Source organism: Eubalaena glacialis, chromosome 7 (assembly GCF_028564815.1).
Source record: "Eubalaena glacialis isolate mEubGla1 chromosome 7, mEubGla1.1.hap2.+ XY, whole genome shotgun sequence".
NCBI classification, from domain to species: Eukaryota; Metazoa; Chordata; class Mammalia; order Artiodactyla; family Balaenidae; genus Eubalaena; species Eubalaena glacialis.
Genome location: NC_083722.1, coordinates 41,797,269 through 41,858,955, shown reverse-complemented (window position 1 = coordinate 41,858,955; position 61,687 = coordinate 41,797,269). Strand labels below are relative to the sequence as shown.

Genomic DNA, 61,687 nt, shown 5'->3' with positions numbered 1-61,687 from the left:
TACAGCCACTATGGAGAACAGTATGGAGATTCCTTAAAAAACTAAAAATAGAACTACCATATGACCCAGCAATCCCACTACTGGGCATATACCCTGAGAAAACCATAATTCAAAAAGAGACACGTACCACAATGTTCACTGCAGCACTCTTTACAATAGCCAGGACATGCAAGCAACCTAAATGTCCGTCCACAGATGAATGGATAAAGAAGATGTGGCACATATATACAATGGAATATTACTCAGCCATAAAATGGAACAAAATTGAGTTATTTGTGGTGAGGTGGATGGACCTAGAATCTGTCATACAGAGTGAAGTAAGTCAGAAAGAGAAAAACAAATACTGTATGCTAACACATATATATGGAATCTAAAAAGAAAAATAAAATGGTTCTGAAGAACCTAGGGGCAGGACAGGAATAAAGATGCAGATGTAGAGAATGGACTTGAGGACATGGGGCGGTGGGGGGGGAAGGGTAAGCTGGGACAAAGTGAGAGAGTGGCATGGACATATATACACTACCAAATGTAAAATAGATAGCTGGGGGAAGCAGCCACATAGCACAGGGAGATCAGCTCGGTGCTTTGTGAACACCTAGAGGGGTGGGATCGGGAGGGTGGGAGGAAGACACAAGAGGGAGGAGATATGGGGATATATGTATATGTATAGCTGATTCACTTTGTTATAAAGCAGAAACTAACATACCCTTGTAAAGCAAGTATACTCCAATAAAGATGTAAAAAAAAAAGACCTTGTAAGGCAAACTTTCAACCAATAAAAAATAAATAAATAAATAAAAATTTTAAAAGATTTTAATAAAGGAATGAAAATTGATACAAGTAAAATAATATAATAGTAATAGTTGTCCCTGTTTGTTGGGGTAATTTTTTTCTACGTTTCTAATTGTCTTGATTTCATACTTGTTAGTTTTATAGCTGAAAAGAGGAACTAAATAAATGAGTTTTGTAAAAAGAAGGCTTAATAACTCCAAAGACAATCAATTAAATTATTAGTGTTTATGAGCCTAGTAAGATTTATATTTAGGAGATAAATATATTTAAATCAGTAGCTGTCATATACTGTTAATAATCAATTAGAATGATGACATATCTCTCTATCTGTATCAGGAAGAAACTTAACAATAAATGTGCAAGATCTATGTTTGTGAAGAAAGTATTAAAATATATATGAATAACATACATGAATAAATGGAGAGACAGGCCTTGTTTCTGCATGGAGCACTAAATACTATAAAAATATCAATTCCACTCACATTAATGGATTAAAATGCAATTTCAGTAAAAATTCCAATAAGACTGCTTTAGAACCTGCCATGGGAATTCTAAATCCATCTGGAAAAAAGTAGAGAAGAAATTTGTTTAAAAAAAAGAAGAAGAAAAATGAAAAATAAACTGTCTAGAAGTTCTATGAAACTGCAGAAATTATGGCAGCTTGGACAGTCACACAAATGAAGAAAGAAATGAAAAGAGGAACCAGATTATATCTGTGGGGTTGATTTTATGATAAAGGAGGTATTTCAAATTCAGGAGGCCTGTTCGATGCTGAGGATGGAATTTGAAAATAAAAGAAACAAAGTATTGTGGGTAATCCTGAACAAACTTTTTGGTCAACCCAATAAGAGCTCAACTTTAAGTCATAAGTAAAATATGTATTTTGCGCATGGACTAACGATCAGATGGGTTAATAAATGACAAATCTATGCAAGTAGTAGATGGAAAAACTAGGGATATATTTTATAATCTTGGGATGAGGAAGTCTTTCTTAAACAAGAAGTAAAACTCAGAAGTCGTGAAAGATAATTGACAGACCTCACTATATAGAAAGGGAACACGTCTGTGAACCATTGTCAAACAGACTGAAAAATGAACTATAGTCTAGAAGGAAAATACTTGTAACATACAGTAGACAAAAGATTACTGTAAAAAGATAAGCAACCAAACAGCTAAAGGGATAAAGGCCATAGACAGGCAATCCCAAGAAGAGATCCTTAAGTCTAACAGACATTCATCTTCATGCCTTCATCATGATGTGCAAATTAAGACATCCATGGGAGCCACTTTTCACATATCAGACTGGTTAATCTTGAAAATATTGATAATACCCATTAATTGCAAGGTGGTAGGGAGAAGGGGCACTTTTATATGAGATGATGCGTATGTAATTTGGTGAGCCTTTTAGAGATGTAATTTGGAGGGCAATTTGAGAAGAGCTATCCAAATAACCCAGCAATTCCACGTCTACAAGTCTGTCCTGCAGAACATCATGTACACGTGCCCATGGATGTGTGCACACAGTATTACCTGTAAAACAGAAAAATTAGAGTCAACTGAATGTCCCCCTATGAGGGGTTGGTGAGATGAATTATGGCTCAACCGTGCTGTAGAATACAACACCATGTCGATAAGGACTAAGTAGGTCTACAGGTACTGACGATGGAAGAGGCTCAGGACACGCTGAGTTAGAAAATTGTGGCATACGTGTGTGCAGGGATAGCTTGATTTAAAAAAAAAAAATTCTTTATACTATGTGAAGAATGGAGGATTCTTTTATTTTATAAACTTTCATAGTTTCAAGTTAGATTACTCTTATCTTTTTAGAACACTTGCTTAACTGAAATATTCAAAACTAAGCATCTCTAGAGCAGTCCACTTCTCAATGTTCCTGCCCTCCCTAGGGGCTACTCATCACTTCTACTCTGTTCACAAAAGAGCCCTGGAAAGCTTTTAGAACATAGCGACTGCCTGGGCTCCATCTCGAGCAAGTAAGTCAGAATCTCAGGGGTAGAACTGAGGCATCTCAGAGCATGGTCTGCAGACCAGCAGCATCACCAGCCTCTGAGAGCTTGTTAGTCATGCAGAATCTCAGGCCCCACTGCAGGCCTTTGCCAGCAAAATACACATTTCAAGAGAACTATATTCAATATCCTATGATAAACCATAATGGAAAAGAATATTAAAAAAAGAATATATATATTATTGAATCACTTTGCTGTACAACAGAAATTAACACAACATTGTAAATCAACTACACTTCAATTAAAAATATATACATTAAAACAAAATACGCATTTCACGTCATACACCCTGGGTGATCCCTGGGCACATTAGAGTTTGAGAGGCACTGACTATTCCACTTATTGGCCTAGAGTAAATGACTTAATCTCTGCAAACTCCACCTCCCTCGATTGTAAAATGGGGGAAAATCATATCTGTGAAACCTGAAGAGTTGTCACGTGCCCGGGGTCCTGCCAGGCACATGGTAGAGACTCAGGAAATGTGGATTTCTTAGGCTGGCTACTTCCAACTTTGCACCTGAAAGTGGGGGCTTGCCCAGGTGACCTCCATCTGCCAACTCAGCAGAGCATCCACGCTTTCCGGTCCCTGAGATGTGCAGGCCACGCTTGGGATGCACAGAGGGTCTCGGCAGTGGCTGTCCTCCAGCACACCCTGGCTTCTGCTCCCACAGGTGCAACCATGTGTTTACCGAGAGGCAGCTGGGTGTGTCCCCCAGCCTGTTCATGCCAGAACTACCTGTTATGGAATTTAATAATTTAATTAAATAATTTAATTAAATATTATGTGAACCAATTGAAATATTAGTACAAAAAGAAGGTTGTTGTTTCTATGAAACACTAAATTGAATGCTTTCTAAAAAACAGTAAAATGCAAGCTTCTAAAAATGGGTGTGGATGAGACAACTGTATAAGACAAGAGAAAAGAAATCATATACATTTATAACTATATTTAGGTCTCCTTGCAAGTTTCTCAAAATTTTCAATCCAGTAAAAGGAAACCAAAATTGGAACTCACAGTCAGTGTTTTGTGGGTGAGTTAAAGAAAGATTTGTTCACCTGTGCTCACACGAAAGGCCTTGGCTCTACATTGAAAAATTGGGGGTGAGTGTACATTTTTAAGTTTCAAGTGTAAATAAGATGCTTCAGGAATTGATAGGCATCTCTTGAAGGGTTTCGCATGTGGTCTGGTTAGGAAGGCTTGGTGCTCAATAGGGTACAAAGAGAAACTTTGGGGTCTGCTCCCCAGCCTCTGCTGCTTTGCACTGGCTGCATGGGCTGGTTCTTTCCCTGTCCTTGTGTGAAGTCTCAAACAGTCACCCTTGGGTGGGTGGTAATGTCCTGAGGTCACCTTTGGTCTTTAGGAAAGTCTTGTTTTAGTAATTAAAATGTTCGGTTTAGTATAATAATCAAATTCCAAAATTTTTCCCTTCCCTGAGCTGAGGCCTGATTTAGGCCAAGAAGCCTGGAGTGGGAGTCCCGGGGGTCAGGGGCACAGGAGCCATCAGGGCAGGCGGGCATCGTTCCTCTTCCACTGCCTTCCCTCACTAGCTGCCTTTCCCACCCCTCCAAGTTGGGCCCAGGGCAAGAGGGTTAGGACGAAGGGCACAGTCTTCTATGGATGGTGCCTCTGGTCTGGAGCTGCTGCTCATTGGACTTGGCATTCAGGGCTGACTCTGTTACAAGGTGCTTCCCTCATAAGAATCCCCACTGGGAACTCCATGATGACAACATAACTCCTCGGCCTGCCCACTTTCACCAGCGCTCAACCCTCAGGCTTCTATTTTGAAGAACCCTCTAGAAAGCCTTTACTTTGGGCAGTCCTTCTTAAGAAAAGAAGGCTCCAGGCCAGGTCCCTCCCAAGAACTCACACAATCAATCAGAAAAGCATTTACCTCCTTGTCCCATTGTTGGAAAAAGTACAGCTTGCTCCCAGTCCTATTACTTAACTGCAGCTCCAGCCACAATAGCCGGCCTCATGGAGAGTCAGACACCCAGGGAGTTCAAGCACAGTTTTACAGGTTATAAACATTGTCATCTCTGTGAATGGGACCTGTAGACTTGTACAGCGTGCAACCTAAACAGCCATCGTCAGAGTTCAGACACTAGTCCACTGAATTCCAGAGGACACAGATCAAGCACCTGAAGTGACTCCCTCAAAGCCTTTCTCACTTGGATTGAGAAGGGAGGACGCACACTTCTCCCCCTCCCCCCAAAAGGGAAAATGCCACAGCTCCCCCAAGAACTTCCTTCGGAGGAATCCTCTCTCTTTGCTCTCTTTTCTCTTCTTCTCAACTTCCTAGCTCCATCTTAAATTACTTCCAAGGGTCACAGAAACAGTTTTTGTTTTTGTTTTTTTGACAATGTAGCTAATGAGAAAAATGAGAAACTAATCTTTGGGGTCTTGTTTAATCTTGTTTTATTCTAGAGCTAGCGGGTTATTAATACAAGCAAATGGGTCATCCCTAGAATGACAAACTTTCTTGAGCATTGATCAGGTATCAGGCACCATGCTGGGTACAGAGATTCAAAAAAAAAAGGACACTACAAGGACCTTGTCCTGCAGGGTCACATAGGCTAGGGAGGGGAAAACCACGTTAGTATAATGTGGCAGGTGTCACGAGACGCAGCTATACCCGTGGCATTGCAGGAACATGGAAGAAGGCACATAGAACAGTCTGGGAGGTGGGTGGGAAAGAGGCAGGCAGACACGTCAGGGAAGGGGTCGATGAAAAGAAGGTCACTGATGGAGAAGATACACTATCAAAACTTGTTGGTAAAGAAACTTATATTATTTTAACCTTGTGTGGCCACAGGACTCAGTATCTCACTTTTATTAAGCCAAACGCTGCCAGGAAAGCAAGTTCTCTGATTAGCAGGCATCTACATTTTAGAAGGTGGACTCTTCATTGGTGCCGCCGCAAATGAGAGCTGGTCCTCAAGGCTTTCATGTGTATACTGTTTTCATTATTTGACACCAAGAGGCAGCCCTCAGTGACTATACGCTTACAGTCGGAGAACTCATGCTCTGTGTTTTGCAAACTGCCTCATATTTTCAGAAGTGCTTGCAATGAACATGTTTTCTCCTTTCCAAGCGTGTCTTATCCAAAACAGTGCTGCCACCTTTAAAATGTCACAACAGAGCATATGGCTCGCAAGTGTCCACTTACGTCAAGAAGCTCTTAACTATATTGAGCACAGCCCCAGCACAGCTGGCATTTCTAGAAGTTATTGGGACGAGCAGTGGGAATTCACTGGGTTAGCTGCAGTCTCCACGAAAGTTTTTACTTCACTGATGGACCTCATGTTTATTTTCCAGAAGTCAGAGTTTGATGGGAACTCTGAACACATCTGTGCGCTGGCCTGAACTTATCTTAGCCAGGGCTTCCTGTTTCAAACCTACACGTGTCTGAATAATAAAACATCTCCCTTTGGTTCCCCTTGAAAAGGCAATGCTTCGAGTCTATTATCTGGAAATTCTTGGCATGTGGCCTTGCGCATTCTGTGCGTCCCCTTTGTTTGCAGAGTCACTAACATCTCCTCTTGCAGGCAGGTTCCACCTCCCACAATAAAGATGGAGACAATGTGGGGGGGTGGGGGTGGGATGAACTGGGAGATTGGGATTGACATATATACACTACTATGTATAAAATAGATAACTAATGAGGACCTGCTGTATAAATAAATAAATAAATAAAAATTTTTTTAAAAAGTGATGGAGACAGCATTGCTGTTCCCTGTGACCCGTCCACGAGCACGTCCTTCTCAGTGAGGACAAGTGGATTAACTCTGGTGTGGCCCAGACATCATCTGAGGTCTCCAAGCCTTTTTGATATTTATTTATTTATTTATTTTTTTGGCTGCGTTGGGTCTTCGTTGCTGCACAAGGGCTTTCTCTAGTTGCTGCGAGCAGGGGCTACTCTTCATTGTGGTGTGTGGGCTTCTCGTTGCGGTGGCTTCTCTTGTTGCAGAGCACGGGCTCTAGGCACACGGGCTTCAGTAGTTGCAGCACGTGGGCTCAGTAGTTGTGGCACTCGGACCCTAGAGCACGCAGACTTAAGTAGTTGCAGCGTGTGGGCTCAATAGTTGTAGCTCGCAGGCTGTAGAGCGCAGGCTCAGTAGTTGTGGTGCACGGGCTTAGCTGCTCCGCGGCATGTGGGATCTTCCCAGACCAGGGATCAAACCCGTGTCCCCCGCACCGGCAGGCAAATTCCCAACCACTGTGCCACCAGGGAAGTCCCCTGATATTTAAATAAAATTGGCTTGACCTCTCAAAGTCACTGCCATTGGGAAGTTCCATGCCCTCACCTGCATTTCAGGGACTGGCCCAGGGCCTTAGGCTTGTGTCTGTCACCTCTGACCCCAAGTGACCCCTCTGTTGGACATTCCATCACAGCCTATCTCCATAGCTCTCCTGTCATCTCTGCCCACCTGGGTGACCCTTCATTGATTTCCGCTCAAAACACCCACCCAGCGTTTATGGAGAGCAGGCTTTACCGAAACTTCTGTGCCATGGAGAGTCCTCACCCCGCAGAATGCAAACCACTGAAACAGATCATGAGGCACTTTTGCTGTTTCAGGTACTCCAGCCACAGGCCATTGGAAAGTCCTCCAGGGCTCCTTTTCCCCCACACACTCCAGGTCATGTTGTGCAGCTCAGCTCTCGTCTCCCTGACTCCCCATCTTCCAGACGGCCTGCTCCCAGCTTCTCGCTTCTCCTCATTTCATGAGCTCCTGAGCTAGTAAACCACATAACTAAAGAGGAAGGGAGTCTATTGAAGGGGGGGGTGGGGAGGGGAGGGATAAATTAGGAGTTTGGAATTAACAGAGACATACTCCTATATATAAAATAGATAATCAACAAGGACCTACTGTATAGCACAGGGAACTATACTCAATATCGTGTAATAATCTATAATGGAAAAGAATCTGAAAAAGAATATATATATGTATGTATGTATGTGTGTGTGTCTGCTGTACACCTGAAACTGACACAACATTGTAAATCAACTATACTTCAATTAAAAAAAAAAAAAGAAAGAAAATTTAAAAAAAGAAAACATTATAAAAAAAAAAAATAGATGCAGCTCAGGGAATCGCTGTTGGAAGACCAGAGAAACAGGCCAGGGAAAGGAAAGGAGCAAACGGGGGCTTTGCAGCCAGAGCCACAGCCAAGAAGAGATTCAGTCACCACAGCTGCCCCCACGGAACCGTGGAAGCCACAGCTGGATGTCCCAAAGCCTCCAGCTCTTGATCCCGAGGCCGTTCCTGCAAACCAGTGCCACCCCCATTGCCAGAATGGCTCCCAATTTCCAGTTGGGGGCACAGGCATCTGATCAGACAAGCCCTTATCTTGTGCCCATCTGTGCCATTGCTGCAAAGAAGGCTGGCAAATCAAGCATCTGGCTTTTTGGCTTCTAAGGTGGGAGACAGACTCTGCTTCGTACCTAACCTCACACAGTGGAAAAGCACACAACCATTGGAAAGGGGTTCAGAGGTCCCGCAGCCAGAAGTAAAATGCTCTGCTTCACCTTTCCACTGCCTATTGGTCTCCTGGCCTTTCTGGCTCCTTGATGACTTTGCACAACCAAAGACTTGCTATAGCCTTTGCTCAACAAAGGCTATCTTCTCCAGTCTCGCCTTCTAAGAGCACAAAAACTGGCAGCTTTGTTCTCTTAAACTTTCCTGTCTCCAGCCTGAAATGAAACTGCATATTTCAGGGAACCCAAATGTCAGAAACACAAAGGCACAAGCTCAAAACCCTTTCCCAGGCTACTGTTCAAGATGACGAGTCAGGATTTATTTTCCAGTTTCCATTTAAAGAGCAACTTTAAGACAACTTCTGTCCCTAAAGTTCAGTTTTTATTTTGAACAGTTTCCAGTGTATCCGGAGATCATAACAGAAGTAGTGATGAGAATAACAGACACTCTGCAGACTCTCACTGGTTGAAGCTTCTTTTCAAATTTTCTTTACACCTGCGCTGTCCGCACACCTGCACAGTCCATACACCTGCAGTGTCTATTAGTAGCTACTGGGCACTTGAAGTGGGGCAAATCCAAATTTCAGCCCTTGAAATGTGCTGAAAGTGTAAAAGACAGACCAGATTTTGAAACCTTAGCACTTACTTAGAATGTAAGTTTAACTTTATATTGATTACCAATATTATACATATACTGAGTTCAATAAAATGTATTGTTAAAATTAATTTCACCTGTTCCTTTTTACTTTTTTTAGTGCAACTCCCAGAAAATTTAAAGTTACATATATGACTCACACAATAGCACAGGGAACTATACTCAATATCGTGTAATAATCTGTAATGGAAAAGAATCTATAAGAATTTAGATCTAAAAGAATTTATATTTTGCTGCTCTATACACTGAAATGCATCTCTAATTTTCAGTCAATTAGTACACAGCCCATCCCTAGACAATCCACAAAATGAGAAGATGCCTTTGAGACCAAACAGACACTATTCTGCCTAAAAATACACTTATAAAATTCCCCAGCATGAACAAAAAAAAAAAAGCTATTCACTTAGCGATTTTCTGAATTAAGTAATCAATTGATTCACCAACTAATCTATGTGCCTAACACTGTGTTAGGACTGGGACTATAGCTGTGAACAAATCAGACACAGCCACTGCCTCCATCAAAGTCAAGGATGAGCAGCACAGACTCTGGAGCCTGACAACGGGTGGGTCTATGTCATGGCTCCACCCCTTACCAGCCACGTGCTCTGGGAGGGAAATTGAAGGCACTGTGGGAGCACAGAAGCTGAGCTGAAGGTTCAAGCGAGCACTTCTCGAGGAAGTGATATTTAAGCCACGATGCAAAGGATGAGTTAGGACTCATTAGGCAAAAATGAAGGAAGAGACCACTCAGGCAGTTGGAGCAGCAAGTATGAAAAGCCAAGGCAGAGGGTGAGTGTGGAATATCTGAGGCCCTTGGAGAGGGCGAGGGCTGGTTTTGCATGAAGAGATCACGGAGATAGACAGGGACCACTTGTCTGAAAGGCACTGCAAGCCAGAAAAGGATTTGGCACTTTATCCTGAGGAAACTGAAAGCTGTTGAATTTCCTACAGGGGAGTTACATGATCAGATTTGGAAAGATCACTTTGACTACGCTGTGTAGAGGATGGATTGGAAGGAAACAAGAGTGGACACAAGAAGGCCGTTTAGGGGATTTCATGATGGTCCAGGTGAGAGGTGATGATGGCTTGGACCAGAATGACAGCAATGGGAGAGAAATTACAGATATGTAATACGAGGATATGGTGATCAATCAGATGTGGAGATGAGGGTGCAGGGTGGTGAGGAAGGGGTAAAGAATGACCCCAGATTTACCATTTAAGGAACTGGATGATGGGGTGGCTTATTCACTACCAAAGAGAATACTGTAAGAGGAACATATTTGGAGGGAAAGGATGACTTCAGTCTTAGAAATAATGAGTTTAAGGAGCCTGTGAAATGCATGAGCTCATCTTCCAGACGCGGTTTTGAGGATGGAAGGGAGTCTAGGACAGCTCTGAATCTTCAAGAGTTGGGCAGAAGAACTTCTGTAAGGAAAGGAGAATGAGAAGAAACAGCCAGAGCAATTGGAGAGAAAGCAAAACCAATGGGAAAAGGGCATTTTTAGTAGGAGCGATTGGTCAACAGTGTGGAATAATTCTGAAAGGTCAAGCACTGACAAATGTCCAAAAAACCAGTGACTCGGGATTATTTATGACCTTGGCAAAGCACTTTGGTAGAAGGGCAAACAGGGAAGCCTGGTTGGATTTAGTTGAGGGGAAAATGGGAAGCAATAAGATAGAGGCAGCAGGTGAAGATATACAACATATCTGAGAAGTTTGCTGTGAAGATGTGGAGAGAAATATGACATTAACTGCTGGGGAAGATAGACTAAATTGATAGTTTTGTTTGTTGTTGTTTTTTTTTTAAATAGGAGAGTTTGTGTACCATTCAATGGTGGTAGAAATTAGCTGGCAGATATGGAGGACTGGGTACAGAGGGGGCAGAGCTGAGAGAGCAAGGTTCTCGAACAGGTGGCTGTGTCTGTGATCCAAAGCTGGGTTTAGAAGGAGGGCTGGTCCATTTTTAATGAGGCAAAGAAGGAAAGGTTGGGGACTTCTTCCAGTAGATCTGAAGATGTGGTATTGGAACACTGAGTGAGTTCTGATGGAATGGCTTCTATTGCCCTTTAACAAACCCTTTCCTTTCCGATATTGAGTAACCAAGCATTCCAAATCCTTGCTACTCAAAGTGTGGTCCTTGGACCAGCAACATCAGCATTACCTGTGAGCTAGTTAGAAAGGCAGAATCTTGGGCCCCACTCTAGATGTACCTGATCAGAATTGCTATCTAACAAGGTTCCCAGGTAATTCCTGTATCCATTAAAGTTTGAGAAGCAGCATTCTAAACGACTTCCTACTGAGAGTAGGAATTGAGAACTGGCTAAGTGATCAGAGCTATAATCTACAGCAGATACATATACTTTGGGGACCATGGGTTATCGTCCAGTGGTTCTTTCAGCTATAAAAGCTTTTTTGAAAGACACGTTTTAGCTAGAGAATCCCTGTGAATTGTTGTAGGAGACAACTAGGATGAGTAAAAAGCAAAATATCACAATACTTTTCATCTTTGTAATTTATTGTGTAGTCAGTATTATATTTTTATGCAACAAATGTTTATTGAGAACCTATTATGTGCTAGGCATTGTCTTTGTTCTGGGGTTGCAGCAATTAACAAGAAGAATTCCCTGCCCTCGGGACTTCATATCCACCCTTATTCAGCTCAGTTTTGTGGTCTGTCATTATAATACTTCTTGGCATACACTCTCAAGTCTCTTGTTCTCTAACTTCATCTTACTCATTCAAAATTTATTTATTCATTCATTTATTCACCTAGTCAGTTAATAAACAATGACTCATCATCCACTATGTGCCAGGCACTGTTTTAGGCACTTGGGGCTCATCAGTGAACAAAACAGATACAGATCCCTGCCCTCATGGAGCTTACATTTGAGTTGGTCTGTGGCAGAGGGTCAGGCGAGGCTGGTGAAGGAGAGGTGGGCGCTAGCAATGGGAACAAATAAATTACCCACATTGCAAAACCCCTTCTCCAGTTAAATCCAGCTCTCTGGTTTCTCTGCAGTTGAACGTGGCTTAAGAAAAACACACAAGCAGGCTGACAGGTCTCAGACCAACAGTCACGGCCATTGACCTCAACTGGGCCTTCTATCCTGCTGGGCAATCCTAGCCCATGTTCTCCATCACCAATACCACCTACCCTACCCCAGTCTTTGCTGATAACTCACCTAATATTTTCAATCTCTTTCTAAACCTCTATATTCTACAAAGGTTATACTCCCCAAATGCCAGAGCATTCTTTCCAAAATACCAATCTCATCATGGCCATCTTTTCGTTAAAATAAACTTCAACACGTAGGTCCCCATTGCTTTAAGAATAAAGGTCACATTTCTTCAGACACAGACATAGAGATCAGACTTGTGGTTGCCAAGGGGGAAGGGGGGAGGGAGAAGGATGGACTGGGAATTTGGGGTTGCAAACTATTACACATAGAATGGATAAACAACAAGGTCCTACTGTATAGCACAGGGAACTATATCCAATCTCCTGGGATAAACCTTAATGGAAAAGAATATTAAAGAGAATGTCTATATGTGTGTAAAACTGAGTCACTTTGCTATACAGCAGAGATTGGCACAGCATTGTAAATCAACTCTACTTCAATAAAAAAAAGATCAAATATCTTAATATACACTACAGCCTCCTTTCCAGGCTCCTTTTCTACCCATGTTCCATGCCCCCTATTTCCAGCATACCAACCACAGCAGTAGTTGAATCCTGGCATGTGCAGCTACTCTGTGAATGTTTTTCAATTGAAGTGTTTCTTAGATTTTCCATTTCTGCCATTTATTCTTCTACTTGGGTTCATACCTCTACCTCAAATATTCTATTGAAAGAATTATCTCAGGGTTGTTCCCATGAACAATCTGAACTGAAATTAACAGTCTTGAACACTTGAAGACAATAGTGTTGGTTCCCACACCTACCTCTTGACAGCCCTTTCCATCATTATATCATCATTACCATAAATACTGATATAAGGCTGACTTTTTATCACAGTAAGAATAGAGTTGAGTGCTCTGGTCCTTTGTTGGACTCAAGGAGGTAGAAATAAAAAGGATCATTTTGGAGTGAGTTGTCCTCCATTAGCTTTATGTCAACCATAGAATAAAGAGCTTTCTTTGATTTACTTCTAACACATTCTGGGCTGGAGATCTATGGGTGGAAGTAAATTTTTAAAAATCAAAGGAGTTTTTTCTACAAAAAAGCTGGCTGGTTGCTGTACACCTGAAACTAACACAACATTGTTAATCAACTATTCTCCAATATAAAATTTAAAAAAATTTTTTTAAAGCTGGCTGGAATTCAAATAGAAGTGGTAACTAAGATGCTATCCAATGAGTTGAGAGGGGTCAGGAGAGCTAGAGGCAAATACATATAGAATCATAGAGTTTTAGAGTTGGAAAGACACCAGAGATGATCCAATGTGAGCAAGAATCTCCTCCGTGTCACCTCAGTGCTATAGCTTTTTTTACGTCCACCCTTCTAATCATAGGGAACTGGTTCTTTTTCATCACTAGAACCCATTTGTTATCAGAGTTCTCCTTCCTTATTTTTAATTTTTTTCCCTGGAGTTTCTACCCATGGGCCTAATTTTTGACATCTTAAGCTACAAAAATTTTAATTGAATCCCCTTGCTACCCAACAGCCCCCAAAACACTTGCACCCAGGAGACTCACTTCTCCTAAGTCCTCTCTTAGTTCTCCTTTTCTGCAGATGGTCCCAATACGCCCAGCTTCCTTCCAGCCACTTCCTTCAGGATACAGAATAACTTCTTAGTGTGCCACAGCGGCCAAGCAATGCTGAATGCATGATCTGACTAATGAAGAATAATTAGAACATTTATTTTCCATGATCTATTTTTCTTTTATTGCAGCCTAATATCAGGGTAACTTTTTTAGCAGCCATTTCACACTCTTGGTGCCTATTTAAAGCTTGTGGTCAGTTATAACCCTCTACGTTTTTTTTTTCCACAGGAAGTGTTGCCAAAGTATTTCCCCAAGCTGCATGTGTGCTGGAGTGTGTGTTCATCTCAGGCCTCCCTGTGGATCACCGGATAATAGGGACTGGTCATGAACCTTACTCTGTTGAACTATACGATGACTCCAGTGATTCTGGTGCCACATGTGAGCTACCCCAAGTTCCTTTTCTAAAGAACAGTCTATTTAAAAACCCAATCTTCTCAAAGGACCTGAGGTGACCAGGCTATGAACCTTTCTAGTAGCTCATTTTTATCCACAACCTTCCCTTTCTCTTACCAAGTACACACACTCTAATCTGCTTCCAACAATTAAATACCCACCTAGTTAATTTTCTTTCCACACTCCCAGGTTGATTGAGCTCTTGACTTTCTTGTTTTTAAATACTGGGCAGGTCAAGAAACCCAAGCCCTCTCCACCAACCAGGGCTCCGCCCTCTGCGCCGGGGTGACCTGAAATTGAAGCCAAAGAGGGGGAGGAGGGCTCAGAGCGCAGGCTCGGGCGGCGCTGCAGCCAGAGGGACGGCAAGAGGTCACTCTAAAAACTGCTGCTGCTGGGACGCGTCAGGTGGCTGCTGGTGGTTCCCCAACGGATTTTCCTTCTCCCTGTCTCTCTCTCCACAGATTGCTTCTCAAAAGGAATCTTCTGCTGAAACTTCACCATCACAAGTCGGGGACGCCCCTCACACAGGACGGTAAGGAGCTGGCGCCTCAATCTCCAATTCTGGTCTTCTAATCCTGGGGTGTGAATGGTGGGGGAGGGGCGTCTGCGTTCGCGGTGGTAGAGTGATTTCATTGACAGTGGTCTACAGCTGGGTCAGATCCTCCTGTTGGAGCCAGAAAACATCTTCTTGAAATCCAAGGGATGCGATAGATGAGAAGAATGTCATAGCAATAGAAATGCATGCTAGGGATGCCTTACGAAAGTAAAGTGACTTGTAATTTCTAACAAAATAATTTTAAGTCTCTAAAGCCTAATATAGGTTTTTCTTCCTCTATTTTGTAGAGAGGGGAGGGGGAAAATAAAATTCTTGGGTTTTGTTCATAAAGTTTAGAGTTTCACCTCCATTTTTTATCAGGAACCATCAGGAACATTTAGTATCTGATAAGTGTAGATAAAATGTAATCAGTTTTGTTGAAATGGGTAGCAAACAAATCAGACAACTCTTTGAATCCCCAGAAATAGAACCTATTGACAAAATCCCTCCTGCAAAAAAAGAACAGCTTTTAATTTAACTGTGAAACAAGTTTTTGTTCCAAATGTGTACCTATGGCAATGCTGACATATGTTTTATGCTAGAAATCATTTTGGAAATGAAACAGTAAAGTAGAAAAGCCCCCTAAAGTTGGACTTCACTGAAAATGGCAAGAGGCAGAGGCTGGGTGTTTCTATTCCGGGGTCAGACTGCCAGCCGACACACGGAGGGGGGGCTGGAATGTGGCGGGGACCAGGAGCAGGCGCAGCTGACGCCCCCTTGGCAAGAAAACCTTCTGGGACCCCAGCTCATTCTGGCATGAGAGTGACAGTGACACTTTGGCACACATGGCTTCCCAGCTTGCCCTGGGTACAGTCTCTCCCAGGAGGCCGGGGTGGAGGGCAGCAGGAAAGAGAATGTTCTTACTTATAAAGTGACAGCTCTTTTCTGTAATTGGTTCTAGGAGTTTTCATCTGAAATCTGTTTCAGGCCAGGAGGGACAGGTGTGATCCTGTCACATGGACTTGCCCCCTTGCAGAAGAGGGTAGAATTATGTTACCATGTCTTGGCAGCCTCATTTCTGTCCAACGGTTCTGGATCTATTTGGGGTTATGTACCTTTTTGTGAACCTCTGAAAGCTCTGGGCCCACTTTATAGAAAAATACACATAAACACACATGCACAACATGTTTTCATAATATTCCAGAAATGTTCATGGAATTCCTGGGCTCACCTGAAACCCAACCCAGAAAAGGGTTGCCTAATAAAATACAGGACACCCAAGTACACTGAACTTCAGATAAACCACAAACCAGTTTTTATTATAAGTATGTCCCAAATATCACCTGGGATATATTTAAATACTAAAATAGATTAGTGGTTTTTCTAAAATTCAAATTTATCTGGAGATCCTCTATTTTTATTTACTAAATTTGGCAACTCAGACCCAAATGCATGACTTGCAAATGGAGAATCCCCGGTCTCTGTTGGTTTATCCACATCTGATCATGAGTTGATGCTAGGGTTCTAAAAGGCCATATTGGGGGGCGGGGGGAAGGGGAGAGAAGTGATACAGACCGGACTTTGACAATTCTGACAGCAAAAGCCAGCTATTTATTTTTAACTCTCTGTAAAATTTTACAAATGAAAGGTACACATCTCATCTGACAGATGATTAAACTGAAATCCTAAAAAGTTGAATGTTTTGCCATAGGTCTTTCAGATAGTTAGAGCAAAATTAACATCAAAACACAATTCTCAGTTCTGTGACCACCAAAGGGACATTAGTCTTACAAACTAGATTTCTAACCCCACTTCCTGCAACCTTAACGTACACACACAAAAGACAAGTAAAAGAAAGAGCTATTTTACTAAAATTTTCAACAAAACCAAAACCAAAAATCTTAGCACAGGGTCCTTACATCCTGTATCCAGGTTTGGAAAATTGAAGTTAGCTTTATGTATAGAGTGTGTATATGTTATAGATAGCAGGCCTCTAGCTAAGTTGAGCCATCAGAAATTGATAATATTTGTCTTCAAAAATTGATAATTCCGTATTCAACCTAACACTGAAAAGGAGGTGTCTGATTCTCTGATCAACAAATTCATACAAGATGTCCTTGAACCTACTTCTGTTTTTGGCTTACCCAAACTACTAGAGTTTCATAGCCTTACAACCCCTAATAGGATAAAGAAACCCACAGGCTCTGATTGTCCCCGAATGAATCTGTCTTACAATTAAAAGGGCAGCTCTTTTATTTCAGTGTTTGGAGCTATAAAGAACCATTTCATGTTCTCCATATCGAAACTTTGATTTTATAAATTTGAGTTCCACCTCACGCAATCTCAAACTTCCCATGTTGGAAGGAGTTAACTTTTTAACCTGTGACAGATTTCAACCTGCCCTGGATATAAGGGCTATATAGGGGGTCAGGGTTCAATCTGGGTTTGAATCTTTGCCCTACTACACGCTATATACCCATCGTGTGACCTTGGATATGTTTTTAAAACTCTCTCTGAACCTTAATTTCTTCATTTGTAAAATGAACATAATATTACCCGCCTTTTAGAATTTTCATGATGCTTAAATTTTAAAAAATAAAATCATGTCAAGTATTTACCTAGGCTCAGCACACAGTTATTCCCCAATTTATACATGCTAGCTCTACAATTATTATTTTAGGTAGAAATGAAAGTAATAGTTTACATTGAATACATAGTCTAGATTCATGCTTGGTGATTTATATTTAGGAATTAATTATTCACATGCTTAGACTGGCAAATACAAAAGATCACGACAAATTTGACGGCTCACGTAACTGCCCAGCTGTTGATCACGTGTTGAATACACAACACTATCATCATAGAAATGACACAAGAGCCAAGACCGGCAGTGGGCAGTGGGAGCAGGGCGTGGAATTGTGCCTCTGTTGCCCTTCTGCCCACTTTCTAATAGGCAGCTCTTCCAGGGGACCCGGGAGGCTGCTCTGGGCGCTAGTGGATGGAAGGGGGAGGGAAGGAGGCGTGGGGTCCACGACCAGAGAAGAATTCTCTGAGCTCCCTCCACAGAATGAAGGGATAGCTCCGATAGCCTGGGGAGCCTTCCACAACCTTCTGCACTGTGTGCAGTCACCTCTTTTACCCAGAAAGGGAAGGGACGGGGGGCACTGCAGTGCCTCCAAATAGCTGCTCATCCCATTCCACAACCTCAGCTGCCGGGGCTAGACCTGCTCTGTCTAGCGTGTCCTGCTACGGCAGGGCCACTAACCGTCCCGGGGCACCTGTAAAGCTCTTTTTTGATCCCAAGGGGGCAACTCACTAGAGCCGCCTGGCTGGGGAGGGAGAATCATGCCCTTCGTGCTTCAGGAAAAACGTAGAAACAGTCTTGAAACTGTCCCAGTTGCAGGCAGCTCAGATAGGCTGGCCCCCTCACCATGCGAACCCCATGCAGACTGACCGTGACCCCAGTCAAAGCCATCCCTGGGATGTGGAAATCACAGCGACTGCCCGGCTACCAAGCCCGGTGGTGGGGGGGTCCCTGAGCCGCTGGCCACAAGGCCCTCACTCATTAAAAAAGAAAAGAAAAAGACAAAAAGCTTTGAAAACAACAACAAGAGTAAGTAAAACCCCCATCCAACTTATTGAATCAATAAGAATGGAATGCTTTTGAAACGGATTACTCAACACCTAGGTTACACTCTGGATTGTATGAGAACATGTACAGGCAACTCGTTGTAACCACCGCTTCTTCCTTGTAGCCACGTTTTGGTATCACTGTGACCACCATTTGTGATCATTTACAGTATGACCCAGGGGTGCATAGTGAACATTTGTATAACTGTAAAAATTATATATGTTATAATTGAAAAGACAATGAGACTTCTGTGCAAATTGCTTTGACTACTTGTTCACATATGACCTTGGGGCTGAGTAGTACGTTTCTGTGAATATTCCATTTTTTTCTAATCATCCTCTACAAGCCCACACCATCAGCCTGGCAGTCCAGCACCGTGACCAGATGAGTAAATGGAAGTGAGTTAAACTGTTCCCCTTTCCTTCCATTCATGACTCCTTAGGCTGCCCTCTTATAACTTCTTTCCTTTAAGGCTGCCTTTGCTTTTCATTCAAGTGTGATTGTAGAAAAATGCTGGTTGGTTGGTCAATTGGCATGGGGGGTGTGTGTGTGTGTGTGTACCCAGCGTGACATGTCAGAAAGGCCTCAGTGTGAGGGTCCTAGAGAGTCATCAAAGGCTTCCCAGTCTGCCCTGTGAGAACATAGCCTCTGGGTTTTGATCACCCATGAAGAGGGAGCTGGTCTTCCCTGCAGTAGGGCCTGGAGCACACCCTGTAGCTGTCCTACCATACTTGCCTTAAATTTAGAAAAGCCATGGCCAGAGCCCCATCTCCCTGGGAGATGGAGGAGCAGGGCCAGAGGAAGAGCATTTCTTGTGATGTAGGGGGCAGTGAACACCTCTGCAGCCTAGAGGACAACATCAGAGCCTGGCCCAGCTTCCAAGGAGTGAGCCTGGTCCCCAGACTCCTCTGAGGGGTCTGCAGCGTGTTATTGGAGGAATATGGCCCAGACTAAGAACACCTGGGCAGGTGGATGGAGAGCCTCACCTTCAAGGTGCAGACCTAGGAACAGGATGTAATGGCAGCTCTAGTAGAGAAAGACTGAATTTATGAGCATATCTGGGGAAATATGGCCACCAGGAAGTGGTCTGCAGGCTCTGATTTCAAAACTCTCTTAAATGGTCTCCTGCATCTCAGAGCTAAAGAAGCCAGTTACCTTTACACAGTGATTTTGAGGATTCTAAAAACCCTCTCTTATTAAGAAAATATATATATATTTAAAATATTAATTAATAATATTAAGATTAAATTAATTTAATTTGATTAATGTTAAAATATTATTTAAATAATAATATAATATTAGTTTAAAGAATATGCATATATGTTCCACAGTGGTAGCTCTGTTAGACATTTGTATGTGAGTCATAGGAGTACACTGATTAAAAAAAACCCAAAAAACTCCAAAAAACATGCATATCTGCGAGAAAGAGTAGATTTGCCCACTGATGGATTAGCTTGGATCATCTGTCAGACTAGCTAATGTGTCACCCAGTAGGGCCCTGGAGAAATGGGACAAGGGCAAGAGAATTCAGATAAAGGGTCATGAGGGTTTCCATGGGAACACCAGGGGCAGCAAGAAGGCCAGACCATGGAGGAAAGAGAAGGCAGCAACAGAAAGTAACAGAAGGAAGCCGTGGAGGAAATTTGACTGATTTCACTAGGGCCTCAGTGCGCCCCCTCCTTCCTGGAGGTTCCTTAATCCTTCTCAATTGCATAGCAACTCATCAAGTTCAAACCCTTCCTGGCATCCAGCATCCTTTCTGTATTCTCATGTTACCTGCCTACCTGTCTCCCTCACTCCAGCAGTCTTCTTCATCTGCACATCCTGTGCTGAGTCACCCCTCCCTGCTTCCACAACAGGCATTTCCTCTGCTTTAAAGGCCTTCCCCCTCCTATACCTACTCCTCTTAAAAACCTTTCATTCCTGGAACCGGCAAGATTCCCGTTATCTACAAATCTTCCCATCCTAACTCCGCTCCAACAAAACAGTTCCTTTCATTTGAAATCTGAAGTCCAGGCTCATAGATTCAATCTGTTCCATATAATCTGTTATTTTCCTTACATAACCTATGTCCCAAGTTTCCTAAATTTCCAGGGTTACCTTTCTCATTCATACCAAAGTAAATAATCTGTTCTTCAGCCTATGTCATTGCATGAGTCCCATTTCTCTCCCTGGCATTTTCAAAAATCCCTTAGAAATGTTTACCTGTTCCAGAAATCTCCTCTTGATCCCCATGACTGCATCTCCATCCTGTGGCCACTTTCTCTGATTGGCTTCACCCCAAAGCTTAAACAGGTTACTTCCTTCATTCCCCAAAACACATCTAAGAAGGTTATTGATTTTAATGAAAACAATTCAAATTTTTTGAACATTCACATTTTGCAAGACACCCTATTAAATGCTGTACAGACATTTCTCACTAAGCTTTCATGGACCACCCTACAGGCAGGCACCATTATTATCTTTACTTTAGAGGTAAGTCAGTGGAGTGGAGACTCTAAGAGGTTAGTAATCTATGGAAACTCACAGCTCAGATAAGTAGGGGAGCTGGTATTCACATTGTATTTTCATTTTCATTCTCATTCAGTTTGAAATACTGTCTAATTTCTTCTTTGACTCATGGATTATTTACAAGCGTATTGTTTAATTTCCAGGATTTCCTCCAAAACAATGAGTGGTTATAAGCCCGACGTCCAAATGAGTAAAAAATTGCCCAGAGGGCTTCCTCCAGGAAAATAGACAGGGCTACTTCCAAAAACACATTTGTACTCCTACTGGTAGAATCTACTGGGTTTTTGTTTTGTTTTGTTTTGTTTTGTTTTTTTAAGTTACTCTGCTGTGATTCCCTACTTTCTTGTTGTCATTTTGTACTTGTCATTGTTTATCTATTTAACACAAATTACATATTGTATTGCTCCATCATTCCCAGTACAGTGCCACCCACACAGCAATAGGTGTCTGATAACTACTTGCTGAGCAAAATTTTTAAAATTTTCCCCAGAAAAATCCAACAAGGGGACACTTACCACCTAAGTCAAATGCATTTGAAGACTAAAATGATGGTGGGTTGAAAATGTGTTTCACAAGGTAAGGATGCATGTGGCTTTGCCTGCAAGAAAGAATGAGGAAGGACAAATGTGCTACAGTCTTGTAAACAAAAATAAATGTGAATATGACAAAGCTTAACGAGGAAGAAAAAAAGCCCTGGCAAAAGCAAAAGACCTCTGTTTCCTACCTACTTGCTACTCTCCTTCCACATGGAAAAGAACAGGAACAAACACAATAGAAAGGTTATGGAATTGTTTTTAACATCTATTCCAGTAATCAAACTGAAGACTTTCAAGGGGGATCAAAGCTAAGTTTTACCCCTCAGGATGAACTCAACAGTGAGACAAAACAGACACACACACACACACACACACACACACACACACCACCCCTCAAAAACTATAAAAATATAAAACGTCTAAATGTGCATCAACAAGAGAATAATTGAACAAGTTTTATATATCCTTACTATGGGAATCTATGCAGCTGTTAGGGAGAATGATATAAATTTATGTATGTGCTGATATGGAAAGATGTACATGAGTACATCCAAGTGAAAAAAGCAAACTGCTGAATAATATAGCATAAACTTGTTTTGATACAAGTTCTCTTATAGTGGTATGCTGGAGCTCATGAGAACCAATTTACATTTTCAGGAATTTAGCAAACTGGTTGTTGGTAGCTTAAAACCAACCACAACGAGTGTATTTGTACTAAAGAAATTAGCACCTTACAAATAAGGGATTTTTTCCCCTGCTGGAGAGTTGATTTACCAGCACACCACTGCTCAAACTATGCAAATATAAGTTTGCATAAGCATATACAATTATCTGGAATGATATAAAGCAAACTGTGAGTTGTTGAACTACACATACTGATTTTGTTATTTTTAAAATGAGAAAAAAAAAAAAAAAGGATGGACCTAGAGATTATCATACTAAGTGAATTAAGCCAGACAGAGAAAGACAAGTATCATATGATATCACTTCTATGTGGAAACTAAAAAAACAAAAACAAAAACCAAAAAAAGATACAAATGAACTTATTTACAAAACAGAAATAGATCCACAGACCTAGGAAACAAACTTATGGTTACCAAAGGGCGAAAAGGGAGGGAGGGATAAATTAGGAGGTTGGGATTAAAATATACACACTACTATATATAAAATAGATAAACAACAAGGACCTATTGTGTAGCACAGGGAACTATACTCAATGTTTTGTAATAACCTATAAGGGAAAAGAATCAGAAAAAGAATATATATATTCTGAATCACTGTGCTGTACACCTGAAACTAAGACGACATTGTAAATCAACTATACTTCAATAAAAAATAAAAATAAAAATGAAAAAAAGTTACACCAGTAATTTCACAAGAAAGTGAACGGCTATAGATAAAATCCATTTAAAAGTCTAAGTGTAGCATCTTCTGATGACTATGCCCAATATTTTGAGAAGGGCTAAAATAATTTAATCTGTGATACTTTAAGGGCTATGTATTTATTTGGTAAACTTAATATATTTCAAGGCTACATTTAATATTAGAGCTGTTCAGAGCTACGTAATAGAGCTAAATCTACACTTCCTATAGATTTAAAAACTGGTTCAAATATTTATAACATTGATAATAGGAAGTGGTTACTGTCCTTAATATGTCAGCATCTATATAAATATATTTCTAAGAGGCACATTAGTAGATTTAGAACTTTAGTGTCAAAGCATAAAAATAGTTTTTATTCTTAATGGGCTGCTAAATTATTATTCAAAAGACTGTATCAGTTGTACTCCCATCAACAATGTATGGAGAGTACCACACCAACATCTGATATTCTGAATATTTTAAAATATTTTAACCACTTGATAAGCAAAATTTGACGACAAAAAATAAAAAGGCTCTCTGGATTTCAGTTGACAGTTCTCTGATTATTGTTAGTTTAGTGTTTAAAAAATATTAACTGTTTGTATTTTATTTTCTGTGAACAACCTAGTTACCTAGACATAGTCTTTGTCCACTTTCTACTTGGATTACCTTTGACTTATTAACTTTAGGAGCCCTTTAAATATAGTGTTAGGGAATTCCCTGGTGGTCCAGTGGTTAGGACTTGGCGCTTTCACTGCTGGGTCCCAGGTTCGATCCCTGGTTGGGGAACTAGGACCCGGAAAGCCTCCCAGCAAGGCCAAAAAATAAATAAAAATAAATACTGTGTTAACTTCACTTTAACCTTTTATCTGTCAAAAATGTTACAAATATTTGTCTTCACAGTCTGTTGCTTGTCTTTTAAATAGTTGGTGCTGTTTTATAGATATAAGTTTTCATTTTTTTAATATTCAGATATTTCAGTCTTCCCCTTTATGCTTCTGGATTTTATGTTATGCTTAAGAGGGTCTTTCCTGGGATCCCACAGCAACAGGGACGCAGAGGGAAAAACGGAGAGATTCCCGCACAGAGGCTCGGCGCCGAGCAGCACTCACCAGCCCGAGAGGCTTGTCTGCTCACCCGCCGGGGCGGGCGGGGGCTGGGAGCTGAGGCGCGGGCTTCGGTCGGATCCCAGGGAGAGGACTGGGGTTGGCTGCGTGAACATAGCCTGAAGGGTCTAGCGCACCACAACTAGCCGGGAGGGTGCACGAGAAAAAGTCTGCAGCTGCCGAAGAGGCAGGAGACTTTTTCTTGCCTCTTTGTTTCGCGGCGTGCAAGGAGAGGGGATTCAGAGCGCCACTTAAACGAACTCCAGAGACGGGCGCGAGCCGCGGCTATCAGCGCGGACCCCAGAGACGGGCATGAGACGCTAAGGCTGCTGCTGCCGCCACCAAACAGCCTGTGGGCGAGCACAGGTCATTCTCCACACCGCCCCTCCCGGGAGCCTGTGCAGCCCGCCACGGCCAGGCTCCCGTAATCCGGGGACAACTTCCCCGGGAGAGCGCACGGCGCGCCTCAGGCTGCTGCAACGTCACGCCGGCTTCTGCCGCCGCGGGCTCGCCCCGCCTCCTCCGTACCGCTCCCTCCCCCCGGCCTGACTGAGCCAGAGCCCCCGAATCAGCTGCTCCTTTAACCCCGTTCTGTCTGGGCGGGGAACAGACGCCCTCAGCGGACCTACATGCAGAGGCGGGTCCAAATCCAAAGCTGAACCCCGGGAGCTGTACGAACAAAGAAGAGAAAGGGAAATCTCTCCCAGCAGCCTCAGAAGCAGCGGATTAAAGCTCCACAAACAACTTGATGTGCCTGCATCTGTTGAATACCTGAATAGACAACAAATCATCCCAAATTTAGGAGATGGACTTTGGGAGCAGGATATATTAACTTTTCCCCTTTTCCTTTTTTTTGTGAGTGTAGATGTGTATGCTTCTGGGTGAGATTTTGTCTGTATAGCTTTGCTCTCACCGTTAGTCCTAGGGTTAGGTCCGTCCGTTTTTTTTTTTTTTTTTTTTTTTTTTTTGGCTTAAAATTTTTTTTTCCCTAATAAATGTTTTCTTAATAATTTTTTCCTTATTTTCTATTTTTAAAAAAATTTTTAATAAGTTTTTTCATATTTTTTATTTTAAAAAATTAAAAAATTTTTTTTCTTAATAAATTTTTTCTAAATAATTTTTTTCTTATTTTTAGTATAAAAAATTAATAAATCTATTTTTAAAAATTAAAAAAAAAATTTTTTTCTTAATAAATTTACTCTTAATAATTTTTTTTCTTATTTTTTATTATAATTGCTTTATTTTATTTTATTTTATCCTCTTTTTTTCTTTCTTTCCATTTTTTTTCCCTTTTATTCTGAGCCGTGTGGATGAAAGGCTCTTGGTGCTCCAGCCAGGCATCAGGGCTGTGCCTCTGAGGTGGGAGAGCCAACTTCAGGACACTGGTCCACAAGAGACCTCCCAGCTCCACGTAATACCAAACGGCGAAAATCTCTCACAGATCTCCATCTCAACATCAAGACCCAGCTTCACTCAACGACCAGCAAGCTACAGTGCTGGACACCCTATGCCAAACAACTAGCAAGAGAGGAACACAGCCCCATCCATTAACAGAGAGGCTGCCTAAAATCATAATAAGGCCACAGACACCCCAAAACACACCACCAGACGTGGACGAACCCACCAGAAAGACAACATCCAGCCTCATCCACCAGAACACAGGCACTAGTTCCCTCCACCAGGAAACCTACACAACCCACTGAACCAACCTTAGCCACTGGGGACAGATACCAAAAACAACGGGAACTACGAACCTGCAGCCTGTGAAAAGGAGACCCCAAACACAGTAAGATAAGCAAAATGAGAAGACAGAAAAACACACAGCAGATGAAGGAGCAGGGTCAAAACACACCAGACCTAACAAATGAAGAGGAAATAGGTAGTCTACCTGAAAAAGAATTCAGAATAATGATAGTAAGGATGATCCAAAGTCTTGGAAATAGAATAGACAAAATGCAAGAAACATTTAACAAGGACGTAGAAGAACTAAAGAGGAACCAAGAAACGATGACAAGCACAATAAATGAAATTAAAAATACTCTAGATGGGATCAATAGCAGAATAACTGAGGCAGAAGAACGGATAAGTGACCTGGAAGATAAAATGGTGGAAATAACTACTGCAGACCAGAATAAAGAAAAAAGAATGAAAAGAACTGAGGACAGTCTCAGAGACCTCTGGGACAACATTAAACGCACCAACATTCGAATTATAGGGGTCCCAGAAGAAGAAGAGAAAAAGAAAGGGACTGAGAAAATATTTGAAGAGATTATAGTTGAAAACTTCCCTAATATGGGAAAGGAAATAGTTAATCAAGTCCTGGAAGCACAGAGAGTCCCATACAGGATAAATCCAAGGAGAAACACACCAAGACACATATTAATCAAACTATCAAAAATTAAATATAAAGAAAACATATTAAAAGCAGCAAGGGAAAAACAACAGATAACACACAAGGGCATCCCCATAAGGTTAACAGCTGATCTTTCAGCAGAAACGCTGCAAGCCAGAAGGGAGTGGCAGGATATACTTAAAGTGATGAAGGAGAAAAACCTACAACCAAGATTACTCTACCCAGCAAGGATCTCATTCAGATTTGATGGAGAAATTAAAACCTTTACAGACAAGCAAAAGCTGAGAGAGTTCAGCACCACCAAACCAGCTTTACAACAAATGCTAAAGGAACTTCTCTAGGCAAGAAACACAAGAGAAGGAAAACACCTACAATAACAAACCCAAAACATTTAAGAAAATGGGAATAGGAACATACATATCGATAATTACCTTAAATGTAAATGGATTAAATGCTCCCACCAAAAGACACAGACTGGCTGAATGGATACAAAAACAAGACCCAGATATATGCTGTCTACAAGAGACCCACTTCAGACCTAGAGACACATACAGACTGAAAGTGAGGGGATGGAAAAAGATATTCCATGCAAATGGAAATCAAAAGAAAGCTGGAGTAGCAATTCTCATATCAGACAAAATAGACTTTAAAATAAAGACAATTACAAGAGACAAAGACGGACACTATATAATGATCAAGGGATCGATCCAAGAGGAAGGTATAACAATTGTAAATATTTATGCACCCAACATAGGAGCACCTCAATACATAAGGCAAATACTAACAGCCATAAAAGGGGAAATCGACAGTAACACAATCATAGTAGGGGACTTTAACACCCCACTTTCACCAATGGACAGATCATCCAAAATGAAAATAAATAAGGAAACACAAGCTTTAAATGATACATTAAACAAGATGGACTTAATTGATATTTATAGGACATTCCACCCAAAAACAACAGAATACACATTTTTCTCAAGTGCTCATGGAACATTCTCCAGGATAGATCATATCTTGGGTCACAAATCAAGCCTTGGTAAATTTAAAAAAATTGAAATCGTATCAAGTATCTTTTCCGACCACAACGCTATGAGACTAGATATCAATTACAGGAAAAGATCTGTAAAAAATACAAACACATGGAGGCTACACAATACACTACTTAATAACGAAGTGATCACTGAAGAAATCAAAGGGGAAATCAAAAAATACCTAGAAACAAATGACAATGGAGACACGACGATCCAAAACCTATGGGATGCAGCAAAAGCAGTTCTAAGAGGGAAGTTTATAGCAATACAAGCCTACATCAAGAAACAGGAAACATCTCGAATAAACAACCTAACCTTGCACCTAAAGCAATTAGAGAAAGAAGAACAAAAAAACCCCAAAGCTAGCAGAAGGAAAGAAATCATAAAGATCAGATCAGAAATAAATGAAAAAGAAATGAAGGAAACAATAGCAAAAATCAATGAAACTAAAAGCTGGTTCTTTGAGAAGATAAACAAAATTGATAAACCATTAGCCAGACTCATCAAGAGAAAAAAGGAGAAGACTCAAATTAATAGAATTAGAAATGAAAAAGGAGAAGTAACCACTGACACTGCAGAAATACAAACGATCATAAGAGATTACTACAAGCAACTCTATGCTAATAAAATGGACAACCTGGAAGAAATGGACAGATTCTTAGAAATGCACAACCTGCCGAGACTGAACCAGGAAGAAATAGAAAATATGAACAGACCAATCACAAGCACTGAAATTGAAACTGTGATTAAAAATCTTCCAACACACAAAAGCCCAGGACCAGATGGCTTCACAGGCGAATTCTATCAAACATTTAGAGAAGAGCTAACACCTATCCTTCTCAAACTCTTCCAAAATATTGCAGAGGGAGGAACACTCCCCAACTCATTCTACGAGGCCACCATCACCCTGATACCAAAACCAGGCAAAGATGTCACAAAGAAAGAAAACTACAGGCCAATATCACTGATGAACATAGATGCAAAAATCCTCAACAAAATACTAGCAAACAGAATCCAACAGCACATTAAAAGGATCATACACCATGATCAAGTGGGGTTTATTCCAGGAATGCAAGGATTCTTCAATATACGCAAATCAATCAACGTGATACATCATATTAACAAATTGAAGGAGAAAAACCATATGATCATCTCCATAGATGCAGAGAAAGCTTTCGACAAAATTCAACACCCATTTATGATAAAAGTCCTGCAGAAAGTAGGCATAGAGGGAACTTTCCTCAACATAATAAAGGCCGTATATGACAAACCCACAGCCAACATTGTCCTCAATGGTGAAAAACTGAAACCATTTCCACTAAGATCAGGAACAAGACAAGGTTGCCCACTCTCACCACTATTATTCAACATAGTTTTGGAAGTGTTAGCCACAGCAATCAGAGACGAAAAAGAAATAAAAGGAATCCAAATCGGAAAAGAAGAAGTAAAGCTGTCACTGTTTGCAGATGACATGATACTATACATAGAGAATCCAAAAGATGCTACCAGAAAACTACTAGAGCTAATCAATGAATTTGGTAAAGTAGCAGGATACAAAATTAATGCACAGAAATCTCTTGCATTCCTGTATACTAATGATGAAAAATCTGAAAGTGAAATTAAGAAAACACTCCCGTTTACCATTGCAACAAAAAGAATAAAATACCTAGGAATAAACCTACCTAAGGAGACAAAAGACCTGTATGCAGAAAATTATAGGACACTGATGAAAGAAATTAAAGATGATACAAATAGATGGAGAGATATACCATGTTCTTGGATTGGAAGAATAAACATTGTGAAAATGACTCTGCTACCCAAAGCAATCTACAGATTCAATGCAATCCCTATCAAACTACCACTGGCATTTTTCACAGAACTAGAACAAAAAATTTCACAATTTGTATGGAAACACAAAAGACCCCGAATAGCCAAAGCAATCTTGAGAACGAAAAATGGAGCTGGAGGAATCAGGCTCCCTGACTTCAGACTATATTACAAAGCTACAGTAATCAAGACAGTTTGGTACTGGCACAAAAACAGAAATATAGATCAATGGAACAGGATAGAAAGCCCAGAGATAAGCCCACGCACATATGGTCACCTTATCTTTGATAAAGGAGGCAAGCATATACAGTGGAGAAAAGACAGCCTCTTCGATAAGTGGTGCTGGGAAAATTGGACAGGTACATGTAAAAGTATGAAATTAGAACACTCCCTAACACCATACACAAAAATAAACTCAAAATGGATTAAAGACCTAAGTGTAAGGCCAGACACTATCAAACTCTTAGAAGAAAACATAGGCAGAACACTGTATGACATAAGTCACAGCAAGATCCTTTTTGACCCAGGTCCTAGAGAAATGGAAATAAAAACACAAATAAACAAATGGGACCTAATGAAACTTAAAAGCTTTTGCACAGCAAAGGAAACCATAAACAAGACCAAAAGACAACCCTCAGAATGGGAGAAAATATTTGCAAATGAAGCAACGGACAAAGGATTAATCTCCAAGATTTACAAGCAGCTCATGCAGCTCAATAACAAAAAAACAAACAACCCAATCCAAAAATGGGCAGAAGACCTAAATAGACATTTCTCCAAAGAAGAGATACAGATTGCCAACAGACACATGAAAGAATGCTCAACATCATTAATCATTAGAGAAATGCAAATCAAAACTACAATGAGGTATCATCTCACACCGGTCAGAATGGCCATCATCAAAAAATCTAGAAACAATAAATGCTGGAGAGGGTGTGGAGAAAAGGGAACACTCTTGCACTGTTGGTGGGAATGTAAATTGATACAGCCACTATGGAGAACAGTATGGAGGTTCCTTAAAAAACTAAAAATAGAACTACCATATGACCCAGCAATCCCACTACTGGGCATATACCCTGAGAAAACCATAATTCAGAAAGAGTCATGTACCAAAATATTCATTGCAGCTCTGTTTACAATAGCCAGGACATGGAAGCAACCTAGGTGTCCATCATCGGATGAATGGATAAAGAAGATGTGGCACATATATACAATGGAATATTACTCAGCCATAAAAAGAAATGAAATGGAGGTGTTTGTAATGAGGTGGATGGAGTTAGAGTCTGTCATACAGAGTGAAGTAAGTCAGAAAGAGAAAAACAAATACAGTATGCTAACACATATATATGGAATCTAAGGGAAAAAAAAAAAAAAGAGGTCATGAAGAACCTAGTGGCAAGATGGGAATAAAGACACAGACCTACTAGAGAATGGACTTGAGGATATGGGGAGGGGGAGGGGTGAGATGTGACAGGGGGAGAGAGTGTCATGGACATATATACACTACCAAATGTAAAATAGATAACTAGTGGGAAGCAGCCGCATAGCACAGGGAGATCAGCTCGGTGCTTTGTGACCACCTAGAGGGGTGGGACAGGGAGGGTGGGAGGGAGGGAGATGCAAGAGGGAAGAGATATGGCAACATATGTATATGTGTAACTGATTCACTTTGTTGTAAAGCAGAAGCTAGCACACCATTGTAAAGCAATTATACTTCAATAAAGATGTTTAAAAAAAAAAAAAAAAAAGAGGGTCTTTCCTACTCTAAGATTTTTTTTAAAACTACTTTGTTCTAGTTCTTGTGTAAGTTTGTGTGTGTTTGTGAGTCATTTAGAAATTCAACTGGAAATTATTTTAGTGACTATGTAGAGTAGAAAGCACTTGACTATCATTACAATTCCTTATCCATTGATTGTTAGCCACATTTATGCTAATATATATTCTACATTTAACACGGATTCCTGAATTTTTAGTGTTATAATATTTTATTGAGAGAGAAAAACTTCAGGGTAGTTGTCATTCACTTTTTCCTGAACGTAAACTAAGTTTAACTACTATTCCATAATAACTGTACAGGTAGATCAGAGAATATTGGGTCATTTCTGCTACATAAAATTACTTGGCCATATAGCTATTGAGAGGTCTCATTTGATAATATAAATTTTTCTAGAATTGTCTACAAAGATCGATGCTGAAGTAAACTGTGAATAAGATGTGCATCTAGTTTAATGTAAGTCTTTAAATCTAGTTTTGAGACTTAATCAATCTACATTATGCCATTAAAAAACTACTATCTTATTAAAAAAAGGAAAGTTTCTCAACGTAGCATTTCAAAGTTTAATGCACAATTAAAATAAAACCGTGTCTTTTTTTTTTTTTAGCAAGTTCTTGCCTGTGACAGCCACCATGGCCCCCAAAAAGAAGACTGTCAGAAAGAACAAAGGCAACATCAATGAGATGACCATCATTGTAGAAGACAGCCCCCTCAACAAACTCAACGCTTTGAATGGGCTCCTGGAGGGAGGCAATGGCCTTAGCTGCATCTCTTCTGAATTAACAGATGCTTCTTATGGCCCCAACCTCTTGGAAGGTTTAAGTAAAATGAGGCAGGAGAGCTTCCTTTGCGACTTAGTCATCGGCACCAAAACAAAATCCTTTGACGTTCACAAGTCAGTGATGGCTTCTTGCAGTGAGTACTTTTACAACATCCTAAAAAAAGACCCCTCTACCCAAAGGGTGGATCTCAGTGATATCGCACCGCTGGGCCTGGCCACGGTCATTGCATACGCCTATACTGGAAAGCTCACTCTCTCCTTGTATACCATAGGAAGCATTATTTCTGCTGCTATTTATCTTCAGATCCATACCCTTGTCAAGATGTGCAGTGATTTTCTGATACAAGAAATGAGTGTTGAGAACTGCATGTACATTGCTAACATTGCCGAAACATACTCCCTGAGAAACGCAAAGGCAGCAGCCCAAAAATTTATCCGGGATAACTTCCTTGAATTTGCAGAATCAGATCAGTTTACGAAACTTACATTTGAGCAAATTAATGAACTTCTTATAGATGATGACTTACAGTTGCCTTCTGAAATAGTAGCATTCCAGATTGCAATGAAATGGTTAGAATTTGACCAAAAGAGAGTGAAATATGCTGCCGATCTTTTGAGCAATATTCGCTTTGGTACCATCTCTGCGCAAGACCTGGTCAGTTATGTTCAGTCAGTACCGAGAATGATGCAAGATGCTGATTGTCACAAGCTTCTTGTAGATGCTATGAACTACCACTTACTTCCCTATCATCAGAACACATTGCAGTCTAGACGCACGAGAATCCGAGGGGGCTGTCGTGTGCTTGTCACTGTGGGGGGCCGTCCAGGCCTTACTGAGAAGTCCCTTAGCAGAGACGTCTTGTATAGAGACCCTGAAAATGGATGGAGCAAGCTTACAGAGATGCCAGCCAAGAGTTTTAATCAGTGTGTGGCTGTGATGGATGGATTTCTTTATGTGGCCGGTGGTGAAGACCAGAATGATGCAAGAAATCAAGCCAAGCACGCAGTCAGCAATTTCTGCAGGTACTGGCTCTTTTATTAGGAGTAGAAATCGTTCAATATTATGAGGAAATTGCCCTGACATAGAATGAAATTAATCATGCCTATTAGCTTAATTCATTGGCTCAGTAAATCAATAATAATAATAATGCCACATTACATATATGTAACACTTTGCATTATATAAAGTGCACTCACATATATTATGCATTATAATTTTCCAAATAAGCCAATGAAGCGAGCACGGAAGATATGATGATTCTGATTTTACATGTGAGAAATTTGACACCCAGAGAAGTGACACCACTAGTAAGTAGAATTCACATTTTCTCATTTCTGGTCAGGGTGCTCTTCACAATACCCTGCCTTTTTGAAAGAAACTGGGTGCAAAGTTAGTTTTTAACATTAAGTGGTAAGAAAGATTAAAATGATACAAAATTTATTTTTAAGTGGACTGTTACTGATGACTTCAGATTCATAACTGGCAACTAGAATGAGATCATTAAAAATGCGGCAGCTAATTAATTTTAAATATTTCTTTAAAGACTGAATACCATCAATATTTTTGATACATGTAAACAAGAGTAAAAGCATGATAAATACTGCAGAAAGTGGAATTCAAATGCATGTTATTTTTGTATATTTATAATAAAAAATTAAACCTCCATATACATGAAATGTTCAGAAAGTCATGCTTCTATCATGGTAGTGGTTCAAAGGCAAACATAACTAATGAGCAAGATCTGAAAATTCATCTAGTAAATCATAAAAAATATTCTTTATTGTTTCATTATATGTACATGTGTGTCATTTAAACGAATCCAAACAATTGATTTTTAGCCCTTAATTTATAGCTATGGTTAAGTTTTGATTTGGAGGTGAAATGAGACAAACATGAATGAACATCAAACAGAGTCAGTTCTGTGTTTACAATACTTGGAACTATGGAAAGTGTTAATTTACTATGGGTGCTTATTTTCCTCCTGCTGATAACTACTTGTACTCAAGTCACTGTTTTTGAGGTATTGACTTCAGTGTTTATGGTATAATAACTGTAATGCTGAACACTGAAAAATATATACCCCTACACTAAAAAGTCGGACCTACTAATAAGTGCTAGAAACTAGAGAAGCATCAAAAGTTAAGGTTTTGTTGATGCACTGGGACATGAGTTCTATTGTTCTCATTATAAACAGATGACAGAAGACTTAGTGACAGCTTTACGGCGGCAATGGCCAGGAGAGGTGTGTGAACAAGAAGGGGTTTGTGAGAATGTAGGAACTCAGTCAACTTTCTTGATTAAGCCATGAGAATGAGCTAGGGGTGGCTGGTGTCAGAAGATATGTGGAATTGACTTTAATGTGGCCATATTCCCTTCTCCGATTCCACAAATACCTAGCTTCCACCCTTCCTCCACGTGCGCATCCCCTAAATCCTACGGGATGATGGATTTGAATATGAAGGAAAGGGGACTGGAGGTCGGTCTCAGCGGGGTGGTCTCCCAGTAGCTGCTTTTATAAACGGGAGGAGGGGGAGTCACCTATGCCTGCCCTGCCTTTCCCAAGGGTCACACCTTTTTACTGGTTGGGAGAGGATTAGCAGCCTCCAGGCGAGAAGCTGCGATGGGTCCCCAGCCTCCTCGCAAGGATAGTGTCGAGACTCCCACGTCCTGGTTGGCGGCGTCACCTGGGTTCCCCGGCTGCCGCCCACAAGGCTGTCACGCTTGCTCTACCACTTCCAGATACGATCCCCGCTTCAACACCTGGATCCACCTGGCCAGCATGAACCAGAAGCGGACGCACTTCAGCCTGAGCGTGTTCAACGGGCTCCTGTACGCCGTGGGCGGCCGCAACGCCGAGGGCGGCCTGGCCTCGCTCGAGTGCTACGTGCCGTCCGCCAACCAGTGGCAGCCCAAGGCGCCCCTGGAGGTGGCGCGCTGCTGCCACGCCAGCGCGGTGGCCGACGGCCGCGTGCTGGTGACCGGCGGCTACATCGGGGGCGCCTACTCGCGCTCCGTGTGCGCCTACGACCCGGCCCGCGATGCGTGGCAGGAGCTGCCGGCGCTCAGCACGCCGCGGGGCTGGCATTGCACGGTGACGGTGGGCGAGCGCGTGTATGTGATGGGCGGCAGCCAGCTGGGGCCGCGCGGCGAGCGCGTGGACGTGCTAACCGTGGAGAGCTTCAGCCCGGCCGCCGGCCAGTGGAGCTACGCGGCGCCGCTGCCCGTGGGCGTGAGCACGGCGGGCGCCTCGACGCTGCACGGCCGCGCCTACCTGCTGGGCGGCTGGAACGAGGGCGAGAGGAAGTACAAGAAGTGCATCCAGTGCTTCAGCCCCGAGCTCAACGAGTGGACGGAGGACGACGAACTGCCCGAGGCCACCGTGGGCGTGTCGTGCTGCACCCTGGCCATGCCCAATCATGTGACCCGAGAGTCCCGCGCCAGCTCGGTGTCCTCCGTGCCCGTCAGCATCTGAACCCGGGGAGCCGCGGGGTCGCGGGGAGAGAAGATAGGCATCGCGGTTCAGCCGTGAGCTAGCAGAAAGGAAACTATCTAACATTTACTGCAGGGGAGTCTTTTCAGATCCATCGAGGCATCTGCCTTGGTGGTTTCCAGTTGCTGGTGTGGCATCATCTACCTCTCTGTCGATTTTTTTCTTTTTTTTTTCTTTTTCTTTTTTTAAGCAAAATACAGGGCCGGAGCCAACAAAGCAAAGAAGCCATTTATGTCAGCGGCCACTGGGTGGCAGACAGAACTCGCGGTGGTCACTTCCATCGCGGCATCCTTTCTAAACATAGAGCGGTTACACCCACATTTGAGATTGTGCTTCTACACTTTAATACACACGAAGCCTGTGTGAGTAAGAGATTTCTCGTACAAAAGTTTATTTTCCTTTCTCTTTTTTTTCTTTAGGAAGTTTAAAATAGTCCTTTATAGGCTTCATTTTTAAATGGAAATCAGTCTACATCCATAAGGACTTAAGATTTAATTCTGTGTTTCTATGCAGTTTCTTTTCCTATACATGCCTGAGTAAAGGATTTCGAAAGGCATCCCAGGAGAAAATCATAAAGCTTAAGACAAATACTGACGGGAAAGTAACAGGGATTCCACCCAGGGGCTGACAGGTTGATGCCTTTGGTTTAGCGGTGATTCCCTCCTCCCTGCCTCAGGCCCCCAAAAGTATTTCCTATCATAAAATCCTACTCTCAAAGAAGGAACTGACATCAGTCATCTAATTTATAGGTAAATTTAAACCATTTTGTTGTTTCTCCTAGAAGTATTCGCATTTTACTTTGGTCCCCCATTAAAAGAATTGCAAGTAGTACTCTCACCCTAAAAACTACATCAAGATGGTTAAAGGCAACCTTGACCTTCATGTAAGCCCCCAGAAGAACACCAAATAAAACTCTGTCTGTAAGGATCCTTAACATATAGCATATACAGCCTGAAGGTTATGCAACCAATAACAATAATTTGATTTCTTCCAGTCTTCTAGATGAGTGAGAATGAAGGAAACATTTGGAATTCCTGGATTTGGCAATAGCGGGATGAATGGGTCCCCCTGTTGGTAAATTCTATTGTTTACCAATTGATTTCAATCCTGATTTCTTAATTAAAAATCTAACACGTTCATCTTCTATAGAAATGTTAAGATAATATATGCCCATTTGATTATATATTTTTAAAATTTCATCTGCTCCAAATTAGCTTTGCAAATTAAACTATATCCACTCCATATCATTCTCCTTATATGTTCTCCAAGTTTGGAAGCAAGGGAATGATGGCAGTAAATGATACATATTTTCCTTTCTTCTAATTTATCCTTTTATTCTTTGATAGTTCACTTGTTTTGGAGAGGAAGGGCCCATCAATTATGGGTTATGTGTAAATGGATTTTGAAAAATAAGACAAACTATTTAAATGGTGAAACATGACACCTATGACAGTATAACCGGGTTTTCATGAGCCCTGTCCTCTCCCACTGTGTGTAGATAGGTTATGGCTAGAGTTACAATATTTATATTGAAAATATTTTATTCGAACTGTGAAAAGTGGTTCATATAGTAGTACACTTTGTGGAACAATTTTATATCATTGCCCCTTATGGAAAGTTCAATCTCTGGGTATTTAATGGTAACACTCGGGTAAAGGCTAGAACATTGTGGGTTGAGAACAAGACGTTATTAATGTAAAAACACTGGGCTGTTTCCTAACCCCACGCAGGGCAGGAGGAGCTTCTCCAAGTACAGAGCAGATCTGCTCCTTGATTCTTTATTGGCCTAGGCTGAAAAATAAACCTGTGTGAGAAGCCAGTGCATGGAGCTGGTTATATCACTGAGCTCTTAAGTCACAATGTACAACTTATAGATAGACTTTTGTCCTTGCAGCACCATGGGTAAAATTAGCTTTTCATTTGTAATAAGTTGTTTAGGCCACAACTTCCAAAGCCTATATGAGGGTGACTGTAACATCTTTTAGTTTGGTATAAACATATATTTTCATACAATCGAGAAGCCTATAACATACCGTTAGTTTTGAGAGACAAAAGGTGATGTATTATGGATTACAGGTCATAAGTGGGCAAATAGACATAATATCTTGATGCTCACCAAGAGATGTATCTCCCATTGAGATCCTAGAAGTATTGTGAAGTGGGGGGCTTAAGGCTGGAATGAAATAAGAATCAATCAACTGTAATATTTTATTATGGACAAATGAGGAAAGATGCTGAAACTAGAGGATTTTTCATCTCTCAGAGCTTGATAAAATACAGTGCACAAAAACTCGGCAGTGGCTTTCCAGAGGTGACCCTGGAGATGTGTTAGAATGGATAAAGCATTTGAAATGACCATTTAACGTAGTTTCTACATTGGTTTTCTGAAGACTCAGAGGATACAAATGTTGGGGCTACCCAGGTTCCTGGGTGCATTGCTGCTGTATCTCCTGCTTCAACCATTAGGTCAATAAACAAAGACCAATAGGAATTTGGAATTCCAGAATTTCTGACATAACAAATTGGAAGGGAGCATGGAACCTAAGGGTGGGTGAAGGTTTTACCTCCTGGAACATCCTGCACGGACCACTGAAAGACATGAAAATATGCAGCATCAAAATAATGCCTGTCATCTTCCACGTGTCAGCGAAACACACTCTTTAACCCAACTACTGAAGCAGGTACCTCTAGAAAACTTGATGACTTCCCCATGTTTTCCAACTGGAAAATTACTTCATTTTCATTACATTTTAAGCTTACATTCAGTCACACTCCCAAGTCTTAGGAGCCAAACCGATACCTCCTTTTATTTTTCCGAAAGCAGAGGACTTGTTATTTTTGTAATACCAGAGTCCTGTGATGAAATAAAAGCATTGGTTCAATGTATCAGAGAAATAGCAGGTTACCCAGCAGCTGAAATAATAAAACTCAAGCTCTCTTTTTTGGAATGGGCCAGAGACCTGACGTAAAGCTTTCCAGGGAGCCAGCCTGTAGTCTGTCCGTTTTTAGTTAGGTTCTTGGTGCTGAGTTGTTAACCCTCCTGCACAAGTTGCTTTCAGTGGCATTGGATGAGTTTTATTTTTACTTCCTATGTTGTAAGAATGGTTATGAATAGGAGGTCAGGGATGGTACAGATGAATATAATTCTAAACAAGGATTAGATGGTAGTGGACTGTTACAAGTGAGGAGGCATAATTGAGGTAAGAAGAATGTGAGAATGTACTAACTGGGTCTGTGACTTAAGGCAGAGCAGCAATTATACTAAGTGTATTTTACAAACATGCATGTAGATAGAGGTTTGCTTGGAAATACGTAAGTGTTAAGAGGTCCACATTTTGCTGGTTATCCTGGCCAGATAGCTTCCGAATTCAACCAAGTTACTAGATAAAAGAAACTAAAATCACTTCATTTAATTAATGTTTTCCCTGAGTTACAAAGAAGTGAATTTATGTCATCCACTCTGAATGACTCTTCTCTGAATGAGCTAGATTCCCAACCCAGCCACTGATGGATATATTCTCTAGCACAAGGCAGCATTCAAAGGAATTATTTTTCAGTATTTCTTTTCATATTTTAAAAACTATAGACTAGTTTCCTAAACACTCCTCCATGGTAATTATGAGAATTAAAGATTCTAAAATATTAACAATTTACCCTCCAGCACATTCAGAGGGTCAAGACCATTTAAATGTCCCTCTCAGGGAACTTGAAATAAGATACTTGTCTTGAATACTCCTAAAAATCTTTGTATTATTTAGCAAATTTTGGCCCAAAATTTCTTTGTTTGCTTAAGACATTCTTGTACTATATAAGGAACAACAAACTAAAAGGTATGTCCTGTTTGTCACCTCCTCACTATCAATAAAGCTGCATTCAATAAGCACTTTGTCAGTGATCAGATATGGGTAGTTTTGAAGTGTTCTTTCTGTGATGGTTGGGGTGTTGGTTTCTTTCTCTTTTTTTTCTCTATTTAGTTTTCCTGATGACTCACCTCAACAAAACACAACAAAAAAAGGAAACGACAAATAATTGAAAAGCTGTTCCAATAACTTGAAGACTAGTGAAAAATAAAAAGGAATAAAGCATCACTAGTGACTTGCTCTGTAACTCAGACAGAAGCCTAGGTCTGTCTCTCAGTCCTGACCATGTAGAAGTCATGGATTAAGTGTGGTTTCTCATCTCAGTTCCACCCTGCCCCCAACCAGCCTGGCGCAGACTCAGGTTCATCATCATTTGCAACGAAACCACTTTTTAGGAAATGAAATTGTGTTGTTATGCAGACCAACCCTCACGGCCTTTCTTTTCCACCTCACCGTCCAAATGAGCAAATGACATGGAACCAATGTGAGATGCTCAACCTTTGATCTGAGTTAGCAGTAAAGTATTAAAACTCAGTTGAAACCATCTTGGTCATTTCTAGAAAATTCTAAATGGCAGAAATACTTTTTCTTAAGGCTCTCCAAGCTGTGTGACCATGTAAAGAGAGTGGATTGGCCTCCAAACCGAAACAGAAGCCACGTTCCCAGTTTTGAGCATCCCAGCCAGGGGCCCCAGAGTTTCTTTGTGTTTTCTTTGAACTCTCACAGAATTCCAAGCTTCCCTACAGGTTAGCACCACCCCCCACCCCCACATTCATATACCATCTATCCAACTCATAACACACATGAAGTTATTTCATCCCACTGAAATAATTCCTTTGTGTGTCAGAGGAACAACAATTTTGCACATGCTGTACTTGGCAAGCTTGGTAGAAAGACTAGAGGCAAAAAGACATTCAAACACTCCTCTCGGCTTTCCTCCATCAAGGTGGTATGGAAGTGCAGTGAAGGTCCATTTCAGGAAAGGGAACAGGCCTTGAGGGAGAGAGAGGTCCAACCCATGACTCTGGAAGCACCCTGCTCAGCCCCTTTGCTATCCTTTCTAGCCACATTCGCAGGCTGGTCTATGAACCTGGGTATCAGACGCATTACCCCTTATGCCAGCACCAACCTTCCACCCAGTTTCAGACCAAACCTGCTCTTTAGGGAGTGGGGTGGAAGAGAAGGCACTTTTCCTGAACCTTTGGATAGGCACATTAGCCTCAGGTTAGCCTAAAGATCCTATGCGTCTTCTTTCCTTATCCCTTTCAGAGAAACGCCTTATAAAGTCAGCCTGACTCATACTGACCTCCCATTCGGACTTTGCCTTGACGTTCAATCATGGCTATAGAAGTGATTGCAATCTTCAAAAAGAAGACCCTTGTAAATTACCATTATTTAGCCCAGAAGGGGTGATATACCAAAATGGAAGAAGCAAGACCTTGATTATAGTAACAAACATTTCTCCCACTGCACCCCCATCCCAAGCATTTCAACACGTACCCAAAGGAGGGAAGTGTCCAGTGACATGATTGGAGGACTTAGACACCCTTTATCTGGCTGTCTTTGCTTTGTGCTCATGTTTAGGTTATCACCACAGGCTCCACATTCAGAAATTCTCTTTCCATGTTGCGGATACCTTTCCCCCTCAATGAGAGGGGGAAACTGAGCAGGTGGGCCAGGTATGGAGGTGATTTATGTCTATTTTTGGTGGGCCAGGTATGGAGGTGATTTATGTCAATTGCATCTACATCACTTTGGCCAGAAGTAGGCATACGGCCCTACCCAGACGCAAGGGAGCTGGGGAAGGATGTCTTCATGTGACACCGGGAGGAAAAAGAAAAATTTTCATCGAGGATTGTCTCTGCACAATGAATGATTACATTCTGGAAGCCGTAGCTCTCATCTCCCTCCCTGGCTGTCCACGGAGCAAGGAGCTTGCCTGGCGAACCACCTTCCTCCACCACACCCGTAGGGATCCGCTCACACTACGCAGGGCTCTCCCTCACCGCCAACCCCTTGCCTGGGTCATAAGTCTTGCACTCAGCTCCCCTGTTATATCTTGCCTTTCCCCTTCTGAAGGACAAGCCCAGACAATTCTTGCAGCCTTTTCTCAATTCAGGGCCCTTACAGGTCTACAGCATACATTAAATGGGTTCTGTAAGCCTTGGGTATCTGCATAAATCCGGTTCTAATGAACTCAAGGAAACCCGTCTAATATCACAAGTCCCCCACGCACACCTCTGCCCGCCTGGGTCTCCCTGTCCCTCTACTTCTAGAAATGCTCTACACTCTTCTTGATTTTACCTCTTCTAAGACAATATGGATTGTAAAGTCCACATCTGTGACTAAATTCCTCTTATTCCAGCCATACAAGAAGGTTCCCAATGCACGATGGTTTTGGGAAAAGAGAGCACATCATGGAGAGTCTAAGAGAGGGAATACATGCATCGATTCTTTTTTTTTTTTTTCCTTTTTGTGTTAGTTTCAGGTGTACAGCAAAGTAATTCAGTTGTACATATATATATATGCATATATAAAATATATATATATTCTTTTTCAGATTCTTTTCCAACATAGGTTATTATAAGATGTTGAATATAGTTCCCTGTGCTATACAGTAGGTCCTTGTTGTTTATCTATTTTATATATAGTAATGTGTATCTGCTAATCCTAAACTACTAATTTATCTCTCTCCCCTCCATGCATCGATTCTTAATCACCACAGCAAGAGAGGATTCCTCAGGGACAGAGGGAGAAGGAAATTGAAATGATTATAGTCTGTCCCCCAAGTCTTCTTCCCTAACCTTTATGAAACTTTTCCATTTATAGCAGGCTTGAAGTTGAGAAATGTTTTATTCTATCACAGTTCTGCATATGGGTAACAAAGAAAATTCTGCATGCAAAAAGAATCCTTGTTTAGCAAATGTTCACTGGCATAACTGTGCACCAGGCACGTTGCTGTAATACATCGTGAACAAGATGCTGTGTTCCCCAGGGATAGTGAGGAACCAGAACCCCCATGGGGTGACCGATGCCTGAAACACACATTTATATCAGGCAGAGCCAACCATACAAAGCACAATTAAATTTTTTTTTGAATTTTATTTTGTTTATTTTTTTATACAGCAGGTTCTTATTAGTTATCCATTTTATACATATTAGTGTATATATGTCAATCCCAATCTCCCAATTCATCACACCACCATCCCCCCGCCACTTTCCCCCCTTGGTGTCCATACATTTGTTCTCTACATCTGTGTCTCTATTTCTGCCCTGCAAACCGGTTCATCTGTACCATTTTTCTAGGTTCCACATATATGCATTAATATACGACATTTGTTTTTCTCTTTCTGACTTACTTCACTCTGTATGACAGTCTCTAGATCCATCCACGTCTCTACAAATGACCCAATTTTGTTCCTTTTTATGGCTGAGTAATATTCCATTGCATATATGTACCACAACTTCTTTATCCATTCGTCTGTCGATGGGCATTTAGGTTGCTTCCATGACCTGGCTATTATAAATAGTGCTGCAATGAACATTGGGGTGCATGTGTCTTTTTAAATTATGGTTTTCTCTGGGTATGAGCCCAGTAGTGGGATTGCTGAGTCATATGGTAATTCTATTTTTAGTTTTTTAAGGAACCTCAATACTGTTCTCCATAGTGAGTGTATCAATTTACATTCCCACCAACAGCGCAAGAGGGTCTCCTTTTCTCTACACCCTCTCCAGCATTTGTTGTTTGTAGATTTTCTGATGATGCCCATTCTAACTGGTGTGAGGTGATACCTCATTGTAGTTTTGATGTGCATTTCTCTAATAATTAGTGATGTTGAGCAGCTTTTCATGTGCTTCTTGGCCATCTGTATGTCTTCTTTGTTGAAATGTCTATTTAGGTCTTCTGCCCATTTTTGGATTGGGTTATTTGTTTTTTGATATTGAGCTGCATGAGCTGCTTGTATATTTTGGAGATTAATCTTTTGTCAGTTGCTTCATTTGCAAATACTTTCTCCCATTCTGAGGGTTGTCTTTTCGTCTTGTATATAGTTTCCTTTGTTGTGCAAAAGCTTTTAAGTTTCATTAGGTCCCATTTGTTTATTTTTGTTTTTATTTCCCTTACTCTGGGAGGTGGGTCAAAAAGGATTTACTGTGATTTATGTCATAGAGTATTCTGCCTATGTTTTCCTCTAAGAGTTTTATAGTGTCCAGTCTTACATTTAGGTCTCTAATCCATTTTGAGTTTATTTTTGTGTATGGTGTTAGGGAGTGTTCTGATTTCATTCTTTTACATGTAGCTGTCCAGTTTTCCCAGCACCACTTGTTGAAGAGACTGTCTTTTCTCCATTGTATATCCTTGCCTCCTTTGTCATAGATTAGTTGACCATAGGTGTGTGGGTTTATCTCTGGGCTTTCTATCCTGTTCCATTGATCTATATTTCTGTTTTTGAAGCACAATTAAATTAATAAGCAAGTGCTTCTTGCCAAGTTTTGTGTTCCTTGGGTCCTATGGGGAAGAGAAAAGTAAACCCAACTTAGAGCCTGCCCTCAAGGTGCTCAGACGTGGTAAAATCTTTCTAATTGACTACATTTGGCCCCTGATCATGCTCTTTCTCTGCCCTGCTCTGTGCTCCGGGAGGCTGACCCCCAGGGATTGCATCATCCAGACTCAGACTCTTCAGCCAAGAGGTTGTATTTATCCAATAGGAGACCTCAGAGAGGTCAGAGGCCAGAAGAGAGTGGCTGGGGTATTTCTCTCCTGTCCTTTCCTGGCCGTGGCTATAATTCTGAGCCTGCATCTCCTGCCCGGAGGCCTCTCCCCGCACTGCCTGGACTCCAGCTCTCACTGGACTCATACCACCACACTACAGCTACCACTTCTAGATATTTTCTCACTGGTTTGTTGATGCTCTGCCACTCTTTTTAGAATATGTTCCTTCAGAGCGAGGAACTTGTCTGTCTTATTCACTGCCATGAATGTCCAGTGTCTAGAACGATGCCTGGTGTGCAGCAGGGGATAAGTACTTTTTGTTGAGTAAATAAATGAGTGAATGAATGAAATAACAAAACCATCATGACTTACCACTTGCTACATTCCTATTCCAATATCATTCATTTATTTAATCAATAGTTATTGCACGTCTACTATATTCAAAGCACTTTCCCTTGCCCCAAGAAGAGGGGAGCACAATAAAGTACACAACCATGACAACGAGGACTCCTCCAAACTAGCTGGAAGCCAAGAATTCCATTGCTGAGAAACATCACAGGCTAAAGGAATTATCAAACCAAGCCTTACTCTATATTTACCTATTTTTTTTAAATTTATTTATTTTATTTATTTATTTTTGGCTGCGTTGGGTCTATGTTGCTGTGAGCAGGCTTTCTCTAGTTGCGGCGAGCGGGGGCTACTCTTCGTTGCAGTGCGTGGGCTTCTCATTGTGGTGGCTTCTCTTGTTGAGGAGCGTGGGCTCTAGGCTCGCGGGCTTCAGTAGTTGTGGCACACAGGCTTAGTTGCTCCGTGGCATGTGGGATCTTCCTGGACCAGGGCTTGAACCCGTGTCCCCTGCATTGGCAGGCAGATTCTTAACCGCTGCGCCACCAGGAAAGTCCCTACCTATTTATTTTTAAATTTCTCAGAAGATTGATAATATTTCTATAGTTATTTCTCCATTAATTTTTTTTTAATTACATACTTTCTCTCTATAATTGCCAAATCTTTAAAAGCAGGTTAGGACTAGTTTCAGCAGTTAGCTGGTAAGTGTTTATTTAGTGCTTACTATATGTAATATAATATAGTATAATAATATATAATTATATATAATTATAGACTATATTTATGTTTATATACTTATATATATTCTATCAAATAATGTGTACATATATGAATATAAATATATATTCTATTGAATTTTATAGATAGATAGATCTATATCTATTTATCACTAAATAAATACCAGCTAAATGCTGAAACTAGTCCTATATATAGTTATTTATATAAACATAGTTATATTGTTATAGACTGAATGTGTCCCCTCAAAATTCATATGTTGAAGCCCTAATGTGATGGTATTTGGAAGTGGGGGCCTTTGGGAGGTCATTAGGTCATAAGGGTGGAGCCCCATGATGGGATTACTGTCCTTGTAAGAAGAGGAAGAGTTAGCCCTCCCTCTCCACCATGGAGGACACAAATGAGAAGATGCCATCAGTAGACCAGGAAGAGGACCTTCACCCAGAATCCAACCACACTGGCACCCTGATATCCGACTTCCCAGCCTCCAGAACTGTGAGAAATAAAAATATTCGTTTATGTTTAAGCCACCTGGTCTATGGTATTTTATTACAACATCCCCAGCCGGAGAGAACTAAGAGATAGAGATGGAGATTATAGAGACAGAGATATGTCTCATCATGTTGTTACATGATTGCGTTCTGAGATTGAGCCGTTCTGATTCCACCCCCTTGACTTACATGACACCTGAATGAGTTACTAGGTAATGTTCATTTCTTTAAATACGTCTTGAGGACAGCCATGTTTCTGGCCACATGGAGAAACCTGAGAAGGTTGGAGCCTACCCAGTGACACCCAGATGACTTTTTCTGGTTCAGGAATGAGCCAAAGATAGAGGGACTCCTGGGAGCAGGGCACCTGCAGCCTGAACCCTGGAGCCCTTCAGAGCCCCCAGACAGGCCTCCATTGATGGTTCTCTCGTTTCCCTCATGGATAAAGATACTGAGGACAAGTCAGGACTCATGGCACAGTCCTGGGTGACGGACAATAAAGCTCTGGGCTTGAGATACTAGGATATCTTCCAGAGATACTAGGAATGTGGCATGTATTAAAAAAAAAAAAAAAAGAAGTCGGCAAATTCACCTGGAAGAAGGACCTGCCTACTCTTCAGAGGCTCTCCATGGAGGCACACTTCTGAAGGTGATGCAGTGGACTGCAGACCAATCCCAGGCAAGCGTGGGAGCCACGTGCTAAAGGTGGCAGGGCCACTGGAGGAGAGCCTCACCATCCAGGAATGCTTGGATGGAACGGCGACAAACTGGCTCCACCGAAAATCCATGAAATATTAAACACTTCAATTTCTCCTGAATTCTTCCAGTTGAAATCCAGATCTATAAGTTAGTGCCTTTGGTGAAGTCCTTCAGTCCCCTGTCCCTGCCTGCACTGACCAAACACAGACAAGATAGGGAGTCCCCAGGGGTGAAAGGTCCCTGTGATGTCCAGAGGTAGACCAAGGTTCTGAGCTGCATCAGGAGACTTTAAATCAGGAGAAGAGTGAGTTTCACCCAGGGATGGAGCACACGAGTCCCCTGCTGCAGCAAATGCCACCATAGGCCCTGCCACACTCCTGTGCAGAGAATGGGTTATGACCCAGCCCTGCTTTGATGCCTCCCAGGTTTGCCATTGGAATTTAGCAGTAGGGCTTTTGCTGTAGGTTTGCCAGGCAGGGTCTACGGAGGCCAGTGCTTCTCTGGCTGCAGTCAGCCATTTGCGTTTTTGCCCAATGCACCACACAAATCATTCTACTTTCTCTTCGTGCATTTGCTCTTTGCTCACGCAGAGCAGAGTTAGAGAGCCCTGTTTTACAGAACTTGGCCTCCCCGTCTCCCAGCCCCACTGCTGGTCTGCCCTGGATATCAGGCACTTGTTTGGGTCAGAACTCTGCAGGATTCCATGCCATCAATTGTGGTTCACAGGTCACTGGCAACCAGAGACAGAGCTGCAATGTTCTCTGGAGCCAGAGAGGGTCTGCTGACTGCCACAAAAATGTCTTTGCAGCAGCCCTGGAACAGCTGTGTGGTGCTCTGCCTGTGTTGTCAGAATGCTGGGGACGATGCCCAATTCTCTGTGAGTTTCCCAGTAATTCTGGTATCTGCTCTTTATATACTAAAGAGCCCACGTACTTTAAGGAGGGGAAAAGAGTGAGCCAAAAGGTTTTGTGCCCAGGATTAAGACTATGGTAAAGTCAGAGAGGAGATCAGACTGCTTACAAGACCAAGAAGGCCTGAGTCACCTCTAGTGGACGTTGGTCCTCTGAAGTTACGAGCACTCGACAAAAATCTACACATGTCCATCTCTTCCCTTGAGGATAAGTAGACCTTCCTGACAAATGATAGAAAAACGAGACTCCTAACCTTTCATTTCATGGAGTGATGTTGCTCACCTTCAAGGACAGATGCACAGTCACTTGAAGAGGCATCAAAATCCTCCATTGCCTAGTAACACACACCAAAAATATCTTAAAGGCATCTCAGAAGAATGTAGAACAACTTTGGAGAGAAATGATGGGTGGTTTGGATGAAAACACTCATCTTCAGGAAAGCCTAAAACTGCTTATCTGAGGGACTTCCCCGGTGGCACAATGGTTAAGAATCCACCTGCCAATGCAGGGGACACGGGTTCAATTCCTGGTCCGGGAAGATCCCACATGCTGCGGAGCAACTAAGCCCATGTGCCACAACTACTGAGCCTGTGCTCTAGAGCCCGCAAGCCACAGCTACTGAAGCCCGCATGCCTAGAGCCCATGCTCCGCAACAAGAGAAGCCCCTGCTCGCCGCAACTAGAGAAAAGCCTGTGCGCAACAACGAGTACCCAACACAGCCAAAAATTAAAAAAAATTTAAAAAACCAAAGAACTGCTTATCCGAGAAGTTATGAGATGGAAGAAAGTGTGGGAATTAAAGAACAGAAAAAAAAAAAAAAACCTTGAAAACTCAAACCATGAGAATGAAACAGGTTGTGAATGACAAAGCAGCCAGTTAAAATCTCTAACTGAAAGTATACTGAAGGTGATACATTTGTCTGCTCTGTTTAGAGAAGATTATGGATGATGGCAACTTCGAATGAGATGAAAATAGTGAACCGCACGTGGCTGCCTAAACTGTCAGTCAGAAGTCACTTTGAAGAAACTCATTGATGCTGCTAACTTAAATGTTTCCTTAAAAGGGTTTAAAAGAGAAGACCAAAAATTATTTTAAATTATTTGAATAAAATCAAATGGATGAAGAGCTTACAGGTCAAATGAAAAGTTTCCAAACTGAGCAAATATCTTAACATTTAAAAATTCACAACCTAAAGGTGAAATTCAAGAACTTCAACTGAAACTTCAAATACCGCCTGAACTGTGTCAAGAACATGCAGTGAAACTTTGCAGAAAACCAATCGAGGAAGTAATTTACCTCTTAGGGAAAAAACTTCCTAAAACATAGGAAAGCATCAGCAGCATGAATTGGAGACACAACTCCAACTGGAAGATGGCTGAAGATCTGGAGAAAGAATTACAATGAACAACTTCCTTCTTGGAAAGCTAGATGGACTATCTCCCACGGGAAAAAAGCACAAGAGAGCTGGTTGGCAGCTTCGTCAACTGAAAAAAAGCTCAATGGACTAAGAAAAGGAAATGGCCGTACCAGACAAAAATCGGCTGAAGCTGATTAAATTTCCAAATTTCTCAAGCAACCCTACAGTGGGCTGATTAATGGCCACACCCTACTGTCTGGATCCTGTGTACATGTCATGTCACATGGCAAAAGGGACTTCACAGAGGTCATTAAGGTTATGGATCTTGAGGTGAGGACTATCCTGGACTCACCAGATGGACCCAACCTAGTCACTTCAGACCTTAAAGCCAGAGAAATTTCTCCAGCTGGAGCCAGAGAGACACAGCCAGAAGAGGAAGTCAGGGAACTTCCAAGTGGGAGAAGGATTCACTGCACTGCTGAGGTGTAGGTGTCCAAGTGCAAAGATTGAAAAAAGGCCTCTAGAAGCTACAGCCAGCCCCCGGCTGACAACTGGCAACAAAACAAGGACCTCAGTCCTACAGCTGCAAGGAACTGAGTTTTGCCAACAACCTGAATGAGCCTGGAATGAGCCTCTCTATAAGAGCCCAGCCCGTCAGCACTTTGATGCAGAGAAACCAGAGAGCAAAGCCACACCTGTAACTTACAGAACTAGAATAAATGTGTGTTGTTTTGAGGGCTAAGTTGAGACCTAATGCCCTTCTATTCAACAAGCAGCCCTGGGCATAGGTCCAAGAGGATCAGTGCATCCCCTGAGCCATCAGGTCCCTGGGGGAGGAGGAAGGTTAAGGAGTCTGGAATGCAGGTCACATGCAGGTTTGATTCAGCTTTCAAGGCATCTGACCCCTGCATACCCATGGCCACGGGAAATTTTCCTGCATTCTCTCTCTTTAAAAGTCATTTTGAGTCATCTGTTTTTAGTTTAACTACTATTTTTTAATTGAGGCTACATCTGCTGAAAAAATTACAATTCCTAAGGTAGTGTTTTTCAAATATAGGTGGTTGTTATGTAATTCTTATGCATACATTATTTCCACTTCACTAGACCCTGTAGAGAATAAGTCATATAAATATTGTATTTTGTTTAAAATAAAAGGTCTTATTTATTTATTTATTTATTTATTTATTTATTTTTGGCTGTGCTGGGTCTTTGTTGCTGCACGCGCGCAGGCTTTCTCTAGTTGCGGCGAGCGGGGGGCTACTCTTTGTTGCGGTGAGCAGGCTTCTCATTGCGGTGGCTTCTCTTGTTGCAGAGAAAAAATAAATTAACTAATTAAAATAAAGTAAAAGGTCTATTATCACTTAAGCCATCATTGAACTTCGACATGACCAGATGGAAACATTCAAAAGAATAAAGATCATTTCTATATCCTATGAGCTGTCATTAGAAATCCGTAAAAGTAAGCTGATACTTACCTCAAAATTTTTTGATTGTTTTTAAAAACAACACACACACAGACCCAAATGACAACACCACCCCCAGCTAACCTTAGTCCTATAGTATTTTTATAATCACTAATTCATAGATGAGAGGATTTGACATTTGCATTTGTTTCTTATTTTTCCATTTTTTAACCTTTATTTTGTTTAGGATATTCTTTACTGTTTAAATGTCTCTAAATGTTATGCAGTCAACAGGTTTTCCTTTTGTGAAAAACATAAAGATACTTCTTGAGCTGTTGTTACATCTAGCAACCTGCTAGGTGCTGGAGATCCAAGATGACTAGACCTTGGCTGGTTGTCCCTGGGGGCCAGGGGTGGTGAGGGAGAGGCTGGGAGACAGCCGTGTAAACAAGTGATTGTTGGATGATGCAATATGTGTAACTCCAGGGTGTGTGCAGAGCCTCATGGCATCGCCACAGGAGATGCAAATTCTACCTGCAGGGGTCAAAGCAAAAGAGGCAAACTTCCAGCTGAATTTTTAAAAAGATTTAGGGATTCAGTTTTTCTGTGGATCATGCACTACGTTCAAAGAGCATTATAAAGTCTATACTCTTGCCTCTCTTGAATTTTGCCAAGAAATTTAGCAAGGGTTTTCCCCTCATGGCCTCTAATATCATCTTTGGAAAGGAATCTAAACTGAGAGTTGGAAAACTGGCGTTTTATACCTAAATCCAGCATCTACTAAACAAATGGTTTGGGCCTCAGTTTCTGTAAAAATGGCAATTAATCATAACCATCCTGCTTACCTCGTAAGACAATTGTAAAGATGAAATTAGATCATATATGTGAAAACACCAGGGCACTCTACAGATTACTCCAGGTTGAAACATTTCTATACTGAGTTGCCTGTGGCTGATGTGAATGACTGCCGTGCATTAAAAGAACAGATTAATCAGAATAATAAAGATATTTGATTCCTTAGAGTTCCACAGCACCGTTCTTCTGAAGCTTTGCACATCTGTTCTCTCTTTGGCCTCCTAATGTCTTTCCAGGATAGGCTGGGGCACGTGTTACTGCCCCAGACTTGCAGAAGAATGAGGAAGATGAAGTCACAGGGCGGAATCCGGACTTGAACTCCAGCTCTTGCCTTCAGACCATCCCTATACACATATGGTGCCCAGAGCGCCAAGGAGGAATGGCTGTGATGCTTCCTAACAGATTATTTTAATAACCATTCAGAAGAGATAAGGATATATTTATTCCAATTACAAATGCTCAACAGTAAAGTTCATTCTCTTCAATATTCAACTGGAAATAGTAAATCATGCCTCTAAAATATAAAGGAGAAAGCACTGCCTGCCTGACTGCCCGGGCTCCCACCTTCCTCCCAGTGGTCCCACAGCTGTGGGGACCTCCCTGCTCTGTTCTGCTCCAGACATGCCAGGCACAGAATACCCTTCCCCATCTCCACCTGTGGAAATTCCTCTCCTCCCTAAACTCAGCTCAAATGCCGCTCCTCCCTAATCCCAGATGCCAGAAATAGGTTCCTCAGCTTAGACAAGTGGGTAAGAACCCAGGCCCCCAGGAAGCCTGCCTGAGTCTGAATCTCCATCCTGCTACTTTCTAGCCACTTTTCTGCCTCTGGTCCCTTATCTGTAAGGGGGAAGCTATGGTGGCCACGCTAATAATGGCATGGTCATTGCAGGGTTATTAAAGGGATTAATAAGATAACACATGTGGCACACACTTGATGGCACATGCAATACCTAATAAATACTAGCAGTCAAATTCTCTTCTTTTCCTATGCAGGTTTTCCATCCTGCACCAGGTAGCCAGTTCCCTGAGGATGGGAATTCGTTCCCTGGCACCCCTTGCCTGGTACATAAGTGTAGGTTCCAGCTCTGTCATTTATGATATCCGCGAACTTGGCCTATCATTTAATTTCCTCAAGTCTCAGTCTTTATCTGAGGACTGAGATAATGGGGTTAACATAGAAATCAAAGCCAATAATGTGTATTAAACCACATGGCACAGTGCCGGTAAATAAGTAAGTAAGCAAATATATTTTAGCTACTGTTTGGTGATTAAGAGTTTATATGAAAACTGTATTAAACGGTTAAGGCTCTGATGTCACAGTGTTACTCAGACAGTATTTTCTGACCTTTACAGTTAAAATTACAGATCAAAATTTGAGGATTGAAAAAAGAGAGACAGAGTAGTGTTAGGAGGCTCAGGGCTGGGAGGACCGCAGGAGGCAGCCTGATGAGATTTATTCTCCAAGAGAGACAAGAAGCCCTCAACTCTACTCCTGGAAGGAGGCCATGGCCTCCTCCTGATGAAGGGGGAGGAAATGGGGAAGGGAGAGCCAGTGGGGGAGAATGTAAGGGACATGTAAGATGAAGAAGAGGGAGGCAGAGGGACAGAGGATGAGGGAGACTCGGAGGAGGAAGAGGAGAAAGAAGGAGACAGACAGAGGGGACAAGGGGACCAGAGCTGCTCTGTGACTGAGCAAGCACTCACCTAAGGGTCGTCGGATGGAGTATTACAGCCCATGAGGGTGTTGGGAAAATCTAAGGGGGTAGTTGTTTGTCCCAACACTTGCAGGTTGCATATGGCAAGTAGACTACAAAGGCAGGTCCCACAACTCAAAGAAGAGTCCCACATCCTGCTTTTTTAAATTTTATTTTATCAATATTTATTATGTTTTAAAAGTCATTTAATGGACTTCCCTGGTGGTCCAGTGGTTAAGAATCCATGTTGCAATGCAGGGGACGCTGGTTCGATCCCTGGTCGGGAAACTAAGGTCCCACATGCAGCGGGGCAACTAAACCCACATGCCACAACTAGAGAGGAGCCCAATCACGCACCGCAACGAAGCAAAGAGCCCACGCGCTGCAACGAAAGATCCTGCGTGCCGCAACTAAGACCCGACGCAGCCAATAAATAAATAAATTTTTTAAGTCATTTAATAATGATGGTTTATATATCCTACTTTTTAAATTAATTAATTAATATTGAAGTATAGTTGATTTACAATGTTGTGTTAATTACTGCTGTACAGCAAAGTGATTCAGTTATACATATATATATTCTTTTTTTACATATTCTTTTCCATAATGGTTTATCATAGGATATTGAATACAGTTCTCTGTGCTTTACAGAGAACTTGCTGTTTATCCACCACATCCTGCTTAACCGTGGAACTAATTCAGGAAGGTGACAGATCCAGGACTCGACTCTATTTTCCATATTAACACATAGTATTTTTTTGCTTGGTTTTGATATAGGCTGAATATCCCAGTAATGCCACTAAATTAGAAAGAAAATTGTATGTTGCTTTGTTGATAACTTTATTTTTAAAGCAGAGGATGATTGTAGGTTGTCTTGCTAATGACTTTACTTGGCTTCCTCACCACCAAAGATCTCGGCTCCTGTGGTGAAGGTCACAGGCGGTGGGTGCATGAGTCACACACACACCCTCGATTCAGCGCATCCTTGCCCGTGTGGCTTTGCAGAGACTCCACACGTGGGTGCAAGCATTTGGCTACATCACTGTGACTTTACTCTAGTGGGCCCTGAGCAATAAACATCAAATTATTTCATTTCCATTTATGTTCCTTTTATTTTTTCTTTATGTTTCAGGTGGGGCATTATACTGATTGTATAAGTAGGTTAGATTATCTATGAAAGTCATTTTAGGATAAAAGAGTTCAATTTTTTTTTCTTGACAGAGGGTACTGGGGAGGATGGGATTGAACCCCTGCCCTAGAAGCATTTCTGACCATCCTTTCCCTTAGTTCTCTTCCCTCTTGCCCACTTCAACAGTAGGAGGTGCTGGCCTGCAGGAGCTCCCCCAAAAGGCACTGGACCCTAGCCCTCTCTGTCCTGGGTCTCTGACCACACCCCTGCCAAATGTGTGCTCTGTAAGGAAATAAGGAGACCTGCAAATAGTCACTGTCACTAATTTTATCATATAATAACATGATTTTTAAAAATAAAACATTTAATTTTTAGAAAGTTGTGGTATTTCTGGTGAGTGGGCCTAGCTGGAGAAAATGTAACTGCTTAAAAATGGGGCCCACATGGCCTTCGTCATTCCAAGATCGAGAGACCTCTTTAAAAACACCCAATCATGAATCCCTCCAGCTGGACTGAGAGGCCGTGTCATTCTGGCCACTTCCTGCAAAGATGATCCTGCAACCTTGGGCAAGTACATAGACCCAAATTTTGCATTAGCTGAAAAGGATATAAAGACACTAATTTTCAGTGAGGAAAACATTCCAACATTCAGATCCAGGATGGGAGTTTTTCCCAGGTAGGAAGCCAACAGGGTAACGGTGAAAGCTAGGACTTTGCAGCCAGACGCCCCGGGTTCTTCAGTTCAGCTCCTGTGATCAGCGAGTTTTACTTATCACCCCTGTAATTCAGATTCCCGGGCTGTCGAGTGAGGGCACCAATGGCACCTGCCTCACACAGTGCCTGTGGGGATGAAAAGAGTTATCTGCTGTCAGCACCTAGAGGAATGTTTGGTGTGGAGGAATCACTCGGTAAGTGTTAGCTATCAGGATTCTTCTTCCCGGGAAATTTCCTTCCTTTGACTCCGGCGGGCCCCCCCGGGAAGCGGGGAGCACTGCAGAACGACTCAGCAGTGCTTGTTGCGATCCTGCTATGCCAGGTGCACGGTGCTCTTTCTATCCATGTCATCAAACACAGATCAAATTAGAGGGGAAAGCTCTACAGGAAAACAAAGACACCAGAGAATTCCCCTCTGACAGGCACAGACCAAGACAAAAGGAGTTATGTGAACACGAGCCATATATTCAGAAGAGTTTAGACAATACGCTTCTTTGTTTTATTGCATGAGTTCATGGCACCCAAAGACGCTGCAAATACAGGAGGACAATAGCTGACATATCAGGTTTTGCAGTCATACTACCAGTGGCTGACTGTTTGCCAAACTGCCTTCGGCTTCGGCCCTGAATTCACATAACAAAAAGAGGAGAGTATTAAAATGCTCACTTCCATTTGGCTTTAAAAGTCCCAGCTTAGCTGAAAGATAAATCAAAAATAAAACCAGAATGTAGCCCGTTGCATTTGATGCAGGATTATTAGTTTATTCCTTTCCTGAGGTATCTAAATAGGAAGAGAGAGGGTGTTTCGCAAACATAAGCAGAGGGGAAGCCTGCACAGAATTTATCTGAGTTATTAGTTTACATCAGCCCATGGGTGTTGGACTAGTTTTCTAGGGCTTAACAAATGACCACAAATTCGGTGGCTTATAACAATAGAAATTTATTCTTTCACAGTTCTGGAAGCAAGAAGGCCAGAATCAAGGTGCCAGCAAGGTTGCTTCCTTCTGGAGGGCTGCGAGGGAGCACCTGATCCGTGCTTCCCTCCCAGCTTCTGGAAGTTACCAGCCATCCTTGGCATTTCTTGGCTTGTAGCTACATGACTCCAAACTCTGCTTGTGTTGTCACATGGCCGTCTTCTCCCTATGTGTCCCTGTGCTTCACATGGCATTCTCCTCTGTGTGTCTCTGTGTCCAAACTTCCCTTAGGGTGCTGGATTGGAGCCACCTTAATGACCTCAACTTACCTCGATTACATCTCCAAAGACCTTTATTCTAAATAAGGTCACATTCCCAAGTACCAGGGGTTAGGATTTCAACATCTCTTTTGGGAGGACGCAATGCAGACAATAACAGGTGATGAATTTGCTAATTGCTAAAGAGAATTTAGAGTCAATCAAGTTCTGCCCACTGGCTTGAGTATCTTCATTCCTTATATGAGGAGGGCAAACAGACTTGATTTGGGTAGGGATAACTCTCTTCTAGTTTTCACTTGAGTTCTGTTTTGATATTTTTTTCAGTTTTAGAAGAAATGGTATTTGCCTTGTCTCTAAATCTATTATTAACTCTTTACGTAGATAAGTCACCCCAGAAAGTAAAATTACAAAGGTTGTTGAGTTAGTCATTGTTGGCCATGACATGGGAGAAAGAAAACAGAGGCCACCTCAGAGAAGTTCCTCCACTCTTGCCAGAGGCTGGCTGTGTGCAAAGAACTTCACCAGCTGGGAGGGAAAGTAGCAAACGGGGCCCCTCTCTTTAAAGAAAGCCTGGAATAACATATTCCAGCCCCTTCTGTATCTTAAAAGCAGGCATGAAGTTTGGTTTAAGGCTATTAGCTTCCAAAATTACAAATGTAAGATCGAAGGGAAACAACAGTGACATAGTTCCATGCAGGCAAAATGGTTCCTTCCTTCCCCATCCTTTAGGAAAAAACAATAACAAAAAATTGCTTGTGGAGAGTATGAAAGTTATTTACCTGTTTGTTTTGTCTGTTTATTTATATCATGGGTCAGAAATGGGGGCCCACGTGCCAATCTGATGGCTGCCTGTTTTGTGAATAAAGTTTTATTGAAACACAGCCACCCCTATTTGTTTTATTATCTATCGCTGCTTCACACTACATGGCAGAACTGGGTGTTGCCAGCAAAGCCTGAAACATTTACCATCTGGCCCTTAACAGAAGAAGCTTGCCAATCCTTTAGATTTAGGGAATTAGGATCTAAAGGATATCACGAGGCACCAACACCCTACTCATGGATTACCAGTAGTAACTTGCAACCTCTTGGCACTGCCATTTCTTTAACAAGCCTATGAGCTTAGTGGTAAACACTTGGAATTTGTGCCTATTGGTACAAGCCAGGCAGGGTTTAAACAACCAAAAACCCCTAGCAATCATAAGAATAGGGATGCCAAAAGTGGATACTATTAAGAATCAGAATCCCAGGGACTTCCCTGGTTGCGCAGTGGTTAAAAATCCGCCTGCCAATGCAGGGGACACGGGTTCAAGCCCTGGTCCGGGAAGATCCCACATGCCGCGGAGCAACTAAGCCCGTGCGCCACAACTACTGAGCCTGCGCTCTAGAGCCCGCGAGCCACAACTACTGAAGCCCGCGTGCCTAGAGCCTGTGCTCCGCAACAAGAGAAGCCACCACAATGAGAAGCCCGCACACCTCAACGAAGGGTAGCCCCCGCTCGCCGCAACCAGAGAAAGCCTGCGTGCAGCAACAAAGACCCAACGCAGAAATAAATCAATAATAAATGTAAAAAAAAAAAAAAAGAATCAGAATCCCAGAACTGATAGAAAAGAAGACTGAATCACAGTCTAGGATAGCCTTCTAGGGCTTGAAGCAGGGTGTGGATGAAGAATGCTGCCTGCCATATCAGTAAACCAAGGATGTTGCAGCCATCAAGCCCTCAGCCACTGCAGCCAAGCCCAACGGTGCACACTGAGGGGCTTCAGGATGGAAAAAAGGAGGATACTGGCCCCAGATAGCTAAGGTGCACATCAAAGGAATGATTTCAGTGAGCCCAGACTCTTGTACCCTCCCATACATGGAAAAGTGCTAAAATCCTTAACTTGAGATGTCTGGTTTTCTTTAATTAACAGTAACCTTTTGATGTACCAACTCCCTGGTTTTTGTTGCAAAAACTCTATATCCTGGCTCCTCCCTTACTCTTCGAAGCAGTTCCTCACGGCTATCTGAGAGGCTGCCTCCCGGGCTCAAGTCCTCAGCAAGTCCACCAAATAAAACATAATTCTCAACTTTTAGGTTGTGCACTTTTTTGCAGTTGACAAGGGGATAAAATCCTCTTCTTATGCTTGTTGATAACCACTTTCTGGTGTTGGGATGAAATCTGGCACTTCTCCCTGCTACTGTCATTCTTGTACTTTGTCCCCTCCTTTGCTTGGGTCACCAAACCACGGGAGGGTATCCCCAAACAGTGCTGGAGACCCCTGAGCCGTTCACGGGGTCCCCCCCAGAGCACCTCAGACCCAGTGCTCTATAAAAAGCACCTGCCATTTTGTCCCAGGGGCTGAGGCTCCTCTCCCAGTTCCCACACCCCTCTCCCCGGCCTATGGCTTTGATCGGGTGTGCCCGTATTCTCAACCCAAACTGTCTTTCCGGCCGGGCCCTATGGATGAATGCCTCGGCTGAACTGTCTGCCTGGCTTCGCATCAGATCATCTTTGAATCCAGGCTCTGCGGCGAAAGTGCCAGACCTGATCTAGCCCAGTCCGCTCTGACCTCATTATTTTTCCCCTAAGGGCACAATGTCCAATCTCTACCACTAAGCCACAGAGACTTCGATGTACTATATTGGCTGTTGCCTTTTTGCTGAATCTGTCTTTCCATGACAGTTTCTGGGTTAACCCAACTTAGAATATACCAGAACCTGAAGGGGCTGCTAATCTTTTATGTCCTAGGAGAATATATATATATATATATATATATATATGGCATTTAGAAGCTTGCCTGACTATAATAAGCACCTAATACATGGTAGTTTTTATGTTATTATGTTATCTGAGCCAGCGACTGTAGTTTCTTAAGTGCTACCCAGTATTCAGAGAGCTTCTTAGAACCAAGCGTTTACTTCTAAGAACAGGATTTGTCTTCAGGTTATTGAAACTGTGGTCTTATCTAGGATCTCTTTTGAATATTTCTCAATTCCTATTTCCAGGTGGAGAGGAAAGCTTGGGAAATGTGCCTTTAAGTAGAATGAGAAGGCAAGAATACCTGTATTTATTTTTCTTATTTTATTTTTAAGCCACTGAAGCTCAGTTGGGCCAATAGATAAGCGATCCTTGAACTGTCACAAGCTTTGTCTAAAACAGAAGCATGTTTTTCATCTTCTCAACAGAATGTCTTTTATACTTTTCCATATAGCAAGGATTGTTTTTCCCCAAATATTAGCACAGAAAGAACTACTCAGAGTCAGAGATAGCATATTTACCCAACATAACTGCAGCCCTCCAGGGTCATCTATTTTCATGTGCTTTTAGATGATCCATGGTTATGATGTGCTGAGTATTTACTGCTCATTTCTTGAGCTTCAGGTGTCTCCCATGCTGGTGTCTTGTCCTTTGAACTCTTTATCCAGCCAGCCCTGGGAGACAGGGCTGCAGGAAGGGGTGTAATAGAAATCAGGAAGCAAAGGTGCTGGTTCCCCAGCAGCGGCCAAACTGGGAACGGACCTGTTTCAAAGATTATTTGGGACAAACACATGCTGTACTGTTCCCAACACTACCTGTCCAGTGTCTGCTCCAGAAGCAGCCACGTGGGGTGGATAATAATTAATGGGCCTGTAGGGACCAGACCAGTAACTTGGTAACCACAGGGAAATTTTAGACAGTGGGCCTGGCTCCAGATATGAGATAATCTGTGATCTTTAGAATCAGGCCTCATTTAGAAGACCTGGAGCTGGAGTTGAGCCCATACTAGCCTGCAGGTAAGAGGGCCTCCCAGAGGCATTTTGTCTAACACAAAGCCCAGAAGATTCCTTCTATCTTGGACTTGCTTTATTGTTGCCCTCAGCACACAATATCATAAATATTTCTCCATATTCTCCACTAAATTCTGAGCTCCTTAAGTGGTATGATCATATAATTTTCATGTTTAGATCCCCAATGCCCGTCAATCAGCCAATTCACTAACCAATCAATTCATTTCAGGTGAAAAAGAACACTGTACCACACACCCCTCAATTAGACCAAGCAGTTGAGATACTAATGGGGCTTTAGGGACTCCTCCAGGGTGGATTAAATGTGGCATCTTCCTTTCTCCTACCTCATTCTCTGGGTCATTCACAAATGGACTGGGAATGTTGGTCCCCCTTGTGTCTTAAAACTAAAAGGCTTTGTCTGGTTGTGGGGCAATGGAAGAACACTTGGGACTAACGAAATTTTTCCTACCTACCTGCCAGGTGGCATGAACATCGTCCAAGGCTAGATGCAGGGATTCACCCAAATGCTTGTTGTCATCTATTGCATCATCCTCTTCTAGGAAAGAAAACAGCTTCCATATCTCTGTGCCCCTGAATGTTCTTGGTCTAATCTGACCAAAGGCAGCTCTTGGCCTTTCAGTGCCAATAGCACTGACCATCCTAGTACCTACAGTGTCACCCTGACCAAGCACTCTGGAGGTGTGCATGACTCATGGAGTCCCACCTCCTGGAAGTTACAGCAGGAGTGTGGATAGTATAGCAGGGCCAGAGTCACAGCAGGAGAGGTGACCAACCTGTCATTTACCAGAGAACAAAGCAAGTTTTTCTCATTCTCAACCCCCCTGAATAATACTCTATTTATGTTTTATTCCTTTTAAATGAATCCAAATTTGCCCCTCATTTCCTTACTTTTAGTATCTCATTCTAGATCTATTTAGATCCAGTGCCCTTCCTGTACCTATTTAAAACCCACTAGTTTACCATCTGAGTCAGAGGTTCTGGACTCTGACCTCTGGTCCAATATTTGAGACAAGATGAAGAGGTGACTTTAAAACTTTCAAAGGATAAGAACCAAATCAGCACATCCAACCCTTACAACCTGCCGTGTATCACAGAAGTAACTATATGGGTGTTAAAAGGGTGAGCAGAAGTACCTTAGGCTCCACATTCCCCTGGTTACACTGAGACATTGTAAGAAGCCATCAGGAAATAGATGAGGGAATTAGAGGGGAGGGAACTATGAGCTCTGCTGGCTGGAAGCCACATGCCTTGTGGGGGAACAGATTCTTTGACCACCTCCAACAACAACTCCCAACCTCTTTGGAATTCTGACATCCCATCACTATCTATTTGATTATCTAGTCTTGATATGACAGCTTCCATCTTGCAGGAAACAAGTTACACAGTGTCGATTCATTACATTTTTTCAAATGAATGTGAATGAACAAGACTTTTATTGCAAGCATTTTACTGCATCCCTTGAAACAACTTGCAATGCCTTGGCTAAACAAACACCATTTTTCAAAAATAAACTCAAGTGGTTGTGTAGCTATTATAGCACTGTAGCCACTAGGGGAGCATTACTGCAAGAGTCCTAGGAGCTAGCAGAGAGTAGTTGTAACCTCAATCAGGAGACAGCACAAGAGAGGGAGAGTTTCCCAGGAGGTCCAGGCACACTTCCTGCAAATGAAGTTCAGGACATTTCCTCAAATCCTTCCAGTAAATCCTCCCTTTACGTGAGCTAGATTCAGTTTTTCAGTCCTTGAAACAAATGATCCTTGACTAGAGCATGCTGAACTGGCACTCAGAAAAAGGATAAATGGAGAAAAACCAGTAAAAAGCTTTGCAGGCCCATCACCTGCCTTCTCTCGTTTGACCATCTGAGCACAATACCCTGTGGGAGTGGAGGGTGAGAGAGAGCTTGCCTCTGTGTCTGGTATCACTCTCCCACCTAACAGAGCCATCTTGCCATCTGAAATGTTTAACTCGGATAAAAGAGGGCATTTTCTTGGCCTCTTTAACTGATATCTTTGGGTAGGGCAAAGGAAAAAGAGACATTGACCAACATGAAGCGGAAAAATAAAACAAAACATGAAAACCTGTGGCAAATAATTCCCACCCAAGCATGCACACTCCTTTACAGAGCACATAAAAGACCCTGGATTTGGAAAAAGACTCCGTTCCCTCAGAGTCATACTTAACACTTTCAATAAAAATATCTTTGCTCTACACACCCATCTGGCTGCTTGAGTCTACTATAAAACAAGCTCCAACTTGGCCTGGCTGTAAGGGGGGAATGTGAAGCTGGGAAAATTATTTCCCCAGCTTCTTTTAGCCCCCCCCCCCCTTTACTGTGGTAATTCCTTGACTTTCACACCCAGGTTCCCATAATTGCTTTATTTCCCTTGTGCTTAAGGCCAGGTCAGCACACAGTGGTTGGTGGCCCAGTCTCTCAAGTCTCCGCTTTCTGCCGAGTCACCGTGAGTCTTACTAGTTCATACAGGAAGTAGTGGTGTAGATAAAAGGGTTTGGCTTAGACAGGTTGACAGCCCACAGCTAAGGAGCCCAGTGCCTTCTCTGGGCCTCAATTTCCTAATGTATAAAATAGATATTTCTGCTCTCCTGGGTTGCTGACAGGCTTGCAGAGCTCCAGGCTGGGAGCAGGTACACGCCAGGCTCTACACACTACACTGCGAGGGGCCTGGCCTCTCCCCAAAATGTACTCACCTCCTTAGAGTTTCTGTTAGTGGGTCCAAGAGTGCGTGGAATTTAAGAACAAGTTGATAAGGCAATGAGAAG

At 42.0% G+C, this 61,687-nt stretch overlaps 1 protein-coding gene across 1 annotated transcript; it reads left to right on the top strand.

Moving 5' to 3' along the window:
- The first annotated feature begins 14,486 nt into the window (after nt 1–14,486).
- KLHL31 (kelch like family member 31) lies at nt 14,487–35,028 on the top strand. Its single transcript, XM_061195171.1, has 3 exons — nt 14,487–14,637; nt 31,382–32,578; nt 34,296–35,028. Exons 2-3 carry the CDS (start codon nt 31,407–31,409, stop codon nt 35,026–35,028), a joined length of 1,905 nt encoding a protein of 634 aa, XP_061051154.1. The 5' UTR covers nt 14,487–14,637; nt 31,382–31,406.
- Nucleotides 35,029–61,687: the final 26,659 nt, after the last annotated feature.

Excerpts from the sequence above, each read along its gene's own strand:
- KLHL31 (XM_061195171.1), top strand. The coding sequence starts at position 31,407 with ATGGCCCCCAAAAAGAAGACTGTCAGAAAGAACAAAGGCAACATCAAT. Across the intron at positions 32,579-34,295 it reads GCAGTCAGCAATTTCTGCAG|ATACGATCCCCGCTTCAACA; the intron begins GTACTGGCTCTT and ends TACCACTTCCAG.